Consider the following 65,669-nt stretch of genomic DNA (forward strand, 5'->3'; position numbering starts at 1 on the left):
CCCCCCCCCCCCGCCCAAAGACATCAGCAGCCCAGGTCTCTTCCCTTGGGACACGCGTAAGTTCTCATGGTCGCCAGCACTGACATTTTCTGCAGAACCAGCCTGAGGTTCTCTTGACTAATGAAGGAATTTTGGTCAGAAACAAAGATATAGTGGCAAAACTTCAAAAAACCCTAATCTGCTCCCCCCCCAAACATCTAACGTTGAGGTTCTGTCAGGTCCCGAGGCCCTCCTGCGATTCTCTAGCGGGGTGCGGGGTGGCCTCAAAACAACGCGGGCGGGGCGGCCAGAGAGAGCGTCCCTCCCACGCCGCCCTTCCGCACTTGACCTCGGGTCTGCAGACGTTTCAGAGGCACCGAGTCCGCGGAGCATGAACTGCGGGGTGAGTCGCAATCCTCACAGAAAAAGCCAAGCAAAACAGCAGCACAACAACCGATCCCAAAGCGGCACCGGGCCGGCGCGGAGGAGAGCGGCCAGGAGGGGGCGAGGCAGCCCACTTTGAAGTGCGCCCAACAGGTGGCCAGGCGCGTCCCAGGCGCTGGGGGCCAAGGGCCCGCGCGTCCCGGCCGGGTGCACCCGGAGCCGGGCGGCCTTGGCGGCTGCCCGCCCGGATGGACGTGCAGGCGGTCCGTCCTCTCCTCCGGGCTGGCCGAATCCCCGCGCAGTGGGGAGGTGCCCGGCCCTGGTCCCAGCATCCCGATAACCGGCGCCCCATCCTCGTCTGCCCGAGGATGCCCAAGCCAGTGTCAGTCGTGTGAGCTAAAGGCAACGGGGACCGAGAGGGGCTAAGAAGTCCCGAATGATCACCGCGCCTTCTCAGCAAAACCCAAACCCTGTCCAGAGAAGTCTCTGGACGCGCAAATGACTGGGGTCGACAACCCAGCGCTGGCCTTGGGGGAGCCCCCAAGCCTTGCAAAGCACCAGTCTCAGCAGGTGCATTTACTCTTTGGTTTCAAGGTGTATAAAAGGCAGTCAAGAAGAGGAAATTATTTGCATTTCGAGTGGGAAGCGCAGAAGGCGTCGCCGGGGCCGCCGCCCGTCGCTCGTCTTTCTGCCACTAGGTGGCGCCAAAGGCACGTCGACTGCATACCTACAGGGTTCTGGGGACAGTGCTGCCAGGAGTCTGAGCCCCGAGTCCTGGTTCTTTTCTCAGCCCCTTGTACCTCAACTCTAGGCCCAGAGGAAAAACCTCATTTACACACTCCCTCCACCCTGTCCCCAGGAAATGTCAAGGACTTTGAAGGGAGCCTGGGAGCTAAATAACCAACTGGAAAAAAAAACCATAAAGGCAGTTTTACGTTATTTGTAATGCGTTGGCAGAAGTTTTGTGTTTTTTTCCTCCCTGCCCCCCTTCTTGAGGAAAGGCATTAAACTCGACCTTGAACGGAAATCTCAGAAGGAAACCATAAGGTATTTAAACAAGAATAAAAAGAAGGACATCTGCTCAGGTGTCTGGAAGTGGGACATTGGGTGAGGCAAGAGAGAAACACACCACGGTGTGAATATAGCCAAGTATTCCATTTATTAACAAAATAAGTCTTACCAAGGGAGAGCTCTATTCATCCCAGACAGGCCCCACAGCCCCCGCACTGCTGCATAAGACCAGGAAGGGAGGGAAGGTGTGGGAAGAAGACCCAGGGGTCAGAGACTTCAATCCCAGTCACTGAGGGAGCCCACGGAAGCCCACGGCCAACTTTGGGGATTCTGTTGGGTCAGGCCTGGGAGGGGGTGATGGGGCTACTGTGATCCGTGTACTCCCCGACTCACCAACTGTCCCCCAATGGAGCTATCAAGGTTGTATTGCCCTCTGATATTGCCACTGGTCTGCTTTGGAGGGATCTAGCAAGAAACACTGACCCTACCCCTACCGCCAGGAGAGGGACCACTGCCCAAAAATGAAGAATAAAACAGGACTATCAATGCACTTTGCAAAATATAAAGAGCAAAGTTTCACACCAACAGGGCCTTCTAGGACTTTTAATGGAATAAAATGAGCCCTAAGGGTCTCCCACCAGCAGGCAGTGTGACTACCAGGTGTTTGGGGCCATGAAAAGTCTGGAAGGTAGAAAGGCTGCCAGAGGCCACTTGGGCCTTTCTCTCAGGGGGGAGCCTGCTGGTGGGGTCAGGGCTGTCAGTGCTCAGAGCAAGACAGAGGAGCAAGGCTCTAATTTTGGGGGTCAGGGTGCAGACCAAGGACCCCAGAAGGAGAGGGTTGCAGGGGAGGAATCACAGAGCAGAGTTCTGGGTCAATAGAACACAAGACCTCCTGCCACAAAAGGCGGATCCCTGCACCCCCCAAACGCGTTACAAAAAATATCTCCTCTCTGTTACTTTTACAAAGGATAAAACAGAACCTCAAATGTAAGGAAACAAGAAGAAATGAAGGGGAAAGACAGGAAAAGAGAAGGGGGAAATGTAGTCTTAACGGTTAGGAAGCATGCAAGAAACTCCCCAGGAAGGGAAAACAAATAGAAGAACCCCAGAACCCCAACTCCCCATCCTCCCCTAAAACCAAACCAATCAAAAAAAAAAAAAAAAGCAAAAGAAAAAAAACCTTACATGTAAGAAAAAGAAAAAAATAAAAGAAAGGAAGAGGGGCGGGGAACATGTAGTTATTTGTGTGATTAATATTATTATTTGGGGAACACAGACTTTTTGCATACCATTGACTCGTGTGGGCCATTAATGCACTTATATTCCCAGCTTGTAAGCTAACATTATAGTAAATAAATACACAGTCCGGTGGGGAGGGTCTGGGCAGGGGAATCCCGGCAGGGACAAGCAGAAGTGGAGGTTGCAGCGGCGAGGCGGCGGGGGAAGGGAGGCGAAGGGGGAAGGAGAGGAGAGCTGGGTGGGGGCAAGAGCTGTAGTTACTGGTATCCCAGTGCGGAGGCTGAAGCTAGTCTCTGTCCGTACAGCGCATACGGTGAGTAGTAGGGTCCGGCTGTGGGGAGGGAGGGCACGGCCAGGCCCCCAGCTGTGGATAAGTGGCTCTTGCCATAGGGGTGGTACCGGCTTAGCCCCAAAGTGTGTGGACTCCGCAATGACAGCGACCCGGGGCTGCCCGGCGCGGTGGGCGGGGGGAGGTGCAGATGGCAGGAGGCTGCGGCCGCGGCGGCCGCGGCGGCGCTGCCCAGGCCCGAAGCCCCGGGGTAGGCGGCCAGAAGTTTCTCCGCGCCCGGTAGGGCCGTGTGAGTCCGTAGGTGGCTGAGCAGCTCCTCCGAGGTGGCGAAGCGCTTGTCACACGGCCCACTGGCTGCCACCCAGTTGCAGCTGTGCGGCAGCGGTTCGTTCTGCAGCATGAAGCCGTAGGTATAGAGCGGGTGGCCGGGGAGCGCGGCCTGCGCCGCGCTGGACGAGAGCGCAGCGGGCTGTAGCGGGTGCCCGGGGTACACCAGCGGGTAGCCCCCAGCCTTCAGGCTGGGCCCCGCGGGGTCGTGCGCGCTGCAAGTGGAGCAGCTGGAGCCGCCGAGGTGCGAGGCGCTGTGGTAACCTCCCAGGCAGTAGGGGTCGCGGCATAATCCCTGCAGGAAGGAGGGCGGGGAGGCCCCGGTGAGCGGGCTGGAGCTGGGGGGCTTGCCGGGTGGCAGGCCCAGGCCCCCCGACAGCTGGCCTCCCACGAGGCCAGACTTGCTAGGATCCAAGCCAGGCACAAACTGAGACGGGTAGCCGGCGTAGGCGCCCACGATGGAGCCGTGGTAGCCGATGCTGGAGGGTGGCAGCGGGAACACGGAGTGGCCCGGTTTGTAGGGGGACACAGGCGCCACGTGGCCGGCCCCCACGAGCGCCGAGGGCGGCTCGGACTTGCGCCCGGAGGCCCCAGCCTCCGCGCCACCCCCGTGTGCGCTGGGCTCCCCACCGCTGCCGCGGCTCACTGCCGCAGCCTCCGGGCTGGGCTTGGGCTCCTGGTCTTTCTTGTCCAGCTCCCCGCCGCCGCCGCCCCCGCCGCCGTTCTTGCAGTCAGAGTGGTGCGGGGAGCCGCCCCGGGAGCCACCAGGCGAGGACGACGACGACGACGCAGAGACCGGCGCTCCATGCGGGGGAAAGGGCGTGCAGGCGGCGCTGGGGACCCTGAAGCCCGCCTTGTCTCCTGGGGACAGGGAGGACGAGGAAGAGGTGGAGGACACGGAGGAGGAACCGCTGTCTTTGCGGGAGTCGCCGCCGCCGGAGCCCTTGGAGTAGGGCTTGAAGCTGGACTTGTCCTCGGCAGGGGAGTCCCCCAGCTGCTTGAGGGCCGCAGACGCGGAGGCGGCGCCCGTGGCGGAGCGGCCAGGGTCCTTCTCCGCTCCCAGCCCGTTGGCCGCCGCCGCTACCGAGTTGAGCTTGGACGAGGGCGGCGGGTCCGGCTTGCCGATCTGCGAGCAAGTCTGGGCCAGCAGCGCCAATGGACTCTTCTTGGCGTCCAGCTGTGGGAGACAGCGGCAAGGGAAGGGGGTGAGACCACCAAACCGACGGAGCAAGCGGGGTGTCTGGGGAGCTGGGTGGGCGCGGAGAGCCCCGGCGGCGGCGCGACAGGACGGGAAGGCCTGGGGGAGAGGGTCTGAGAGCACGGGGCGGGCGGGGCGGCCCGGCAGGGTGGAACTGCGCTCGCAAATTCCACTGGGTCCCAGAGTGCGGCACAGGCCCGGGGAAATGGGGCAGTGGAAGTGGTCCACCAGAGGGAGGCCGCCGCGGGAGCAGGTGACTGGTCCCGAGTAGGGGCTGGGGGAGGGGCTGTGACTCGCCCCCTACCCTCTAATCTCCTCCTCCCCTGTGCCCAGGAGAAAACTTATTCCTTCAGTTTGGGGAACTTCGCTTGGGACGGGTTTCTGGCGGTGGCGCCGCGAGGTAGGAGCCGGGAGAAGCGCATTCTAAAGCTAGGGGACCGTTGGCGCTCTCCTAGTAGCCCCTCCTTCCCGGGGAGGGCGCCCAGGGAAGTGGGAGGAAGAAAGACCTGGGATCGGGAGTGCCGGGGCGTAGTGCGCTCTAACCGGATGGGACAGAGGCGGAGTGGGACGGGGGCGATCCGGCTTCAAAGAGACCAAACCGGTGTATGTGTGTATGTGTGTGTGTGTGTGGGGGCAGTAAAGGCCCAGGAGAGATCATCTCTAGCCTGTAAACTGGGTGCCAGAGGAAAAGTAAAGGACCCAGTGGAGACTCCAAGAGCAAACCCAATCCAAGAGAAAACACGTAGCTCTGAAAGGCGAGTGTGGAAAGGGAAACATTCCACGGAGAAGCCTGGGGAGACCCCGGTGGACTCCGATCCCTGTTCCCTCGGTCCCTCGTCAGCCCGTCCGCCGGCGTGGCCGGACCTGGGCGTCGCACCGAGCCCTGGGGCGCAGGGAGTAGGGCCATGGGCCCGGCAGTGGTGGGCGGAATGGGGCCGGCGCTGGGCGGGCAGCGACCAGGAGACTGACCTCAATGGGGCTGACGGGAGTGGAGGACAGCGGCTGCAGGTACTCCGGGTGCAGGAGGTGACCGGTGTGAGCGCTCAGCATCTTCAGGACCCTGATAGGGAGCCGGTTCGCCTGGCGCAGGGGGTCCGCCGGGGGCAAGAGGGACACCGCCGCCGGCACCGCCGGCCTCTTCCCGCCGCCGCCGCTGCCGCTGCCGCTGCTTTCGGGTGTCCTTGGGTTAGATCCAGCGGGCGAATCGCTCATTTGGAGGAGGCAGCGCCACTGGGGGGGCGGGGAGGGAGGGGGAGCACCGGGGAGGCGAGCTCCCGGGGCGGGTGGGCTCGCTCCGCAGCGTCGAGCGCGGTGCAGCAGTCGCTGCGCCTCCACCCCTCCTCCACCGACGCCGCCGCAGCCGCCGCCGCCGCCGCTAACCCCGTTGAGCAACACAAAAACCTTCGCCTCCTCCGAGCCGCACGTCAAATAGCCGCGATCGGCATCCACACTTCAAAGGGATCGCCGCGCCCGCCCAATCGCAGCTCTCGCCGGGACCCCGGGGCGGGGAGAGCGGCGGGCGGAGGCCGGCGCCGCCGGTGGGAGGGGAGAACCTTAAAGGGGCCTCGCCCGCGCGCCGCCGCCGCCTCGGCCTTCACCACCCGCTGTACTGCTCCCCTCCCCCCAGCCGGACCGCCCTTGCCCCGGGGTCCCATAGAGGATGAGACTTCTCCTGGACCGTGGGCTCCGCGCCCTATCCTCCGCTGGCTTTCCTGTCTCTCTCCCCTCTCCCTTACACCGCTGGGGGTGGTGCTGGCCGGGTCAGTCACCCGCCAGCCGAGTGTGTCTGGGGTGGGGCGGATTGGGGTGGGGTGGGGGGTAGGGGCGCAAGGCGCTAGCTCCGCTGCAGCCGAGTCCCAGCCTCTCCTGGAGGCCGCCTGGGGGCGGGCCACGCCTCCAGAGCGCCAGCTTAGCTCCCGCCCTGCTCCGGCTCTGCTCCGGCTCAGCTCTGGCTCTGCCCCGGTCCAGCTCTCTTTCCCTAATTGGCTTCTCTCTGGTGTGCTCACTTGGAAGCGCCCGAGCCCTGGAGGCGTCCACGGCTCTCGGGACGCGGCATCGCCGCTCCAACTACTTTGAGCCTGTCCTGTCCGAAGCCTGCAAGTTTGAAGACTCCCTTCCGGGGTGAGATGGTCGCGACGATGCGAAGTGTCCTAGGCTGTGCCCACCACGCCTGGCGCTCGCTGCCGGCACACTGATTTATAGGTTCGATTTTGGGTGTGTTTCAGGTTTCTTACAGTGTCTGTTTAGAGGCGCACAATTCCCTCACTGCAGCGCGCCTGGCTGCTATTTTTTTTTTGGGGGGGACCCAGGATCACTGGAGGGGTCAGTATCCCAGAGGAGGGGGCGGGAATCTCTTACTCTACGTGCTGCACGTCGATACAGACTCCAGAGTTGCGCCTTCCCATTCCCATCTTTTCTTCTCGTGGGGGAAAATGCATTGGCTTTTCCCAGGGAAATTTTGGAATAAAAACTTTTTGTTAAAAATAACAATACACTCCTCCTCCCTCCCCCCGCTTTTTAGATGAAGTGTGTATTGCCAACATCGCGCTTGGCAAAGATTTTACATAGTCATAAGTACTGACATTCGAGTTCCCGGTTGGAGGATCATCGGAAGGTGAAGCTGGTCCTTTGTGCGCCGGCCTCTAGGGAGACCACTTTCCCGTGCTCTCAGCGGCCAGTGGAGGCGCGCTGGTGTCACTGGCTCCCTTCGAGTACCACTTTCCCAGACCCAATCCATCACACTGATTGTCAGGCCTGTCACTCGGGGCATATTGCTCCGGGACTACCCGTCCCTGACTCTGCCGCGTTGATCTACGCCTTGAAACAACATGAGAACCCAAGATGGGGATAGGTGATTTCAAAGGGATTCTTCAAACGGAAAGGAATAACCATCACGGAAATAACAAATAGCAATCCCGTACCTTTATCATGCTCAGTAAAGGAGACAGCAGGCACCACTCCCAGGCCATATCAATCATACACTAAACTAAACGTACTCCCTGCATCCCTGCTGTTTTTTGGGCAGTATGCATAGACCTCTTAGAAATTACACAGGCTCTTCCTATCCCAGTTTTAATCCTGTAAAGTCAGGTTGAAACCAATGCTAAGGGATGCCCTGGCTGCGAGGTGTCTTCCATATTGCAGCAACAGAGGTACAGGAAGGGGGGTGATCCAATCTATGTGCGGGTCTCTATACTCGCCCCCGCCCCCATGCCAGCCTCTGTGCTTTCTGACTTCACTGCCACTGCCAGCACCACATTTAAAAGTGGTGTTGCAGGGCTGCTGCAACCTACAAGGCTATTTGGCCTTGGGGAAATTGCTACCCACCAAAAACAGAAGAAAGCCTTACAGACTGGAAAAGGGTGGGCCTCTATGGGCACCCTTGAGGAAGGACGAGCAGGGAAGAGAGGAGACCCAGGAGGCAGAGAGAGATGAAAGACTCCTTCTTGATTATTGTAACCAGCCCAGCTGTGAGAGCCAGCCAAAAAATCCTTCCAGGACCCAAGCAGATGTGTGTTAGGGATGATTAATGGGAAATCAGTTGGGAGCAAAGGGGAGGTGAGAGAGAAGAGGAATTTGGAAGGAAAAGAGGGGTAGGAGGCAGCAGAGAGGAGAGAGGGGAGAATAGAGGATGACAGAATATTTAGAGGAAAAGAGAAGAAAAAGGTAGTGAATGATGGAAAGGAAAGGGGGAGGTGAGAATCGAATAGGCAGGCTCTGGGTGGAAGGTGAGTGGTGTACCCGGGTAGTATAATACATTGTCCCTTAACACACATAGGCACAAAGCCACACCCATGTTCTTAGCTCACAGCAGCGATCACCGATAGAAACAGTGCATGCCTGACAGCACTGAGGCCACACCAGGCCTGTTTCCCCTCTCCTGGAAAGCACTAGCAAGGGAATGGGGACACCTTTCCTTGTGGGGTGCTGGTGAGAGCAGCAGGGCTTCTCTGGCTGAATGCACCCAATTGCCTTAGGAGAGAGAGAAAATGGGATACCACTCTTAGCCAGGCCAGAGGCCTAAATAAAACACAACTAGACGATGACTACAATCAGTATTTGACATTCACTTAGCTGAAGCGCTAACCTATAGGGTCCTAATGGGGGCCCCAGGGGCCTACAGCAAGGGCAGTGTTCAAAGGAATGGCTTGCCACCTGGGAGAGAATAAGGCTCAGTATTCAGTTGGGCCATATTTATTGCAGGTCAGCTGCGGGCAGAGCACGGTGCTCTAGGGGTGAGGCTGGAAAGCCCAGGTAAGATGTTGTACAAGACATACGGCCACATCCTGGCCTTGCAGAGAGTGGTAGATGTATGGTTAAGGGGTTGAAGGCTGCTGGAGGATGGCCCATGCCATTCCGCATGTCAGGCCCTCCGTAAGCCTTAGGTACTGTTCTCCCCATGTCCAGCTGAAGAAGAGAGTGAGGCTGGAGAGGTTAGTCCTTTGCCCAAAGTCACTTGACTGGTAAGTGGCGGAGCGGTCACTTGGAGTCAGGTCTTCTCAGAGCCAGGCCTTTGAACCATGCACGTGGTGGGCCTGGGCATGTCAACCTCCCTTCCCTTTTCCCCAGGTGTGAAATTTAAGAGTGGCCTCCTCAGAGTCAGGAGGCCAGAAGCAGACAATGTGTGTACACATGTCCAGCCCTTGGCACAAGGAGAGGCCCAGGTAAATGGTGGCTGTGATATATGCCTCTGTGGGACGGGCGCTCTGGAGAGCAGAGACTCTCAGCACTGGGGACCGCCCACCCACAAGACCCACGCTGTCCCAGAATTCGACCAGAAATGAGAGCAGCGCCCCACCGCCCCCAGCCTCCAGTCAAAATGTGTCTTTTTAAAAAAAATGCCCCCCACCCCCCAAGCCATCAAGAAAATCCTTTAGGAAATTCTGAATATTTATAGATTTTTTTTCACTACTTCAATTTACATAAAATTCACCACCAGGAGAAAACGCCTGAGTCAGGCTGAGAGCTAGAAGTGGTGGATTTGTTGTGCGGGGTTAATGTGGAGTTTTCAGTCCTGGAAGAGGCAGAATTGCCTGAATGATCGCCTCTCTCTGCATAACACTCAAACCCTAACGGCAACAACATGAAATAATATCTCACTGGGTAACTATTTACTTTTTTTTTTTTTTTTTTTTTTTTTTTTTTACAAGCTGTAAGAACTCTGAAAAGTCGGCCTCATAGAGAACTTGGTTTTCCTCCCTGGCGCTTAATATCTTTCAGCGGCTGGCAATTACTGCCTTGGCCAGGAGCCCTGATTTAGAACACTGTGCTCAGGGCCCTTCCTCCGTCTGCCCCATCCCCAGCTTCAGACACAGCCTGGGGCAGGAGAGGGCCTGAGGGGCAGGAACAGCCAGCTTTGCGGGGAGCCTGCGCCAGGAGCTCCCTCCTCTGCGCTCTCAGGGTCCAGCACTGTGTCCTATAATTACACTTATCACTCGGTATCTGCCCTCGTTTGTTTGCTTGCCCATTCTCCCACCGGACTGTGACTGCTTCTGAATTGTCCGTTGCCTCCGTATTCTTACTGCCTGGCAATAGCGTCCCAGTAGCCTGCACCGAGAGCCCAGCACTATCACAAGCACTTTGCCCACAGTAATCTCATCTAATCCTTACAGAAGCCCGAAGAGATGGGTCCTCTCTTACCCCAGTTCACGGCGGAGGAGGACGCGGGGTTTAAGTCACTGGCCCCGAGTCCCAGCTCCTGAGACGTGGGGCTGGAATGTGAATCTAGGCCGCCTGAGTGTCATAAGTGAATGTTTTGCTGAATGAATGAGAATTTTACCTGTAGAGTGCTGTTTGTTTAAATCTCACCTCACTGGATTCCCACAAAGATTCAGGGTGGATAACTTGGTGTTTCTCAAAATGTCAACAATATAAACATGTGAAAAGTATCTTTTCCCAAATCTGTGTTTCCGAGTTCATCATTCCACCCCTCCCCACCCCCCAACAATTTTCTGAGTTATTTTGGGCAGGTGTTTTCATCCCTTTTGACCGATGAACAACGAGACACTGAGAGTTTTATGGGGGAGCCTAAAGTCACACAGTGAATCTCTGGCCAAGCCGGGGGAAGAGACCCCCCGGTTCTCCTATCAGGGTCCTTTGCGGTGTAGTGGGGAGGTAGCTCCTTTTGATAAAAGAAAGAGGAATTAACTACTTTTCCTCCCCCTAGAATTTCCTTTGGAGATGTGGTGGGAAGGAATGGACAAAAGGAAATGTAGGCTGGAGCTTATCTTCAAGCCCTGGTATTTGATCCGGGTCCTTGAGCAGGGTGCTTTGAAGAAGTGGTTTCATTTATCTCCTATCAGCCCCCAGGGAGATAGGCAGGGCTGGCCTGTGAGAGCAGTGGGCGTAGGTGTGCTTTTGAAGCTCTTCTCCCTTCCTCTGCCCCGCCCCATATGCCCCATACATCAACCTCAGCCCTGGGCATTCACCCTTGACTACTTTGTTCCTTTAGGCCTTCAAATTTCTTAGGGATTCCTCTCAAGTCGCAGATACTGCTGGGAGGAATCCTATTTTAATAGTCAGCCAATGCCTCCGTTATGATTAGCAGACAGTGAGCGTGTCACCCAGGGTGATAACATTTACTGAGCACTTACTGTGTGCCAGACACTGCTCTGAGCTCCTTGCATGTGCTAACTCATTTAGGTGGGCCCCTATGATGCCTGTGTGATAGGCGAGGCACTGAGGCCCAGAGCTGCAAAGTAACTTGTCCAAGGTACACAGCTAGAACGGGGTAGAACCAGGATTCAAACCCAAGTAGTTGTTTTCTAGCCAATTACTGCATGCAGGACAGAGGGAGAAGGAGGCCCCTAGCAGGGAGAAACTGAAAACAAATGACTTTAATTGTTTTCCAGAGCGCTGGTCTTCTCAGTCAGGATTTCCCTTTCATCCCTAGGAAGGACAAGATGGCGGAGAGGAAATGGAGGCAGAGAAGGAAGTGAGGGGTACACACATTTAATTAATTAAACTGGATTGAATTAATTCATTCAATGACTGTTTATTGACCACTTGGTAGGCACAGGCCTGAGGTGATCCCAAGGTGCGTAAGGACCAGAGCAAGCCAGCAGGCACATTCCACGGCTGCTGAAAGGCAGAGCAGCCCTTTCTTTTGAAGGGAAGGATCTGTGTGCTTCTTTTGCAGATTAAAAAAAAAAAAAAGTCAGGAGGGCTGAACTTTAATCCTGCTTAGTACCCCGTAGTTTAGTTACCCACTGTTCTTAAGTGCATTTACTCAAAGTTAAATTCAGATCCACTAACATTTACTGAGTACCCTGTCGGTGCCAGTATAAACCAACCTAGGTATGTTCAGGCCAGAGGAGAGCCAAGGCCCCCGAAAGGGAAGCAGGGAACATGTCTGCCCGCACATCCTGCCCCTATGTGCTAAGCTTCCACCAGCTGGAACCAATGGGCACCCCAGGCCCTCCAGAAGATCTCGCTTCATAGGCGGCAGGCTGTGAGAATGATGTTTCTCTGATCCCCACCTCTGGCAGGTAAGCCTTTAAACTTGCCAAAAGCATGCACCTCTCTGGGCTGGGCCCGCCACGGCCTGGGCTGTGCGGCTTCAGACTCATTTCAACGGAGACAATTAGAGAAAAAGGGGAGAGCGGCTCAGGCAGTGGCTCAATTATCACTGGGTTGTATTTGATGAAACGGAATTCCAAGATGTCAGAACAATTTCAAGGAGTGTTTGTTTCGGTGGCCCTCTGCCAGCCTCTGCTCAGAGAAGGAAACCCAAGAGGCTGGGTCCCCACCGAGCCCCTGGCCAGAAGTATCCAACTTGGTCCATTCGGAGTGGGGATTTACATAATGGACTGCCTCTGAACGTGATTTAAATTACTTTTTATTTTATTGAAAAATGCATTTATTTATTTATGATGAAGTGCATTCCCATGGCGCCAAATTCCAAAGCTATGAGAATGTACAGTGAAAATACATCCCTCTTGCCAGCTTGTTTGTCTCCCCAGTGCATCAATGCTATGAGTTTATGGCCCATCTTTCCAGAGATCTTTTGTATATATATTAGCAAACACATGTATATTCTTTTCTTTTATAATTCACAAATGGTGACGTATTAAAAAAATTGTTCTGCATTTGCTTTTTTAAAAAAACTTAATATATTTTGGTGGTCGCCTCACGTCAATTTATTTTTTTTAGTTTCCTGGCTTTGTTACACAGATGTGTCACAGTTTATGTGACTGGTCCCCTCCTGGTGGACATTCGGATGCTTTCTAGTCTTGCTGCCGCAGTGATTTACCAGATATATGTATATGGGTATATCTAGAATACGGATCATTTTCCATGTGTGCTAACAGAACTACAGGGTGATATTTCTAGGAGTAGAATCGCTGGGGGCAAAAACTACATCTGCTCAAAACAAACTCCCTTTAAGAAGGTTGGGAGGAGAGACTTGGGGTGAATTAGAAGTTCAGCCAAGGCACTCAGGCAAGGAAACATGGGGGACACCTCCAGGACCTTCTGGTCACATTCATTTGGAGAACCTGAAAGGCCCATTTCCATCTTTGGTTTAAAAAAAAAAGCATGCTTCTCATGACCCTGCCATCTCCTCTTCCCACCTTCTCCCTCATTTAGTAAGAGAAAAAGGAGGAGAAGAATATTCAAGTCTGGCCTAAAATTTGAATCTAAGATATTGGCAAATGCATATTTTAACACAGCCAACTTTCCAATTAGTGAGCCCCAATAAGAACACTGTATCATCCAGATCTTTCTTGTTTATGCTCCCTGAAAGGCAAAGGTTTGTGTCAAAGACAATGCATAAGATGGTTTTGGTAACGTCAGTCAAGGCTCATCTCCAGACCTAACCACGAATTTTCAGAAGGAGGCCTGTGAAGGATTGCTGCATCAAATCGTGAGATCAACAATTACTGTTGGTCGTGTGCTCACCAAGGCAGTTTTCATTTTCTTTTTTCTTTTTGAAGAGGTATTACCTGCAAAATTCAAAGGTACGCAAGGGCATGCAGTATGATTTCCCAACAAGAGTTGCAGCTTTTCGTGGCCAAGACTCACAGCAGGAGTGCTACTCTGGTCCCCTCACATCCTGTCCTAGGCCTGGGCCTCAGAGTCGAAGCTCACTTTTCCTTAGTAACCTTGACCCTGGGGCAACGGGAAGAACCATCGGGACCAGGCAGAGTGTTGACGAGCTCTTGAAATCGGGATAAATTTACATTCCAGGAGGTCTGAAGTAAAATTCGAACATCTTGAAGAACTTTCCTCAGGCATCCCGAGGCGGCTCTCGCCTGTCTCCCAGGGCCTGTCATTGATAAGTTCGACACAACCATCTTCTGCCAGGCTGTCTTCGTTTTTCTCATTTATTTCCTTAAATAAAGAAATCAGTGAGCAAATGACTGAACAAAAAAACCCCCAAACAACCCAAACAGCCACAGCCAGAAGAACTACATTTCAAAACCATGAGTAGACACAGTCTGCTTTTCCTCTCGTTCATTCCTGTCCTGCGGCAGGCCTCAAGGGGCTCTCCGAGGTCCCTCTCCTCTCTCCAAGCTGGGTGAATTTTTCACCACTGCAGTCAAAATGCATGATGACAATCTTATTTGTGACAGGAGACATGTTTTAAAACAGTTGTTTTAAAACAACTGACAGAGTTGCAAGATGGAAAACGACAAGAAAGTGCGATTTTGTTTTGGAGGGGGTGGGGCGGGGGGATAGGATGCTGGCAAAGGAGAACAGTATTTTCCTTATTAAAAGTTGGAATTCATCCTTTATTTCTGGAGCAAGTCAGGAAAAGCCTCGAGGAAGCAAACTGGGGTAGGGACATGGCATAATGACAGGACTCGGAGGCCTGGACAATTGGGCTTGCTGGGGCTTGCCCTTGACCTGCTTTTCATTGGGCTTTCAAAAGACACAGTGCTATGTGCAAGTGTGCAGGCAGTGTGGGGGCCAGGAGAGAGCTGAGGTCTGCTCCCCAGCCCCACCTCTCCCTGTGTGACGTCTCTAGTCAACTCAACAGGTGTCTGTGAGGCCCCAAGATCCCCGCCCTGGACATGATGCCTCGCAGTCTAGGCAGAGAATGCAAGTTGGAGACCCTCAGAATGGCAAGAGAGCAGTATGGGCTGTTGTACAGATGGCTCTTTTCCTGTGGGTTTAGGGAAGAGAAATAAAATGTTCTTTCTTGCCTGTGTTTTACGAGAAATCTCTTTCCCACGTACAGCCAACTCGGGAAACTATGATCTCCTTCTTACGGCTGTTCCTCCCTACAAGTCTGGAGGGAGAATCACAGAAGCTGAGACCTTACCAGGGTTGACTCTGACCCTACAGGAGAGGAGAAACAGAGAGCAAAAATTAAGAGCAAAGAAGGGGCAGTAGGGAAAAGTTCATTCTAACTTGGACAAGAAAGAAGCTACTCTCCTCACTCTAAGAGTGAAAGTCTCTGGAGCTGGTGACAGGGCCCAAGGCATGCATGGAAAGGAATTGAAATACTCCTGGCTCATCTTTTTAGAAAGCTTTTTGCTTGTTTGTTTTTGTTTTTGTTTGGGGCCTACGTGTCATGGGAAGCAGCTAACTGCTGAAGGATCCTTGACTCTTTCTTCCCTTGATTTTTGGACGTGATCATGTTGACATGAGATCCACCGTATTAATTCAGCCAGCTTGTCTCTTTTCAGACTGCAGTGATACAGCCCAGGTCTGCAGGGTCTGCGCCCAGGAGCCTGCTTATTCCCAGTGGCAGGGCTGGGCTCCCCCTGACCCTTCAGCTCAGACCTGGGCAGGATGCATAGTTAAAAAACACTGACCGCTTCTTCCTTGGGGACACGGATGCAGACCTTCTTAGAACACACCCACCACCTCAACCACTGTGCCAGCAAAGCAGGAGATTGGTGTCTTAAACCCCAATGTGTTTTGCCAAATCAGAGAGTGTTAATACCCCTTCCTCCCCCACTCTGCATGGATTGGATTACTTAAAGCATCTTTTCAGAGACGTCAGCAGTTTAATAGAGGCAATAAGTCAGGGCTGCCCTTGTGTTTTATTTTTCTGCCAGTATTTAGTTAATTAAAGAATGCAAATTAAAACACCTTAATTTATATAATATCAATATCAACGCCTTAAAACATTTGGCATAACTGCTCCAGCACATCCCTTACATAAACTCTTCAGAGCAGTGCTAATAAAAATGAAAAAAGGTTGTAAATCAAATTTAATTTATTCATCTTCTGTTTGGTACAAAAGCAGATGCCAAACTCAAGTTATTTATGAGCGCGTCATAATAATAGGCATTTTTGTTGGTTGCAAATGACAAAAAAGGTTTTTCCTACGGAGGTGTGTTTTAATTGTCTCTAGGTGCAGCTGTTTTCTGGGCTCTGATCTCTAAGATTTATAATTTTACACCCCTATCTTCAGAAAAAAAATAGATTTAGATATCGAAAAGCGTAACGAGCCTAAAAATGGCAACATCCACTCACAAAGGCACCTGCAACCATCCATATGTAGATAGACATACACGCCATCCGCCCTATGGAGTATAGATCTTCAGGTGAGATAAAAGGCTGGTGATTTATATCCGATTTCTTAAATATTCCATTAAGAGGATTATCTCATAGGAGGCTTAGGTGCAGACAGTGTCGGAAGGGATTTGGGGCGCAGCTGCTTTCTCGGAAGCCTTGGAGATGAACTACACGTACGTGAATGAATCGCTGAACAACCATTTTTGACTTTCCCCGCCTTTGTTGATATATTCCTTCTTTGTCTGGTGGATCCGAGCATAGAATACATTTTATTCAGGCTTGGAGGAAGAACAGTAGGCTCCATTCAGGGGTACTGAGGGATGGCGTGTTCCCCCTGCTTCCCGTGGCAAAGCTCCCTGTGCAGTCGTCCTTCTCAAACTGCCTTGCTCACCCAGCTTTCGGCTCTGCTCTGCTCAGACAGGTCTCAGGGCATGTGGGAGAGTTGAGAGAAGTTTCAGAAAAGCCCTCTCCACCCTGATCCCATCCTGAAAAACCCAAGCAAATTCACAAACATGACTCTTGAGCCGGCCCGTGGCCTCCCGACTTGGGAAGCAAAACCCCCGTACAATACCAGGCCCTGTTCTATCCATTATCTTCTATTACCCTTATCATGTGAGTATTATGAGCTGGGCAGAAGAGGTCGAATACTTGGGTTCCTCCTGTGGGGAAATGGTGGGCTGAAGTGGCAAGCGGCATCTTTCTGTGACCTTGACACCTGTGAATCCTGGGCTGCCACGAGGGTTGTGGGGAGACCACAAAACCCCAGACAAAATACATCTTAGGGGTTCCCTTTCTGATGTTGAAAACAGCGACACACCTTTTACGTTGCTGTGTTTGGAGCTAATGGGGTGCTTTCCCTTGCCTCAGACTCACTGCAATAGTGAGCTAGAAACTTACACTCTTTCAAGTACATGCTTCTTGGGGGGGGGCAGTACCAAGGAGAGCCAGAGAAGGTCCTAGAAAAGTTCCCTGCCTCCAGTCCCTGTAACTTCCCAAGCTCCTCTACCTTTCCACTCTGTAATGTCTCAGTGGGTTATAGGAGAAAACAGAGTCTGGTGTGACAGATCGCCAGCTCGAGGCGGCCTGCTGAGCTGGGCACTGTATCAGGACCCCGAGCATCAGAACGGCTCTGGGGCAGTACTGGGGGCAGTGCCGTGGGCAGTCCCTGGGGGGGGGGGTCCGCGTACACATCCCCACGTGTGATCGTGGCCGTATTCTTGCTCCGCGTCATCTTTAAAAGCTAATTTTGACCTTTATTGATGCCCCTCCTACCTCCATAAAAGATCTGAGGTCGCTTTCGATTCAAATCGCAGATACAGTAGAAACTGAAGCCATTAGCAGAAAAGTAACAAGATCGGAGCCAAGTACAAAGGAGGAGGGGGAGGAAGAAGCAGAGTTATTATACCAGAGGGGGAAGAAATTTAGATTAAGGAAAGCTAATGCAATTGAGAACAAAACCCAGCTCCTAACTCCTGGTAGCTGAGCGTGGTGGTGGGCGACTGCCAGCTATTGTAATAACTGTAGGTTATTGCACCTCAAAGGCAGGTTTTAAATGCCTCCGGAGCATTCCGCGGCCCTGTGAGCTTGGTCAAGCTCCTTCAGCTCTCTGAAGACATCTGTTTCCTCATCTGTAAAGTGAGGATTAACTCACTCCTCATGGGGCTTTTGTGAGAATGCATTTCAGCAATGGCAGTGGCTTTCACTTAGATAGCTACTCTTGTAAGTGTTTTTATTTTAATTTAATTTTCTTTATTTGAGAGAAAGAGAGAGAGAGAGAGAGAGCATGAGCAAGGAGGAGAGGCAGAGGGAGAAGCAGACTCCCCGCTGAGCGGGGGAGGGGTGCTTAACCGACTGAGCCCCCCAGGCACCCCTCTAAGGGTTTTATGTAGACATTTAAAACATTTTAAAACATCTCTGACGTTGATATAAAGCATTGTGTCACAGATTGTCTCTTCTTTCCTTGTTGGATCTAAAACCCCGGTGCATTGTGGACTAGATATGTTATTGACCCATTCAGCCCTCACAATAACTTTACGAGGCAGATGCTCTTTTTGTCCCATTTTACAGATGAGGAAACGGAGGCACAGAACATTTAAATGACTTCTCTGAAGGCTGTGTGGCTGGCAAGCAGTGGAGCTGGGAATGTGATCTCAGGCTTTCTGACTTCACCCCCACACTATACTGCTTTTCGACAACCGTTTCAGCAACATGCGTTTCAATGAAATTTCAGCGGTGGGCACCAGGGATATAAGATGAAAAGATGCATACTTGCCCTAGAGGACTGGACTCCAGTGAGGACCCCGACATGTAAACAGACCACATCTTGAGGTATTCAGCGTGCATCAGTGGAAATCTGTCCCAGGCATAGAAGCAGAGAAGGGAGAGATGATTGTTCCTCTGAAGACTCTGTCCTAGGGTTCAGCTCTGCAGTAGCGACTACCCCTCCAGCAGGTCAGGAGAAACTCTGTGTTTTCTTGGCTTCGAGATGATAGGCAATGGACAACTTCAGTGAATGTGTTTAAATAGTGGAGAACAAAATGCATGGGGCCTCGCCTATGGCCATGTCACGTATGGACACTGGAGAAGTGCTGGGGGCAGCAGATCTTAGGGGGGCATCACACTCTCAGGAAGGCTTGGAAGTGGCTTTTGGGACAGAGACCAAGGGAGACGTTTGGCCTCCCAAAGCTAGGCTGGAGGCTCCGTCCTTGGACACCCAGACCAGGTAGGTGGAGGTCCGGGGGGGGGGCCTGAAAAGAGAAAACAAGGGAGGGAAACAAGAATTAATCACCTGTTTGGAGTAAGAAAAAGCAGCTTCAAAAGGAATGGGAGAGTTGTCTCTGGGATGCAGTGAGGTGTGGTGAAGGAAGGAGCTGACTTTGAGGGAGGATATGAGAATTTGGGCCGTGATTTTGCCTCTTGGAAGCACATTATCCTTTGAGTCTCAATTTTATCATCCGTCTAAATGGGCATAAGGACAACACGCTTATTACCTCACACAGTTATAGGACCAATTAAGATAATATATGTGAAAGTGTGTTCAAACTAAATGATGCTAGGCAAATGTGAGTTATTATTGTTGTCTTTCTGGCCAGGTACTTGCTCTCTCGTTTCCAATTCCTTGCTCTATGAGCTGGGACATGTCACTACAGGGGAAAAAGAGAAAAACGAGGCTTGACTTAGAACTTGAAGCTTCTCACTGACACCCCCCACCCCCAAGTGAGGAAGCTTGGAAGCCCTACCCTTACAGTTCAGGGACTCTGCCCCCTGGGTGGCGGTGGGTCCTAGCCTTCACTACTCCCGGCCACCTGTCCCTGGACCCCAGCCCAGCAGCAGCAGGTGAGCTGACAGCACGGGGAGAGCTTTGGGCATGTCTCCTTCCCCGCCCAAGTCAAGTTCAGCAGCCAGGAAGTCAGAACTTAACAACACAAAGCAAACAAAACCAAAACAAATCCATTCTGACAAAACTTCCCTGAGAAAGGACATTTCCTAATATTTCAAGCAGAATAAAGCCTATATTATGAAAGCCTCTTCTGGACCAAAGGAGAACGGGCTGGAAGCCCCGCCGGCCCTTAGTCACGGAGGTCTGTGGCCCCTGCCCGTTCCCTGGAGGCCTGGCCTCCCAGGCCAAGGGTGCCCCGATCTGAAGGCCCGACAGGGGCAGGGTGGCTGTCCGGGGACGGGAGGGCACCGGTGTTCACAGGCCCCTCCACGGACCGCAGGCGCCGACTCCACCTTTTCTGGCCTCTCCCGAGAGGGAGAAGGAAGGAGGAAGTGGGAGGAGAGAAGGGAGGGGGAGGAGGAGGCGGGGAGGCCGAGCCGAGCGCGGGTTCGGGGAGACGGAGGAAGTGAGGCGCGAGAGGAGGAGGTGGGAGCCGGCCGGCCCGGCGAGGGGCGGGGAGAGCGGGGTGGCCACCCTTCGCTCCCGGCCCTCGCCCTCCCGCGAGCCGGGCCTGCCCCCCTTGGCAGCAGACAAAAGGCCATTTCTGAGTTACACCGAAAATGTGCTACTTTGCCAGGGGGCTGGGCCCGGGCGGCCGGGCCCAATCGTGGGCCGAGCGGAGCGTCGGCGGAGGGGGGCTGTCAGTCACCGGGAGCCCTCGGTGAAAGGGGCCCCTTGTCAACTTCCCCTGCCTTTGAAGTGACTGGGATGGAGGTGCTCAATTAAAAGCCTATCAGTCTGTAAGTAAATCAACGCCTATCAGGCTTGTCACATCAAACAAACGATTATTACCCCAGCCCGCCCACCCCATTAATCTGGCTGTTCGCTCTTGACGGCTCAGGGTCAGGGCCCCGTAAATCCTGCACTGGATCGCCGCCACCTGGATCGGGATGAAAGCGGCGGCGCGGCCCGGCGGCGCACTCAGGCATCTCCCCGCGGCCCCGCGAGCGCGGGCGAGGCTGGGCGCCCCGGCACCCGGGCCCGGCCTGGGAAGAGGTCTGTGGCGGGACGGACGCACGGAGAGTTCGAGCCGCCGAGTGACCGAAGGAGCCACGGTGCGCAGCAGTGGGGACAGAGAGCCTGAGACGACACATCAGGATAGAAGTCACTGGAAGAAGAGGCCCGAAGGGGTTGAGACAGGTGCCATAAAAACTCACCCAGAATGTTAAGAACCAATGGACGCCTCTAGAAGACCAGGAGGGGTTCTGGATGGCACTTCTCAGACACTGGGTTCTGAGTCTCAGAGTCAGAGAGTGAGCTGTTTCCCCAGCAGCCCCCAAATGTCACTTAGCCGAGTGAAAGGTAGTAGGGAGGGCGCAGAAGCTCTCGGCTTTGCTAAGCGATGCCCTGGATCGGACCTCACAATACCTGCTGGTCAGAACTTGGTCTTCTGCAACAAAAGGATATGAACGCACGGACTGGAGCGGGTGTCAGGTTCTGATCACTCTCCTGAGCGAGTGGCTAAGAAACACTTTGTTCCAGCGCATTTCTTCTAGGCTCTGTGGGTGGTTTTGTGGATTCTTTCTGCTCTGAGATCAAACTCTGGCTCTCCCCACTCTGCAGACCAGAAAGAAAGGCGGGGTAGGGAGAAGAGGAGATGAGACAGCTGTATTTTGGGCTGGAAGGAGGAGCTGGGTAGGAGGTGAAGGGCAGGGGAGGAGTCAGGAAGAAGGTCGAGTTTCCAGCAGAGGAAAACAAGGCCTGCTTTTTAAGGGAAGGAAAGAACAGTCTTTCCTCAAATGGCTGTTTCCAGAGCTGCCCCAAGGCATAGCTCACTCTAACTGGTGATGTTTCATATTTAAGAAGGCCATCGCAGGCTTTCCCGGTTGACAGGATAACATAGTAAAGAAATCAAGATATGAAGTGGAGCAGGCAAAACTGGAGAAGAGAACTTCTTCCCCCGACCCTGTCATGGACCTTGACGCCCCCCCAGTCTAGGTGACTTCTTACTAGGCAAAGAAAGAAAATTCTAAAGAATGAAACAGGACCTCAATGAACACCATATGCAAAAATCAACAAAATGGATTAAAGACTTGAATGTAAGACCTGAAACCTTAAAACTCCTAGAAGAAAACATAGGGAGTAAGCTCCATTACCTGGATTTTTTTTTTTTTAATTCGACACCAAAAGCAAAGGCCATAAAAACTAAAACAAGCAACTAAAAAGGTTCTGCACAGCAAAGGGAAACCACCAGTGGAATGAAAGGGCACCCTACTGAATGGGAGAAAATATTTGCAAATCATATTTCTGATAAGAGGTTAATATCCAGAATGTATAAAGAATTCAGACAGCTCTATTGCAACCCCCCCACAACAAACCAAACCAAACCAAACCAAACCAAACCAAACCAAACCAACAATGAAAAACCCCAAACTATCCAATTAAAAAATTGGCAGAGGAACTGAATAGATATTTTTCCAAAGAAGACGAACAAATGGCCAACGGGTACATGAAAAGATGCTCAACATCACTAGTCATCAGGGAAATGCAAATCAAAACCGCAGTGAGAGACACCACCACACTCTTGTTAGAATCGCCATCATCAAAAAGACAAGAGATAACAAGCATTGGTAAGGATGTAGAGAAAAGGGAAGCCTTGTGCGCTGTTGGTGGGAATGTAAATTGGTGCACAAGTGTGGAAAACACTATGGAGGTTCCTCAAAAATTAAAAATAGAACTACGATGTGATCCAGCAATGCTACTTTTAGGTATGTATCCAATGGAAATCAAAACAGGATCTCCAAGAAATATCTGCACTCTCCTGTTTATTGCAGCATTATTCCCAGTAGCCAAGATGTGGCAACAACTTAAGTGACCACCAATGGATGAATGGACAAAGATGTGGTGTATATATATGTACGATGGGATATGATTTGGCCATGAGAAAGAAGGAAATCCTGCCATTTGGGACAACATGGGTGGACATTGAGGGCATTATGCTAAGTGAAAAAAATGACAGAGAAGACAATGTATGATACCATGTATATGTGGAATCTAAAGAAAGCTAAATTCATAAAATCAGAGACTAGAATGGTGGTTACCAGGGGCTGGCAGAGTTGGGGAATTGGGGAGATATTGGTCAAAGAGGATAAACTTCCGGTTATAAGATGAATAAGTTCTGAGGATCTAATTTATAGCATATTAAAATGCTGTTAGTTAGCTATTGTTAATACAATTAGTTAAAATACTGTATTGTATATCTGAAGTTTGCTAAGAGAGTAGATCTTAAATGTTCTCACCACAAAAAAGAAATGGTAATGATGTGACAAGATGGAGGTGTTAGCTCACAGTGTGGTGGTGTATGTTGCATTTTGCAATAGATAAGTCTATCACCCTAAACTTAAACAATGTAGTATGTTAATTATATCTCAACCAAGCTGGAGAACGAAAAATTCTCAAAGACATTCAAGACTTGTGCATTCATTCTCATCCTTTCCAGGACTGCATGATAAGAGCTGCTCGCTGCAATTCCTGCGGACAGGCCACCACTACCACTGCCACGTGGTTGAGTCGGTGTGTAGGGTTTTCTCTCAAGCCAGCTACTCAGCACTCCATTGTAAACTCATTCATTCCATCAAGACCCGGCGTGCAGTAGCGCGTTCCTTATTCCTCTGAGTTGATAGACATGTCGGCCCTTCCAGAGTGTCAGTGAGACCTTTCACAGAGAAGAGGAATGGTATACAGCTATTACAATGTGGGAGGATTATCTATCCTTCATATTTTCATTCATTCAACCAAAATGAAGAATTTAGTATTTACCAGTTGACAGGTATTTAGTTTTTACAACTTAGAGATTCTTCTCTAAGCTCTGGGGATACAGCAGTGAATATGATGGGCAAGGTCAAGAGCTACATGGAAGGTTATACAAAGAACAGGGGTGTTTGACCTAATTTTTATGTATTTGTCATACACACATTCATTACAGGGATATTTGCTAAGCACCTACTATGTCTAAGTCATATGTACCGCAAGGAGGCAAGGAAGATTCAGAAACAAATCCTATGCTTCTGAAGGAGAGGTAAGACACACATCATGAGTACATCGGATGCATTGTTTAAAGTGGTAGGGGCCATAAGCCAGGAAAGGACAGGAGAGAGTTCAGAGAGAAAAGGTAATTTATCCGGGTTACTTCTTTCTTAGTGAAGGTCTGTTCAATCATGGCAACTTTTAAATCTATTCTATAATGTAGTACTGTGTGGGCTTAATGTTTATTGTTATTGTTATTGGCAGTAATGACACTGTAATTCATTGTCATTGTAATTATGGACACATCACAACACCCCTCTCCCCGAAGCAGGTGTTGTAAAACTCTGGAACTCCATTTCAGGTCTTGTCAGGAGTCGGGTATGGCTGAGAACTTCCAGAAATCGAGGATGTGCTTCTTATAAGAGGCAGAGCAGTGCAGAGGTGAAACAAATAGGCTCTGAAACCAGACGGCAATTCAAAACCAGCTTTCAAATGCTGGCTCTCTGGCTTGCCTGCTGTGAGGCCATGGGCAAATCACTTGAACTCCCTGTGTGTGTTTCCCCATCTGTTAAATTGGGGTGATAGCAGTACTGGCTTCATAGGGTTATGTGACAATTAGATGCCTGTAAAGCATTCACAACAGTGCCCAACAGACAGAATATACTCAGTAATGCCTGCCATTCTTGCTGCGCTACCTTGTACAGAGTGATCTCTTGAACGTACAACCAGCGCCATGCCAGGAGGACCCTCATTATATTAATGCATTGCCTTCCTGTATTTAAATATCACTGAAATCCATTTGGATTAATTTTGCTTTAAAAATTCTTCCTGAGTTCAGCACATGGGTTTAAGCTATTTGAATAATTTGTTTTTACTGAAAGAATTTTTATTACATTTAATGTAATATTTGATATATACAAGAGTATTTGTATGTATCATGAATGTAAACTTCAAGTGTCTGTATACTTCTTTCCTATCCCATACCATGGCTTCTCCTTCAGGAGTGGCCACTCTCCTGAATTTTGTGTTTATCATCCCTTTGGTTTTTAAAAAACTAAAAAAAATTAAGGTATAACATAAGTAAGAGTAAAATGCACAAATCTTAATGCATAGCTTGACTGATTTTTACAAAGTACACAGTTATGTAACCACACCTAGATCAAGATATGACATACGATTAGTACTCTAGAAGCTTACCTCATGTCCCTTCCCAGTCAATTCTCTCCTCAGTCTCACTGCAAAGTAACCACTGTTTTGACTGACATCACCATAGGCTAGTTTTGGAATTATTAAGTATGTATTCTCGTGTCTGTCTTCTTTCAGTCAGCATTATCTAAGATTCACCCATGATGTTATATGTGTTAGTAGTTCATTTCTTTTTCATGGTTGAGTGGTATTCCATCATATGAATAAACCATACAATTTACTCATTCGTTCTACTGTGTGTGTGTGCGTGTGTGTGTGTGTGTGTGTGTGTGTGTGTGTATTTTGGCTGGGTACAGTGTACTTTATCGATGGTACATGACAAGGTAGGGCTCCCCAAACCCCTCCCCTTCTTCAGGGGGTCTGGGATGGAAACTGTGTAGAGGGTTAGGAGAGTCTCAGTGTGTTGGGGGATGAGTTGGAGCAAGGACTCCCCAGCAGCTGAGGGTCTTTCTCTTCATCTTGCTCTCACTGGGGCTGGTGGTCCAGGGGGCTTACTTCTTGGAGGCCATGTGGACCATAATGTCTACCACCGAGTTGCTGTAGCCAAATTCATTGTCATACCAGGAAACGAGCTTGACAAAGTGGTCATTGAGAGCAATGCCAGACCCAGCCTCGAAGGTGGAAGAGTGGGTGTCACTGTTACAGTTGCAGGAGACAACCTGGTTCTCAGTGTGGCCCAGGATGCCTGCTTCCCCACCTTCCTGATGTCATCATATTTGGTAGCTCTCTCCAGGCCACAGGTCAGATCCGTAAGTGACACTTTGGGGACAGGGACACAGAAAGTCATGCTGGTGAGCTTCCCATTCACTTGGGGTGAACTTGCCTACAGCCTTGGTGGCACCAGTAGAGGCAGGGATAATGAAGCTTGGCCATCACGCCACAGCTTCCCAGAAGGACTGTCCATGTCTTCTGGGTGGCAGTAATGGCATGGACTGTGGTCATGAGCCTCTCCATGATGCCAAATTTATCATGGATGAGCTTGGCCAGAGGGCCAAGCAGTTGGTGGTGTAGAAGGCATTGCTGACAATCTTGAGGGAGTTGTCATACTTCTCATGGTTCATGCCCATCACAAACATGGGGGCATCAGGAGAAGGGCAGATATGATGACCTCTTGATCCCACCTTCTAGTGAGCCCTAGCCTTCTCCATGATGGTGAAGACCCCAGAGGACTCCACAACATACTTGTCACCAGCATCACCCCATTTGGTGTTGGGGGGTCTTGCTCCTGGAAGATGGCAAATTTCTTGTTCTCAACCTTGACTGTGCTACTGAATTTGCTGTGGGTGGAATCATACGAACACAGGTAGATCATGTAGTTGAAGTTAATGAGGGGGTCATTGATGGTGACAATGTCCACTTTGCCAGAGTTAAAAGCAGCCCTGGTGACCAGGCACCTAATACAGTCAAATATGTTTACTTGGACCTTCACCATTGTGTCTCGGGGGATGTGCCTGGCACTGCACCAAAAGTGGCTGTCTGCCAAATGGGGAGGAGCAGAGAGCCCATTCATTCCACTGTTAATGGACATTTGTGTTGGGTATAATAGGAGTGTAATTGTTGTGTCTTAGGGTATGTACATGTTATAATAAATACTTCCAAAGAATTTTCCAAAGTGGTTGTACCAATTCACGTATCCACCAGCAGTGTGTGAGAATTGTAGTTCCTCCATATCCTTGACAACACTTGATATTGTTAATTAAAAATTTCTAAGGCATTCTGGTGGGTATAGCTCATTGTTTCTCTTTATATCTATTTTAGTTGCATCCACTAATTTTTGATGTTGTTTTTATTGCCATTCAATTAAGAGTATTTCCCAATCTCCTTATGTATTGAAAATATATACTGCCATTCTGTGATTTGCCTTTTCTCTTTATTAATGGTATTTTGTTGTTGTTGGCTAGTAGCTTGATATTTTAATGTAGGTTTTTTTTTTTTTTTACATTGACCTATGGGTTAATTAGAAAAGTATATTCCTTAATTTCTAAGCATCTAGGGATTTTCTAGTTATCTCTCTATTTTGGATCTCTTGTTCAATTTCACTGTTATCAGAGAATCTACTCTGAATGATTTCCCTTCAAAATATACTCAAAGACCTACTTAAAATCTCCAACTATACTTGTAGATCTATATTTTTCTCTGTTAGTTCTGTCAGTTTTTGCTTTATATATTTTGAAGCTATGTTATTATGTGTGCACAAATTTAATATTGCTATATTTTTCTGTTGAAACAACCACTTTATCATTAGGAAATGTAATGTAAGAAAACTTCCTGCCTGAAAGTTTACTTTGTCTGATGCTTGTCTAGATAGACCATTTTTCTTTTGAATAATCTCTGCTTGGTGTATCTTTTTCCAACCACCTTCTAGTTTCAACGTTTTCCAGTTATGTGTTGCTGTATAACAAAGCACCCCAAAGCAGTTGCATAAACCAACAACTCAGAGGTTTTATGGGTCAGGAGTTTGGACAGAGCTTAGCAGAGATGCCTTATCTCTGTTTTACAATGTCTGGAATTGTGATTGAAAAGACTTAAATGGTTGGGGGCTAGAATCTGGAGATTTTTTTCACACACACATCTTGTACTTGGACCAGGCTGACTGGAGAATGAGCTCAGCTAGGACTGTTGCTAGAGTGCCTGCCCATGCCCCTTCTATGTAGCTTGGGCTTTCTTATAGCATGTAAGGCTCAGGATAGTCAGACTCTTACAAAGAGGCTCAGAGCTCCAAGAGCGAGTGCTTCATCAAACAACGCATAAGTTACATAGTCTTTATGACTTACCCTTGAAAACCACAGTATTACTGCCATACACTATTGGCTGAAGGAATCATAAACCTGTCCAAATTGGGAAGGGGAATTAAACTCCCACCTTTAATGAGGAGAATTGAAGGATTTGTGGCATGTTTTAAGCCTGCCATGTAGCTTTCTTTCTGTATCCTTATGTTTAAGATGTATTGCTGTACAGGAATACCTCATTTCATTACTCTTTGCTTTATTGCACTTTGCAGATATTGCATTTTTTACAGATTGAAGGTTTATGGCAACCCTGTGATGAGCAAGCCTATTAGTAACATTTTTTTTCCAACAGCATTTGCTCACTTTGTATTTTGTGTCACATTTGATAATACTCATAGTATTTTATTTTTTTTAAAAGATTTTATTTATTTATTTATTTGACAGAGATAGAGACAGGCAGCGAGAGAGGGAACACAGCAGGGGGAGTGGGAGAGGAAGAAGCAGGCTCATAGCAGAGGAGCCTGACGTGCGGCTCGATCCCATAATGCCGGGATCACACCCTGAGCCAAAGGCAGACGCTTAGCCACTGTGCCACCCAGGCGCCCCAATACTCATAGTATTTTAAACTTTATCAGTATCATTATATTTGTTATAGTGATCTGTGATCCATGAAAGCTCAGATGATGGTTAGCATTTTTTGCGAAGTATTTTTTAAATTAAGGTATGTACATTTTTTTTAGACAATGCTATTGTATACTTAATAGACTACAGTATAGTGTAGACATAACTTTTATACGTACTGGGAAACCCAAAAATTCATTTGACTCGTTTTATTGCAATATTCGCTTTGTTGTGGTGGTCTGGAACCAAACCCTCAATATCTCTGAGGTATGCCTATAACATACAGTTGGATTTTATTTTTTCAGTCTCACAATCCTTGTCTTTTAATTTGGGAATTTGGTCCATTTATATTTAGAGTAACTACTGATAGTAATGTTTAAACCTATCGTCTTACTATTTACTTTGTATTTGTTCCACGTGTTTGTTAATTTTGTTCTCCTTTCTCTCCTTTGGATTAAGCAGGCATTTAAAAAAATCAGTACATTTCCCTACTCTGTTAGATTGTTATTTGTACATTCTTTTATTATTTGTTAGTGATTACCCCAGAGATTGCATCATGTATCATTGTTGTGTTATAACCTATCTTAAATGAATACTTCTATCACATCCTGGACAATGCAATAACCTTATAACATGTTAACTCTGTGTACTCTCCTCTTGTCTCTTGTGCTATTGTTAATGTACATTTAATTCCCTATATACTTTGAACTTCACAGAATATTAGTATTATTGTTTTATACAGTAAATATTAACTTAGATTTATTTATAAATTTTACCAAAAAGTGCTATTCTCCCTTCTTGCGTTACTGTGTTTCCATCTGGAAGTATTTATCTTCTGCCTGAAAAGATCCTTTTAGTGTTTCTTTTAATGCAGATATGCTAATGATAAATTCTCTCAGCTTTTGTTTGTCTAAAAATGTCTTTATTATGTCTTCAGGTGTGAAGGGTATTTACACTGAGTGTTTTAGGTTAGCAGTTACTTTCTTGTAGTACTTTAAACCTTTCCTTTAACTATCTTATGGTTTCCATTTCTTCTATTCCTTAGTTGTCAGTTTTATTTTTGTTTTTGTTTTTTGTTTTTTTAAAATGTGTCCCCTCCCCCTCCCCAGCTACTTTTAAGATTTTTCTCTTTGGCTTTGGTTTTTAGCAGTTTTTCTGTGATTGTCTAAATGTGGTCTTCCTTGTATTAATCTTGCTTGGGGTTTGTAGAAGTTCTTTATTCTGTGGCTTGATGTCTTTCATCATTTTTTGAAAATTCTCAGCCAGTATTTTTTTTTAAACATCTTATTTATTTATTTGAGAGAGAGAGAGACAGCCAGAGAGAGAGGGAACACAAGCAGGGGGAGTGGGAGAGGAAGAAGCAGACTCCCAGCAGAGGAGCCTCATGCGGGGCTCGATCCCAGAATGCTGGGATCACACCCTGAGCCGAAGGCAGACGCTTAACGACTGGGCCACCCAGGCGCCCCTCAGCCAGTATTTATTTGAAAATTTCTTCTATCCCATTATCTCTGTCGTCTCCATCTGGGACTCCAATGATAAATATGCTGGATATATTTACCATGTCCCTAGACTTCTTATGCTCTCCCCCTTAACCCTCATTTTTCATTCTTTTTCCTCTATGCTTTATTATCCTCTCTTTGGCTATATCTAATCTGCTTTTGAACCCATCTGTTAATTCTTAATTTCAATAATTTTATTGTTTTAGTTCTAGGATTTCCATTTGACTCTTCCCTTAACAGATTCCAGTTCTTTGGTAAAATTCTCTATCTTTTCCTTTATTTTCTTGGACATATTAATCATAGTTTTTTTAAAGTAACTATCTGATAACTCTAATTAATATGCATCACTGTTTTTTCTATTATTTGTTTTTTTCCCTCTGGATTTTGAGTCACTTAACCCTATTTCTCAGCATGCTTGGTAATTATGTTTCTAAGATTCACCCATGTTGTTACAAGTAGCTGTAATTCATGTATTTTTACTAATTTCTAATATTGTAGTGTGAATTGACCACAGTTTATTTCTCCCATTGTCTTGTTGATGGTCATGTGCTTAGTAGAGTAATTAAAAAAAATCACTCATTCTAAGCTTCTTGAAACCATTTAAAATAATTAATTCTGCAGTTACTTTGAGCCTAGAGAGCAAGCCAGTACAATGTGTTTGGACCACACTGGCAATGGACTATTTCAATGGTGTAAGTACTAGAATGTGCTGTGAATATGATTTTTCTATTATGGCCTTACTCTGTATCTCCAAAGTAGTCCATTAACATTTCAGAGCTGGTTGTTTGCAGTTGCTTTGGCCATGTGGGTGGGTAGTTGGCTTTACAATGGGGACACAAAAACCAGGAGCTGAACTGAATCAGTTCATTCTCTATGGAGTGAAATGGAAGGAGCATGATAAGACCAGATTTATTTAGTCATTCTCTTGAAGGAGCCATGAATGGAATTGGAATAAAAACTCAGGAAGCTGGTGCCGGTTCATGCTTCCAGTCTCATGGGAAACTGTTCCAGGTCTAAAACACATGTTCATCATCTGAAGGCCTTGAGATAATTATTCAGAGTGTCTGGATGCCCCTGGGTGTTTTGTTGGAACATGGGCATATATAGTGGAAGCAGTGTGAGGAAGTGGAAAGAATGCAAATTGCATTCACACTGACTTACATTTGAATCTTGGCTTTGACACCTACTAGATTTTTACAAAAAAATCTATTTAACCTTTTCATCTTCAATTTTCTCATCTGTAAGGTAGATATTCTAGTACCTTCCTCATTGGATTCTAGTGAGGATTACACGCCAAATTGTATGAAAGTTGCCCAGTATAATGCCTGGCAATATTAGATGTTCAATAAAAGATAGCTTTGTGTCACTGGCATCACTGTCGTCATCATTATTATCACCCCCACCATAATGAGGAAAGCTTTGGAAGTGAGCTTGACTCTTTGCTATTATGCTCTTCAATGTGGCAAGTTTGTGCCTCTATATAAGTTCCTGAGTCATTGCTGTTTTCCAGGGCTTGGCCATTACATAGGACCTCTTCCTCAAAGAGAGAAGGAGAAAGGTTCTGACTAATTAGGAATGGGGTAGTCAGCTTTAGGGCAAGGCCTACTATAATGATTAGTCAAATGTCTATGGACTGACAATCAATTTGAAGAGGAAGACAGGTTACATAGCAATCTGCACCAGGGAAATCCACACATAGCAAAAGATTTTCATCAGTGCTATAGGGCTTAAAGCTGTCACTGAATTCAGCTGACTTTTAAATCCCTGACAGATGATGTACATATAGGCTAAGAAGAGAACAAGTTTAGGAACCTATCCTAGGGAGATGAACTAATGGTGTGCCATCAGCTTGGTTTTGTGCTCCAGTTGAAGTTAGAGGTCCACAGAGCAAGGTCTGATCAATCAGTTTCTAACATAGCTCGTATTCATTTGTTGCATTGTTTATTTATGAAAACTTATTTATGAATATCTCCCACGTACCCAGAACACTATGTTAGGTGCTGTGGGAAATATAGAAGGGTGTCTATCTATCTATCATTTACTATCTATCTATGTACCTATCTATCATCTATCCTAATGCAAAGGAACTTTGAGTTTGGCGAGTTCCTTTATATGGTTTATATATGCCGAGGTAGCTATAAAACACAGAATGAAGTGGTGAGGTCATAAGGTCATAAGAGATGTGCCAGTTAATTTCAGGGGAGTTCAGAAGAGGAAGAGAACACTACCTGTAGGTAGACAGTGTAAATCCTCTTGGCTTTTCCTGCTGCTCCAGTCTCAAACTTCTCCATGTCACTGCCACCCTAGTAATTCTAAAACACTACTTTCAGCCTATTCAGCTTTTTCTCAAAACCCTTAAAATATTTTTCTATTTCCCACTGAACCAATTTCAAAGTTCCTTTTAGATCGTTCTATTATCTCTAGCTCTGCAGATGTAATTTCTTCCCTCTTTTTTTGGGATGGGTTTGGCAGTGTGGGGTTTGTAGATTGCTTGCCCTGTTTTTGGCCTTCCTCATATATTTAGTGATTTTGGCCTGAGTGCATCTTCCCTTGGGGACGTTGTCAGTGAGCATTTTTTTCCTGTTGATGTCTTGGGTTGTGGGATAATCCTGTGCTTGCCTCTGCCTGGGGCCCATGAGTTTCTGTACTGAGCTATAAATGAATCAGGGTTTTTACCTCAAAAGGCAAAGGACTTCCACACATGGCCTTGGAACTCTATCCTGAGCTGATAGACATTCTAATTTCTGTTTATGGCTAGCCTAAGCTTTACTGGCTCTTGGTTTCATGTAGAAAGCCCCGCTCATGCTAGTGAGGTCATGGGGCCTTTGACCTTGACTTAGCATTAAAACCCCAGCCCCCATGGTTTGTGCTTTATTGAAGCACTGGAAGCTTTATGTGGATCACATTCTAAATCTGTATCTTTAGCCCTAACTTGACCCCTGGCCAAATTCCAGAACTGTAGGCTCCTATATCCAACTGCCCATTTGTCAACTCTATTTGGTTATCTTATGGCCATGTTAATCTCAGATTCAACATGGTCAAAATGGGACTATGGACTTTTAAATATATGTATATGTTAAACACATCACCATGGCATATATATGAATAAATACTTATTGAGTACCTGTTATATACAGTCACTTTAGTGGCTGTTATCTCATTTACGTCATTGTCTGTATACATTATAAGTAAATGTAAGACACAACACACACACATATATATATGTGGAGTATAGTTATCTTGATTAACTGCGATATGCTTTGCAACATTCTCAAGATTTACAAGAATGTGCTTTTTAGATAACAGCAGTCTACCACTAAGTGCCTCCCTTTTCATGAGTGCACAGTTCTGCTTTACTTGCTGAGACAGGGAGCAGCTCTCAGGGCTTCCCCCCCGCTCCAGAGTTTGAAACAGTGTGGTCCACCCACTAACTATGTGCATCAGGATTGCTGGGGTTCTTGTGAAAAAACTGCTTTTTGGACTCTCCCAAGCTAAACTTTCTGGGGCTAAGGCTCAGAAAAGCATACTTTTAACAAGTTCCACTTATTCTTAAGTGCACTGTGGTTTGAGAACCACAGCCCAACTCCCTTTTTCTCCTTTGGCAATTCATCCAAAATATTTCTAGAAGAGACAGTTCCAGGGAGCCCAGAAAAGAGGCAGCTGACTCATAGCCATTCCTTTCCACACTGAAGATGCCATGAAAGCCAGGGGAACCTGGTTTGGCCACATTCACTGCCCACATGCATCTTGCTGGGCTGTAGCATTGGACTCTCTGCTTGAACTTTCCAGAACTACAATCACTATTTTAAAAATTTTTTCAGTGTTTTTCATCTTATTGGTCTAAACACATAAATGTCAGCAGAGGATGATGACACTTAGATATCATTATGGGGTTGACCAACTGTTCTGATTTGCCTGAGACTGAGGGGTTTTGTGGGATACACGAGTTTTAGCTGGTCATGTCTTCTAGGTCAGTTTATGAGTGGAAACTAAATGCATCAGGAAATAATAGATTTGACTAGTGTGGGATGAAATGTATTTGGGGATTAGTCAGATTTGTGGTGCAGGATTGAACAGTCCATGACGTTGCAGAGTGGGCAGTTTCTCTCACCCTTCAATAAAGGCTTTGTGTCCGCCATGTTGTATGGTGTGGGCACGCTTCCTCTAAATCACGTGGTTGACATCAGTGGTGGCAGCTCAGTTGGGGTGAGGAAGTTTGTGTCATAGCTCTGAAAGGAAGCTGCCCTTTCTGACCTGAGGATGGGCTGTTTGGTGCCTAGTCGTATGCTCCTAAGTTGTTGTGAGAGCAAATTAAGTGAACAAATTGTTAGGGGGTGGGAGGACGTGGTGGATAACACTTCCCATTCTCTGATCAGAAGTCTGTGGTCAGATCTGGTGGCTGTTCTCTCTGCTGTCCCTTTTAGCATGCTCTCCAGTTGGGACGACTTACCATTAGGCAAGGAGATCAGTGCCTAGGGTCTACATACTTCTAAGGATTCATGAACATATTTAAATATTTTTTGAAATGACAAGAAAAAATTTTTTTGATTGAAGAAAATGTTTTTATATATAATAATAATACATTAATTTTATAGCAATAAAGTCATAAAATAGAATTTTAATACAAACATTTAAATATGTATTTAATATATTAATATATAATATAAAATTATTTTATTACTATATAATAGAATATGTAATATAAAATACTAATATATAATGATCAATATATTAATTTTGTAGCAATATAGACATAAAAATAATTTTTAGATTATATAAAATAATTTATATATTATTATATATTCATATACTTATATACAATGATAAAAATATTATTATATAAAATTTATAAAATACAATTTTAAAATATAAACACTTACATGCACATTTTAATAGTTAACTTTTTTTTAAATAGAGGAAAGGGCCCATGAAGGCCAAGCATCTAGGTTCCACAAAAGCTATAATGTGGCCTTACTCCGCAGCTGTTTGCCACTGTGCCCTGGGCAGAGGAGAAAGCCTTGGGGGTGGCCAAACCCTGCAATGGGGCTGGGCTGAGGGGAGAAGCATGGAGGGCATTCCCAGACGTGGGTCTGTGGGAGATGAACAGATGAGTCTGGGGGCACAAGACATGCGAACTGTCTAGAAGATGAAGGGTCCGCAGAGGAGGAATGCTGGTTGGGTTCACTGCTAGACAGACTAGACCAGGAGAGTGAGTTCTGGTGTCACAGTGGACGTTCCCTGATGCACGGTGTACCGTGGCGAGTGGTCACCGACATCCCCCATTGTCCTCTTCCTTCAGCAGTAGCCCCCTGTGGTGCATTGGACAATATCCTCCAGAAAGGTATGTCCAAGTCCTAACTCCTGGTACCTGTGAATGCACCCCGATTTGGAAATTGTGTCTTAGCAGTATGATCTCACATTAAGATGACCGGTGTCTTTATATGGGAAAGGAAAGGAAAGGAAAGGAAGGTTTGGACCCTGAAACATGGAAGCCATGTGACAGTGGTGTCAGAAATTGGAGTGATGCAGTCACAAGGCAAGAACACTAAGAACTGTCAGCGGCCACCAGAAGCTAGGGAAGAGGGATGGGAGGGTTTCTTTCTCAGAGCCTGGATTTTGGACTTCTGGCTTCTTGAAACTTGAGAGAATAAATCTCTGTTGTTTCAATCACTCAGTTTGTGGTACTGTGGGGTGGCAGCCCTAGGAAACCAACACCACCCCCAAATTGTGCTATGTGTTTGGCCACTTAAAGTAAGACTACATCTCCCAGCCTCCCTTGCAGCTACATATTGACGCTCCTTATTACTTGGTTCTAGTCATTGGGTTGTGAACTCCAGTAACGTGCACAACTTTCCAGTTGTCCCTTTAAACACCAGGGAAAAAGGGTGCTTGCCTTGCTCTTTTCCCCTTTCTTCTGGCTGGAATGTACACAGAACGGAGGAGGCACAGTAGCCAGCCCAAATTACAAAATGGAAAACACATGTTGAGTCCGTGAGGGCTGTACGTTTGAAGGAGCCTGGAGTTCTGATACTGTGGTTCTGCCTTACTGTCCGGATTATGTACACTTCGATCCTTAGGTGTGGACGAAATGAACTATCATGTGTAAGCCAACATTATTTTGGCTTTTACTGTAGCAGCTGAATGTTTTCCCTAAGGACTACGGTTCTCTATTCCAGAGTCCTGCTTTGTTGCAGCCCCTCTCAGATATGACATTTGAAAAGGACATCTGGCCTTACTGTCAATAGGACCAATGTTTTTAGTTTTTTTTTTTTTTCTTCCTTCCTGATGATGGGAATAGATTGCATTTAGTTGCTTCTTCTCCCAACCCCCAGACATAGCTTCTCCATCCAATGGGACACATGTATGTGTGGGTCGGGCCAGGAGGAAGACTGTTGCCAGGATCCATCTCTTTATGGGGCTTGGATATGCAGGCTTGACCTCAGCATCAGCCACATTCCCCAGTCACTGCCTTTCACTCAGCACATTCCTAGCCAGATTTGGGTGCTCTGGCATCCCTAATCCTGTTCCTGGTCAGAACCGGGCAGGGCAGAGGCAGCAGGTGTCCCTTTGCTGCTTCCTGTAACCAGCTCTTCTTTCCTGGGAGCAGAAATGCCCTTTACAGTGTTAATCTTGCGTGTGTCTGTTTGGGTTTCTCAAAAATGGTCCCTTTCTATTTCTGCATAGGGAATGTTCGCAAAACTTCTCGGGTAAGACCTGCTTCGTGTGTGTATGCGTGCATGCAGGTCGATGAGCAGTGGGTGCGATGTGGAGTGGAATGGAGAAAGATTTACCCTTTCCTGGGTGGCTTCTTTGTGACAATGGCACCATTTTATTCTCAGGACAATCCTGGGAGGTCACAATGATTCTTCATACCTTACACATGCAGAAGCCAGTACACACCTAGCTTGACCACACCCGCGAGCAGCAGGGTCAAACCTAGTTTCTACATTGGCTTTCAATGAACTTTTCCATACAAATGAATCACACCGTTTGTTATAACTGTAAAGCATAAGGGGAAAGTAGAACTTCTATAAATGTTTGCCTAATCTGATTATGGAACTGGCCACTCTGGAAATACAAGCAGAAGAATTATCTTTGGGGACTTGTGTTAGTTAGGTCCTGCCTCCTTGGTCTTCCTCATCTCCTTGCACACTTAATAGTGACAGTGGCAACCATGCACCTCTGGTTGTGTTAGAGAATGTGGATTTCCAGACTCATGAAGCTGGTGAAAGTTTTTGTTTTAACCCATTGACTATGTTTATCATTTGTTTCCTCGTTTTCCGGTATGTCCATTCTTTCATTAACAGCGCTAATTTTGAAACTAACATTGTAGGCTCTTTTTATCCATAAAAATCTTATTTGCATTAGCATTCATTTCATTACACAAAAGCTTGAATTTGCACGTGGGCTAAGGGAAAAGGGAAGGTTTTTTTTTTTTTTTTGAGTAACATTAACTTCCTAGTTAAAAATTAACAACTTAGAATAGCATTTGAGTGTATTGCCATCTTCCCGTTTCCCTCTAATTAAAAATATGTAACATAATTGTGATGAAACTTTGTATTTTATGTCACACACACACAAGTCTGTTTCTGTAGATGGGTTTAGCTGTGTCTCACGTGCACACACACACACACACATACACATTCGGATCCCCTCTTTTCCTCTTATTACTTTATGATGAAGACTCTTCCTTTCTTTCTTCTTCAGGTTGCAAATTGGCAGTAGGAGAATGAGGAGAAGCACTGTCCCTCTCCCTGGGGCTGACTTCACTTTGCACCAGCGTTCTGATGTCCCAAGGGGAGCTTGAGAAATAGCACCTGGAAATTTCGCAGGGCAATGTTGCCCTTCATGTTCCCCCCCCTACGGAGAGGAACTCTGGCCCCACCGAATGTCTCCTTGACGTCTCATGACATGGCAGCCCCCAAAGCCTGCCGTTCTTCCTTCTGGGAGTCACTAGGTCCCAGAGTGGACAATTCAATCTTTTTCATTTTGCCTCCCTCACCCTTGCAACCCCTCCCTGCTCACTTTCTGAATTTCAGAACAAAGCTCTTTGGGAAATACAGTATGTGTTGGGAAAGAATAACTAACACTACTTTAAAAAAAACAGATTTATTGAGGCACAATTTACATGCCATAAAAGTCATCCATTTCAAGTGTACAGTTGAGTGAGTTCAGTAAACTTACACAGTTGTACAACCATCCCTATGCTCAGTTTCAGAACATTTTCATCCCCTTCAAAGTCTCCTGGTGCCCATTTAAAGTCAGCCTCCACAGCCACCTGTGGTTCCAGTCAACCACTGATCTACTTTGTTTCTACTGATTTTCCCTCATTAGAAATATCATGTAAATGGGATCATAGAACATCTGCTCTTTTATGCCCGGCCTCTTTAATTTAGCCTAATTTTTTTTTTTTTGAGATTCACCCATTTTGTTTCAGGTAACAGTAGTTTGTTCCATTTTATTGCTGAATAAAACTATTCCATTGTGCAGCCATACCACATTGTGTTTATCCATTCGTTTGTTGATGGACAGTTGGCTTTCTTCTGCCTTCAGTGAATAACGCTGGTTATAGCATTAATGGCTATAGCGAATAATGCTGCTACAAACATGTTGTACAAATGTCTATTCAGGTCCCTGCTTTCACTTGTTTTGGGTATATACCTCGAAGTGGAATCACTGGATCCCATTGTAATTATGTGTTTAGTTTTTTTTGAGGAATTGCCATACCGTTTTCTATAGCGGTGCACCATTTTACTTTCCCACCAGCAATGCACAGAGGTTCTGACTTCCCTCTGTCCATGCCAACATTTGCTATTTTCTGTTTTTTAAAAAACCTGTACCTTATAATCGCCATCAAATGGGTATAGAGCGGTATCTCATTGTGTTTGATTTGCTGATCAGTGATGTTGGGCATCTCTTCATGTGCTTATCGACCATTTGTAGATCTTTGGAGAAATGTCTATTCAAGTCCTTTGCCCAGGTTTGAATTGGTTTTGTTGTTGTTGTGTTGTGGGAGCCCTTTCTATATATTCTGAATATCAATCTCTTATCAAATATATGGTTTGCTAATATTTTCTCCCATTCTGTAGGTTCTCTTTTCACTCTGTTGATAGTGTCTATTGATGCACAAAGGTTTTAATTCTGAATGAATTAAACTTATCTATTTTTTCTTTTGTTGCCTGTGTATTTGGTGCCATAGCCAAGGAAACATTGCCAGATCCAATGCCATGAAGATTTCCCTGTATGTTTTCTTCTAAAAGACTTATAGATTTAGCTCTTTTGTTTAGGTTGTTGATCTGTTCTAATTTTTGTATATGGCATAAGGTAAGCATCTAACTTCATTAATTTGCGTGTGGATATCCAGTTTCCCAACAATATTTGTTGGACTGTTGGATGGTTTCGGCATCTTTGTCAAAAATCATTGACCATATATGCTAGGGTTTATTTCTGGGCTCTGCATTCTGTCCTTTTGGTCTTTATGTCTATCTTTATGTTGGTGCCACACTGTTTTGATTGCCATAGCTTTGTAGTATGTGCTGAAATCAGAACGTGTGATACCTCCTCCAACATTGTTCTTTTTCAAAATTGTTTTGGTATTTGGGGTCCCCTGAGATGCCATATGAATTTTAGCATAGATTTGTCTATTTCTGCAAAAACATTGTTGAGATTTTGATAGAGATTGTGCAGAATTTTGTAAGAATGCTTTGAGCAGTATCGTCATCTTACCATTATTATGTCTTCTAGTCCATGAACAGGGATGTCTTTCCTTTTTTGTACCTTCTTCTTCTTCTTTTTTAATTAAAAAAAAAAACATATTTTTTGAGTAATCTCTACATCAACGTGGGGCTTGAGCTCACAACCCTGAGATCAAGAGTGGCATGCTCTACTGTCTGAGCCAGCCAGGCGTCCCTGTATCTTCCTAATTTCTTTTAGGAATGTTTTATAGCTTTTAGTATACAAGTCCTTTGCCTCCTTGGTTAAATTTATTCCTAAGTACTTTACTCTTTTTAATGTTATTATAAATAAAATTGTTTTCTTAGTTTCTGGTTTGGATTTTTCATTGTTAGTGTATGGAGGTGCAACTGATTTTTTTGTTCCCCTTGTAAATTTTTAAGACCTTGGTCCACTGTCATTTGACATCTAAAATTTCTTTTGAGAAGTTTGACCCATTCTGATTCCCATTTCTTCATATGCATTAGCTTCCTTCACTTCCCACCTTGACACATGGAATTTTTATGGATTATCTCTTTATCTTGGACGTTCTGAAATTTCACAATGATGTTCTTTGGTGTGGATCTCCCCGTCCCATTCACTATGCTAGTCACTCCAAGTATCCTCATGTGCTTTGGTTCTGGGAAATTTTATTTAATTTTTCCACCAATAATTTTCTTCCTATGAATGTTCTCTTCTATCTTTATTAAATTCTTATTATTTGGATTTTCACCCTTCAGGGGTTTACACCAGATTTTCATCTGTTTTCTATCTCTATTTTCTACTCTACAGTCATTTAGTTTTAATTTATAGGAGATTTCCTTAACTTTTAATTTTAGACCTTTTGAATAATGTTATTTTGGTTCTCAATTTTAATTTCTAAGACTTCTTTCTTATTTTCAAGTTGGGCCTTTTGCTTTATGGTGGAAAAAATCATCTTCTCTCTTGAGGATATTATTGTTTGGTCTACTTTTCTTCGAAACTCTTTTTCTCATGTTTGTGTTTGATTGTATCTTCTATGAGAAGGATTTCCTTAAGGGTCTGATGATCCTTGGCTCTCTGTTCACTTAAGTGGAGGCTATTTGTGCAGAGGCGGAGGGGCTCCCTGGAGGAGGTTGCAGATCAAGTTGCAGTGACCCTTTGTACCACATCCCTCCCGTGTCGGTGTCAGTATGTGGGGGGTCTTTTTTTCCCTACTACAGAAGTGTCATCCAGTCTCCTGCTTCAGAGTCCTGTTGGTGTGTGTCAGGGGGTACTTGGCTGCTTACCTTCTAGACACAGGGCAGGAAAGGGTGGAGGGTCTTATGCCTCACCATGTAAAGAGTAGACCTTCGCTGAACTCCCCTATTTTTATGCTGTCCCTAGCTCCTGTCCTCTGATGAACCCATCTGCCTGAATTCAGACCTCTTTGGTTAAGTTTTTTTTTTTTTCAGAAAAAAGACTCCCAGTTTTCTTGGGGAGTAGGGAAACTAGATGCTTGACCACTTGTGCTGGCGACGACTCCTGGGAAGTCCATTTGCTCCTAATACAGACTTCCGTTAATTGTTTCTCTTCTTCCCGCCTTGGTTCTCATATCCACAAGTTTGTTGGGTGAAAGTTTGCATGTACCACGTCATTTGGAACATCCTAGCTTTGTACTTAATATCTGGCGAGGCAAGGTTTCTCCCACCCTTCTGAATTTACTTGTCTATTCTCAGACACTAATTTTTAATATAGATTTAAAAAAATCACCAAGTATTTCTATAGAATTGTGCAAATCTGTACATATTTTATGATAATTTAATTTTGTTTCTCAAATAATCCTGTTGGCATTCTAATTGAATTCCTAGTCATTCTTGCATCTCTAGTGCCTTGTACAGGGCCTGGATCATGTGAAGCTTTCAAAAAACCTCTGTTAAATGGAAATAAACCTCTGATCCCAGTGCCTATGTGCTCCTTATTACACCATCCTGTCTGATTTGTGCTCAGATCGCAGAACCAGCTGGTAGCAGAACCAGAAGAACTCAGGTGTTGTAGCTCACCACTCCGTACTTTTTATACCATACTTGCACCTGTAAAACAATTCTTAGCAGTTATACACAGGCCAGCGTAAGGGCCATGCCAGTGTGAATGGAAGGTGATAAAGTCACGAAAGTCAAAGTGTTTTAAAATCCCAAAGAAATATCTCTGCCTGGGTCAATCTGTCCCACTCCTAGAACAAGCTCCCGTGTGGGAGGGCAGGATGGGCAGGTGACACCTCCAGTTCGATGGGCACATTTATGGTGGGGCAGAGAGAATATTATCCAGCTTATTTATGTTTCCCCATAGGAAGAGCCATATTTCAATGGCATGCATATGAGTGCAAAAGTAGGATGGTTTATCTGCCACGTCTGATCCATGTGGAGTTTCAGTAATAAAGTTTATTAGTGCCCCTGATTTAATATGACACATTTCCAGTGCAAATTACTCTGAGATCATCGTGTTCATAAAATATGACAGAAATCTTTTAAGTGTGAGCATAAGTTCTGAATTAATTTAATAACCCAGTCTGGAAAAAGGCATGTGGTTTAAAACATAACATTATGCACTGGGCTCTTACATTTCTCTTCCACAACCCCTTCACCCCCCCATTTCCCATGCCACTTTTGAGAAGCCCTTCTTCATGTCTCAGGTCATCTGGCCTCTTGTCAGAGCTCGGGGTTTTACCTTTTCAAGGAGGTTTGAGAAAGGATGGGTCTGTATGGCCAAGGCAAGAGCGTGCATTCCTCCATACGTTGGAGCTCTTGGGCACAGCTGGCTTTACTTCTTAATAGTTCCTGCCCCAAGGGGGTGGACAGGGACTGATGTGAAAATGGTGCTTAGCCTCTATGATTTACACCCTTTAGTGGGCTGGGAGGTGGGTGGGAGAGTAAGCATGGCATAGACATGACATTGGAGAGCCAAAGTGGCAGGGAGCATGAACACCGTCCCCCCTCCATCTTTCCAGATGGGAAAAAAAATCACAGCAGCAGGACACATGCTGCAACTCTCAAATGCACATAAAATCACTGCAAGTTGTGAAACATAAGTCATGGTTTTATTTATCTTGTGGCAGGGTAAAAAAACAAACGAACAAACACAATTTTTGTCAAGATAGAAAATAGAAACAGACACAGTATGAGCTCTTTGGTGTAACTTGACCAACATTTGGCCTTCCATCTTGTGCATGGACCTGTGACTGCCATGCCAAAGAAATCTGGAACCCACACTCTCCACTTCTGCTCGAATATTTTAGGGCTTGAGATGGACTCCTTGCTCACCAACTAACTCGCTTCCTGGGTAATCCTACTTTTTTCTGGGACCTTAGGGTCCCCCTTTGTCCTGTCCAAATGGACTGAGACACAGGTCCAAAGTTCCTGAGTCATCCTTAGTCATGCCCAGGTGTAGTCCTCTCATTTGTTTCCTATTTTGGCATCTAAACAGTGGCTGGAAGGGCCACCTGAGTGCCTGGTGATCAGAGCTCTTGCTGACTGCGGTGCTTCCAGCGCTAAAACAGAGCAATGGGCTCCCAGCGGATTAGCCTGTCAGAGGGGGCGCCCGCAGCTCAGAGGACATGCTGTCCCACAGTCCAGATTTTGCCCAAGAAGCTCCATGGAAGGTAAATTTTCTTACTTCAGGTTTTCCTCATCACCTCTAGAAATTGCCAACAGCATGAGTTCTAAATGGGTTTAACAAGAGACCTCACATCATTCCTTCCAGGGAGAAGCTGGAAGAGTGACAGTAGACCCCCTGCAATAGGGGGGAGCTGTTGGATGGACTTCCCGGTCGGGGAACCGTGCTCTATTACCTATGCATCTGAAGGGCCCAGTTGCGGAGCCACCTCCTCCTCTGTGCCCTGGTCCACGTGACCCCCCTGCTTGGATGCGTTCCACCTACTTCTGAAGCGTTCCCCTCCTTCAGAGAACAACTGGAGTCCCAGCTCCTCCATAAATGTTCCCAGAAAAAGCAGCCCGCACGGATGCCTTTCATCCGTCTCCCATTGCAGTTATTACCCTCCATATGCATTTGGCGTTGGGTGATATTCCGGTTAGCTCTTATCCTGTGTGTTGTCTTGTTTCGTTCTCTCATGATTTCCTGTGGGTAAGTCTTATCTGACCAGCCAGGCTGTAAATGCCAAGCCCCATCCAGGGGCTCACAGTGCTGGGGAGGGAGTGAATTCATGGGAGAAGATCAGAGTCTGGTTGTGGCATGAGAGTCAGGGCTAGGGAAGTGCTGGCCTTCCTGAGGAATGGGTGCCCCCTCTGCTGGGCAGGGGCTGAGGAGCCTGGAAACAAGAAAGTGCTCTCCTCTGGTTCCCCATGCATGTCTTTGTGCCTTCCACCCTGGGGAGAAACTGACCGGCCCACAGCGCCATCTCTTCTCAGGACCACCGGCCTCTAGGCTTTTCTCCTGGCTTCTTCCTCCTGCTATAGCGCTCGGGTTGCCCATGTCCTTTGTGTCTAAAACCTAAATCCTTCAAAAGTTAGTGTCAATGGCATCTTTTCTCTTAAACAAAAAGCTCCTTAAAGTTGCTCCATAAATATTTCTCAAAATTAAATTGAGCGCCGGACAATGTGCCAGGAGCTGGAGATAGAGAGGAGTGGGACATCATCTCTACCCTTGGGACGTTTGGAACCTGGTGAGTGAGACAGACACAGAAACAGTGACAATACAATGGGACAAGCATGACAGAGGAAATGAGTGCAGGGGGCAGAGGTGGTCCAGAGGAGGGGTAGCGGACTCTTTCTGGAGTTCACGGGGGTGGGGGCTGGTCAGGGAAGACCTCACCAAGGAAGTGGCAGATGGTTAGGTTTTGAACAGTGGCCCAGGTTCACCAGATGGGTCTCCAGGTGGGGGAGGAAAAAGGTATTCCAGGGGAGGAGGAGGGAACATAGGGTTGGGAGGGGTATCCTGTGTGGTTTGGGGTTGCTGTAGCATCGGGTATGGGGAGAAGGGGCGAGTGAGGCAGAGATGAGTCTGGAGAAGCTGGCAGCAGCTGGATCACAAGAGGTTTTCATGCCAACAAGTGTGGGTTCCACAGTTGTAGGACATGGGGAGGGCTCTGAGGGCTTAAGGAGAATTACGTTAGGGAGGCTGTAGGAAAACCGTAAGGGAGTAGGGACAAGAAAGAGAAGAATTTCGAAAAGGAGTCGTATGGCAACAGGAAACATTCAAAGAAGGTCAGGTAACCTGAGGAACGAGTCCCATCAGTGGGTGTGTCAGGAGGAGATTCTGGTGTCCTTCAGGGGGGAAGTTTCCATGGACAGGTGAGGGCAGAGGAAGCCTGAGGTGGACTGAGGGGTGATTGGGGGGTAGGGCAGGGAGGACACCTGGTAAAACCAACTTGATCAGGAAAGGGAGGAGAGTTATGGGGCGGTAGCTAGAGACCGCCATGGTCCTGGGAAGGTTTCACAGGCTGGGTCGCTATCCGCTCCACCTCTGGAGGTCACCTGCTGCCCCCCACCCTGTACCTATCACAGCATCAGACACATCGTAGATATTCAGCAATGGTGGGAAGAACGACTAAATGCATCATCAGGCACATTTCCTGGAAGAGGCTGAAGCAACATCACAGATTTGCTCACCAAGGATTCTTTGCTGTCTAGGGCCGTTCTGGGAAGCAGTTGGTCATGAGCTCTGTTCCCAATCACATGCTTTCCTGAAGCACGGAAGGCAGACGGCCAGGGTGTCAACACCTCAGGTCACACCACATAATGCAAAGCCTAATTTGACTTTCAGGCTGATGTCAACATTTTGTTCCCTTGCTGAGAAGTCCAGCTTGAGGACTCCATTAATTTACATTTGCCTGTGTTCCAACCATGCATTCTGGCTCACAGCCTCGGAGCAGACACTGAGGTAGGCATTTCCTGGATGGAAGAAGCGCCCTTCCTGGTACGCAGGACACTGGGTGTGCCCTCAGAGCTGTCTGGGAGAGGTTCCTCCAGCTCACCTTGTAGGGGAAACCCACTGAGAACCGGAGAGCCAAGCATGAAAGGAAGATCCTCCTTTTACCCGCCTTTCTCTCACTGCGAGGTGATGGCATTGTGATGCAGATGGCATGGTTATGGGCTCCCCAGTGTAAGGACCGCCCCTTCTCAAAGTTAAAATCATTTTCCACATACGCCCAGACCAGCGTGTGGGGGAACAGGGGAACAGGATTCCTGCCAAGCTGGTCACAGGGAGAGCTCGCTGAGCGCAGTCACTGGGACACCAGCCTACGTCCAGGGATACGGAAGAGCCCTCCTGAGAAGATGTGCACGTTTCCAGTCCCTGGCTCTCCACCTGTGAACTTCTCGTGGATGCGGGTGACAGGGAAGGATGTGGAGCTGACAGGTGCGCTGTCGTCCATGCCTGCCCCTCTCTCCAGCGTCCCAGCCTTGGTTTTGATCGCTGCCCTCCCTCTCCCCGTCCCTCGAACGCTGTCCTCATGGCCTTGTCTCTTCTCCCTGCTCCTCTTCCTGCTCTTCAGTGCCAGCAGCACGGACAGCTTCTTCCTTTGTGCATCTTGGTCTAGCTTTATTCTTTTTATTCCCACCGTTTTTTCATGCATCTGCCTCTATCCCTGAGCTGTGAGTTCCTCCCTGCGAGGCTCTGGGTCTGGTTTAACTCCGCAGGCTCCGTGTCCAGCACAGTGCTTGGGGCCCAGCGGGGCACACTGAATAGATGGACGGATTTATAAATATTCTGCTGCTTCCATTCTTCAAGGCCCACCTCCCCCCCCCCTTTTTAAAGATTCATTTATTTATTTTAGAGAAAAAGAGCAAAAGAGAGAGTGTGAGTTGGGGGGAGGGGCAGAGGGAGAGAATCTCAAGCAGACTCCTTGCTGATCATGGAGCCTGATGCGGGGCTTGGTCTCACCATCCTGAAATCATGATCTGAGCTGAAACCAACAGTCAGATGCTTAACCGACTGAGCCCCCCCACGCGTCCCATGGCCCACCTCACTTTCTATCACCTCTTGCCCGATTTCTTCCAGACCAACAATTTCTCCATTGTTACTATTTATTCAACAAACATTTAATGAGCACCTAATATAGTATTTGACGCTATGAATAAATTTGACTAGATTTCTGTCCTCAAGAAATTTTATGAGTAGTTGAGAATAGAGGCAGGTTAATCAGCAGTTAAGTGAGATAGATGCTGTTACAGAGAAACAGTCGCAGAATAATAAAGGCCGTTTTTAATAACCTTTGAAAATTTATTTTAGTGAAGGTTTTATCACTTTGGTGCTAGAATAAAATTTTAATGGAGCTGAATGTAAAACCCTGAATTTGCTATTCTGTTGCATCATAGATTAAACGTATTTTTTCTAAATTAGAAAATAATGTGCTCATTATAGAACTTCAGAAAAACATAAAAGTATAAAGGAGAAATAAAATTATTAACCTACACTCAGAGATAACTCCTGTTAACCTTCTGGTGTGTGTTCTTCCAGACTATTTATCGTCTCTCTATAATGGTCTTTTTTTTTTTTCTGGAGAAACAAAACATAAAACTGGCATCCTGAAAGTTCCATTCTTTTTTCCTCTTTTATTATGAACACTTCACCATGAAATATTATGAAAACTATGATTATCAGTGGCCATGCAATGTGACCGCCTGATTAAAACGAAAACTACCCTTACTGCTTTGGCTTTAGACTGTTTTCAGTTTCTCTTTATTATAATTAGCAGGAAAATCTTTGTACAAAGGCATGTGTTATTTACTTGTTTTTTTCCTTTTGGGGTATTCATCTTTTTCCTATTGATTTTATAAAGCCCCTTTACATATTAAGAGCATCCGTCTTCTGACATAGGTATTAAAAATACATTTCCTGTTTGTCTTTTGTCTTTTAATTTCGCTTTGTATCAGAACTTGAAAGCCAGCTCTTTAAGGACTTTAACTCTCTCATCTGAGAAGAGAGGAAACTAAAACCAACATATTTAAGTGATTCTCAAATGGCCCATAGGGTTGGAAGCAGAGCATGCCTAGAACCCAGGACTCTGGGCTCTCAACGTTTCTTCCAGGAATGCACCCCTGCTGACTGTATAGCACTGTTTTGTGCTTTCCAATGGTGTCATTGCGTTGGTTTTGCCTTCTTGTATGGAGGGCAGGCGTTGTTTCTTACACCTGTTCTCTACCCCATCTGGTCCCCACCCAACTCCCATTACTTAGCCCAACTGCTAGGAATTTGGTGGTTGTTTAATACATACTTGTTTGTTAATACACTGGGCTTTTTTCAAAATTTTATTTATTTGTGAGAGAGAGAGAGAGAGAATGAGTGGCAGGGGCAGAGAGAGAGGGAGAGAGACTATGAAGCTGACTCTGTGCTGAGTGTGAGCCCGACGTGGGGCTCGATCTCACGACCCTGAGATCATGACCTGAGTCAGCGGCTTAACTGATTGCCCCACCAGGTGTCCCAGTACACTGGTTTTTAAAGAGTTACCAATAATACTACAAAGTATCTTATTTGATGCTCACAACAAATCCGAGAAGAAGGCCAGGCCAACGTCACCAGCCCTGTTTTCTAGAGGACGTTGAGGACGAGAGAATTTAAGGGACTTGCTCAAGAGCTTACAGCTGGACCATAGCAGACCCAGGACTGCAGTAAAGTTCTTTTGACTTGCGACTCTTCGTTCTCTCTGTTAGCACTGAGCTCTCTCTCCCATAGGCTCCCTTGCTCCTGCCCTACGTGGGACAAAAGGCTGGCTATTGTGTTGGAGGCTTGGGTGGGTTGGAGAGGTAGACGCCGGAGGACTGCAGGCCCTTTCCACACAGGGAGCCAGGGTCATGGAGCTAGGTGTCCACTGGGTTTCTGGATTGGAAAATCTGAAGCCCATGAAGAAGAGCCAATTTCTTGAATATAAACCTGCTTTAAACAGTCCCTCCCTGTTCTCCCCTTCACCAGCCCCTGCACCACTAATCTCCTTTCTGTCTCTAGGGATGTCCCTATTCTGGGTATTTCATATCCGTGGAATCACACAATATGTGACTTTGTGTCTGGCTTCTTTCATTTAGCACAAGGTTTTCAAGTCTTGTCCATGTCGTGGCACGGGGCAGTGCTTTATTCCTTTTTATGCCTGAGTAATACTCCGTTGCATGGATATGCCACAATTTAGTCACCATTTATCTGTTGATGGATGTTGGTGGTTTCCATGCAGCCTGGGTTTTGAGGACAGGGGCCCCTAGGGTCAAAATCACTAGATTGTCCTAAAATTTTTTTCAACCTTATCTAGATCTTATTTGAAAATACTTTCCTCTAGGTACGAAGGAGGAACTCCTCTTGGCTCTTCAAGCGGGCTCCAGGTGGGCATTCTGGGGGCTCAGCGGAGGAGCGGAGGTGTCAATGCAGCGAAGGGGCTACCTTTCTGGGAGTTCTAGATCCCTGGTGTGGACGGCTGCTGTGACACGGTGAAGACTGTGGGTTCCATCTCTGCCCAGGGCTTCCCTTCGGATCCCCGGCCAGCAGCATGGAAGCTGCCCGTGGTCTTCTCTCCCCTCTACTTTGTCCACAGCTTCCATTAGCCCAGGAGCTGGAGATGTTTCATCGGCTGCCAGGATCAGCAGCAAAATTAAGCCATCACGTTTATGAACTGCCCGGCGAGTTCTGGGAGGAACTCTGCATATTTTACACTTAATAACTTGCCTCTCATTTTTATTTATAATGTTAATAATGATTTGGGGGGTGCTCTGGGAGAGCGAGAGAGACTTTGACACAGATGGTGGGACATGTGGCAGAGGAGTGACTGCTCTTAGCTCTGTCCCTGGGACCCACGCTCCCAACAGGTGTGAGGGGCAACACCTGCCCCCCGCACCCCCATACCAGGCAGCCGGGGCTTTGGGGGGCCTCGCACACTGCTCTTTCTCTGGAAGCCGAATGGTCAGGAGCCAGGGAGGAGTCCTGCACATGCTTGACCTCCTCTCTGGGCCTGCTGTTACTGTCTCCATGCTCTGATGTGGCACATGGGGCCCAGGGGCCCTCGGCAGGCTTTAGGAGGGCCTGTCCGTAGAGCAGGCCGCTTCTCCCCCTCCTTCCCACCTCAGACCTGCCTCGCTAGCTTCTCCAATGGCCTGTCCATGGCTGGGTGAAGGACATAGCGTTTTTGCCCCAGGAAATGTTTCACAGGGGGCCCGTGTCATTGGAAAGTCCCTTAGCGTCTTTCTAAATGAGTATTTGAGTGATTCTTTATTCCGGATATGAAAAAAAGAAGGTCCGGAGGGCTAAGTGACCTTCCCATGTGACTGGCCATAGCACTGGGGGGGGTGGTGGTGCATGGGAGGGGCACGGGTTTCCAATTTCAGGGTGGGATGGTGGGGAAGCGTGGCCTCTTAGATTCACCCAGCCTGGGCTCAGTTCACAGCTCTGCCTCTGGCTGTTTGTATGACCCTCGGGCAAATTATTTTGCTTCTGAGTCTCAGGGTACTCCTCTGGACCATTAGGAAAATCAGAATCTCCATCTCACAGGATTGCTGGGTGATTTACCCAAGATGATGGTTGTGAAAGATTTTGTAAACTACGCGTTGCCATCCAGACCATAATTATTGACTGCCTTCTCCTGGGAAGCCCCCTTTGGCACATGGCCTTGTTGGGTAGACTCTAGAGAAGCGATTTGTAACTTTTTTTCAGAAAGGGCTAGTTAGTAATGATGTTAGGCTTGGCGCGCCTCGCGGTCTCTGCCAGAAAGACTCACCTGGGCAGGTGTAGCTGAAACCAGCCTTTGACAATATATCATTGAATGGGCGTGGGTATGTGCTAATGAAACTTGTTTACAAACACAGGCTGTGGTCAGATTTATCCTGCAGGTCATGGCTTGTCAACTCCCGCTCCCAAGCAGCCCATCCCCAGGGCTAGGAGCGCTGAATTCAAGAACACGGGGCTGTCTGCAGAAGATATGTGCAGGCCCCGCAGTCCGGTTGCTTCACAAGAACGTGTTTTTTTTTTCACCTGCAAATTTTCCCTACCAAGAATATAGTGTTAAAAGCTCAATTACCCATGGCCTCATGTGGGCTCCTCCGAAGGGACTTGCACAGACCTGGTCTCCACACTTCCCAGAGCTTGGCTCAGCACATGCCTAGGGAGAGGGGGATAATCGTATCCACCCTGGGTGCCTTCCTCTGTGATGAGCGCGGGAAGGCCTCCGCACCAAAGATTTTTTTTTTAAAAGATTTTATTTATTTATTTGACAGAGAGAGACAGCCAGGGAGAGAGGGAACACAAGCGGGGGGGTTGGGAGAGGAAGAAGTAGGCTCCCAGTGGAGGAGCCTGATGTGGGGCTCGATCCCAGAATGCCGGGATCATGCCCTGAGCCGAAGGCAGATGCTTAATGACTGAGCCACCCAGGCGCCCGCCCCCGCACCAAAGATTTTTTAGTTGGAAAGATTGCCCTACTTTCCTCCATAGCAGGCTCTTGCCTGGAAGTTTCCGTTGCTATTGTCCTGGGGCATAAGGGGGGAGCAAAGGGCAAGGAAGAAGAATCCAGAAAATGCTAGCGATGGGGCAGAATGGCAGCCAATGACTTTGAGCTCGGTGTCACCCAGAGACCAGATCTAATCTTCTCCACCTTGTAAGGTAGACTGTGATTGCTTTCTTATGGTGGAGAAGCAGAGACCCAGACGGGTTAGTTACTGCCCCACAGGAGTGGGAGGGGTGGGGCATCTAGCTTCAGCCCGGTTTTGCCTGATTCCCAGGCTTGTCATCTTCCCGAGGCCTAACTGCAAAGCAGATTTATTGGGTCTGCAGAACTCATCAGAAATGCATCCCCTGCTCCGTGCACGCCCTCTTCCTGCGGGGCAAACGTGAGATGGGGAGTGGTAGACTGGGGAACCCTGTGCGCTGAAAACCAGGAATCCGAGTCTGAGCTCTTGCTCCCAAATTGCCTTTTGACCTTGGGCAAGTCATAGATACTTGCTGGGCCTCAGTTTCCTTATCCGGGTCCTGAGGTAGTCTTGCAGGCCCCTTCCAGCTCCGAGATTCTCAGAGCTTTCCTGCAAATAGCCTGTGGCGACCGATACATTCTGTTTCTCCCCGTCAGGCTGCTCGACAGAGGGGAGGGAGGGAGGAGGCAGCAGGAAAGCAAGGTCAATCAATTCCAGCCCAGACCAAAGCCTAAGAGATAGGGCGTGGCGTGCTGAAGGATGACGGCTGGCAAAAATCATCAGACGCATCTTTCAACAATCTATATGCCGTTATCGATTTTGTTATAGATCATCTTCCACTCCTCCCCTACCTTTCTTTTTTTTCCCCCAAGATCTTCTGGATCAATACAGCAAGTGCATTGAGACCGTAGCAACACATTTAAAACCTTATAAAAGGTTATTTAGTTGCTAACAGTGCAGTGGTTTCTGCAAAGCCTGCCAAAAGGTTACAGCTTTTTGGGGATCATAAATTACAGACGACAGGAAAAAAGTAAGTGCGGTTTTCTTTATTGTCTCGATGATGGATGGACTCCTGAACAGGGCAGAAAATACATCATATCACCTTTAATGGGTGTGCATTTCTGCAGCCATAACTCACAATTTTAAAATAGAGAATGGTGAAATATGGCGTTGTATATTCCACTTGTGACATATTTATGAGTCCTCGCTTTCTTATAAATACAGTGATTGCTATTTCAAAGCACCATGTCAGGTAGGAGCAGAGCACAAACAGCTGGCGAGGCTGAAAAATTACAGCCAGAGTGGACGTTTTCAAAAACTCTCTCTCGCAGCAGTAAATTTACAGTGTTTGCACTAACTGTTATTAAAACCAAATCCATATCTTGGCAACAGGAACCCATTGCTCAGTAACAGCTGGGGTGACAGTGCGCCCCAGCAGCTGGGCGAGCTCTCAAGTCGGCCGTGGTGCACACGGAGGAGGGAAGGTCGTGGGCCTCAGAGGGAGACCAGGGGGGCTTCGTGGCTCCTGGGTCTGGAGCCCAGGCTGGGGCCCCTCTGGGTCTCCCTCTGTCTCCTGTCTGAAAGCCACATGTGGGCTTGCTGCTTCCAGCTCTTTCCCCCGCCCTGGCCTGGCCAGGGAGCCTCTCCTGAGAGTTTTTCTGTCTAGGACTTCGTGCCACACAGCCCCTCTCCCTCCTCACTCCTTCTCTCCACTGGGTGAGTCCTCATCTAAAGCGAGGCAACTGAGCCCCAAACAGGGACACACTCCGAGCACAGCCCATGGGAAGAAAGACAACAGGCAGGGTCCAGCAGGGTGGTGGTGGTGGTGGTTGCACTGGGGAGGTGGGGGTGCAACTGGGCTGTGGGTAAAAAACCCACGGCAACCAAAAGGCCAGATGGTCTATGCAGCCATAACAATTTTCAATTCAGGCAAAATGTGTCTGGCCCCAATTATGAGCTAGGCCTAATTTCGAGGGCTGGGAATACAAACAAAGAAATGAAAAGGACATCATTTTCACTCTCAGGGAGCTTACAGTCTACAGACTGCCTGAGACTCAGTTCCTAATACAACGCCTTGCATGTTTTTGGGTTTTCTGCTTCCCCTGTTCTTTTCTTCTTTGATGTTGTATTTGGCTGTTTCAAGAAACTAAAGAAAATATACAAGTACATGAGCTAAACTCCCGATATTATGTTAAGTAAAAGGAGACAGCCTCAAAAGAAAGCATGCCGTGGGGTTCAACTTATGTGAGGTTTACTAACAGGCAAAACTGATCAGTGGGGAAAGAAGTCAGAATAGTGTGCTTCCTTTTGGCAGGTGTGGTGGGGGGAGACATAGTGGGAAGGGGCTCGAGGGAGCCCTGCAGGGTGCTGGAAGTGAATGTCTCTGTACCTTGGTGTGAGCAGAGATGACACAGGGTAATACAGAAGTTAAACCCATCACCGTAAACTTCAGTGCCCTTTACAGACTTCATATATTTTTTTTTTACAAGATTTTATTTATAAGACAGAGAGAATGAGAGCACAAGCAGGGGAAGGAGGAGGGGCAGGGGGAGAAGCAAACTCCCCATTGAGTGCAGAGCCTGATAGAGGGATCCATCTCACGACCCTGAGATCATGACTGAGCCAAAGTCACAGACGCTTAACCGACTGAGCCACCCGGGCGCCACACCAGCTTTGTATCTGTAACACCTCGCCTTTTTCCCCTTACCCCACTCACAGTCACACATGGGCAGGCATCGGTAGCCTTGGTTTATATGCGGGGAGACTGAGGGCACACAGCTGGTTTCAGAGGAAACTCCAATTTCACTCTCAAGTCAATACCTTTTATTTCAATGACGTTCTCGTGTTATAGGTGAACTTCTCAGATTGGGCCTGTTCACCAGGAGTGTTTCTCAGCCTCTTTCCGGCAGTGGCAAACTTCCCTCCTCTGCTGGCACATCACCAAGAACCTGGAGGTAAGGAGCCCAGAGGTTCTGCTGTATGCGCAGTGGGTGAGTAGGGCACCCTGCATCTCCTGGCACCCACAGCGGCCCTCAGTCTCCAGAGAACGAGGTTTGAAAACCAATGGTCCAGTGATTTCCAACTCTGGCTTTGACAACCTATTCAGAACATTCATATTGATATGAAGGGGTGGGTGTAAAATTCACACAAAGATTTGGGATTAATTATCTATGCTCATTCATTCATTTCTTCTTTCCACACTTGCTGAGATCCTTCTTTTTGCTGGAAGGGTGTATTTACTACAGCCTTGTGCTGGAGGCTGGGTCTTGAAGGTGGCCATGATGTGGTCCCTGTTTTTAGGAACCTGCAGGTGAGTGGGGTGGGCACTCTGTTCATGCTGGCCACAAGGACAGACGAGTTCTGCTGGAACATGGCAGAAGAGGACTTCATGGACAGAGTGATGCTGACAAGAGATCTTGAAGGACAAGTACAAATTCACCAGGGACAGCACTGAGGGGAAGGGAATGGGAGGAACAGAGTCCACGGTGCTGGAAGCATGGTTATGAGGGAAGGGGGGCCTGGGAAACGTAAGGTGGGGCCATCTTTTGGGAGATGTTAACTGTCGCCCTAGGGATTAGGCTCTATGCTGTCAGTGAGGGAAGTCCTAGAAAGTTTTGCACAAGGGCTGGACATCGTCAGATCTGGCCAAGCCAGCTGTCCCTGTAGCACGTGGGAGTGATGGACACTGGTGATGGGCAAAGAGCTGCCCCCACGAGGAAATTCTGAGTGGGAAGCACGTTGAGTGGTGGTGATCTCAGGGGAGACTGCAAGCCCTAAGATCATATCCACAGCCAAATAATAATCAATCAACAACCATTATTCAAAAAGGTTGGGAACCACTGGGAGGGCCAATTCAATGTTGCTACCTACCCATACTTTGTTTTTTTCAGGGATGGAGAGCTAGTTGATTTTAAGAGAAAAATCTGTTCAACCGTAAAACAAATGCTTCTTGTAAGAAAATCAAATGATGAAGATAAGAATAAGTTTGAGATGAGCTCAAGGCCAACTTCGGCCTTGGTATTTGGTCCAAATCTGATGTTTGGCATCAGCTTTGGGCTTGGCCTTTGGAGGGCCGGATAGTTGATGCCAACTCCAACATCATTTCTGGCATCCCCGAAACTTGTTTGTGATCAACAGTAGTGGGATTTCATCGTATCTAATCGCAACCACAGCAGTGCTATGAGCAAGGTGTGGCATTCACGATTATTAATGGCTACACATTCATTTTGAAAAGGTGGCAAGCCCTCTAGATGTAACTTGGAGTGGGAATCCCTTTTGCGCTCTATATGTTGAAATATTATCAATCAGTTGAAGTACAAATGTGCATTTATTATTGTAAGAGCAAAGTGCTACAGTAACCATGAGAATGAAAGTTAATTTTTTTATTTTATTTTTTATTTTTTTATTTTTAAAATTTTTTTAAAGATTTTATTTACTTATTCGACAGAGATAGAGACAGCCAGCGAGAGAGGGAACACAAGCAGGGGGAGTGGGAGAGGAAGAAGCAGGCTCATGGCAGAGGAGCCTGATGTGGGGCTCGATCCCATAACGCCGGGATCACGCCCTGAGCGGAAGGCAGACGCTTAACCGCTGTGCCACCCTGGCGCCCCATGAAAGTTGCTAATTTTATGCACAAATTTATGAACTTTCAAAGAGTTAAATAAATAGGGGAATTCCTGACACTTCATATGCAGGGTAGGAGACAATACGCTAGCTAGACGACTTTGGGAAAAAAACATTATATCCTTATATCTTCTTGGGGAACCAACAATTTTATGAAAATCTAAAAAATAACAGGGGTGCCTGGGTGGCTCAGTCAGTTAAGTGCCTTTGGCTCAGGTCATGGTCCCAGGGTCCTGGGATCGGGTCCTGCGTCAGGTTCCCTGCTCAGCAAAGAGCCTGCTTCTTCCTCTGCCTGCCACTAACCTGCCTGTGCTCTCTCTTTCTCTCTCTGACAAATAAATAAATAAATAAATAAATAAATAAATAAATAAATAAATAAAATCTTAAAAAAAAAAGGACAAAAAAGTAGGTTAGTGCTATGACCTGTTTGTATTCCCCCCCAAATTCACACATGGAGACCCTGACCCCCCGGTGTGATGGTATTTAGAGATTACACATTTCTAGGTCCTTAGGGTCAACAGGTTGGGGCCCATGTTGGGATGAGTACTCCTTGTAAGGGACCAGGGACCCAGCTGTCTCTTCATGCTGAGCGAGGACACTGCAAGGAGCAGCTGTCTGCAAACCAGCACGAGGGCCCTTATAAGCCCTGGGATCTGTGGGCACCTTGCTCTTGGCCTCACAGCCTCCAGCACCGTGAGAAAGAAATGTTTGTTGTTCAAGTCTATGGTAATTTGTGATAGCAATTGATGAAGATATTAGATTGTCATGAAGTCTCATTTTTTAGAATTATTTGTTGTAATAACATTCATGACATTAAACAAAGCAACCTTTCAGAACAGTTTTTTTTTTAAATGTTAGTAATGAATGTAGACAATTTGGATTTTATTTTATTTTTATTTATTTATTTTTTAAGATTTTATTTATTTATTTGATGGAGAGAGACACAGTCAGTGAGAGAGGGAACACAAGCAGGGGGAGTGGGAGAGGAAGAAGCAGGCTCCCAGCAGAGGAGGGAGCCCGATGTGGGGCTCGATGCCAGGGTCACGCTCTGAGCCGAAGGCAGACGCTTAACGACTGAGCCACCCAGGCGCCCCTAGAACAGTTTTAACTTGGAAATGTTTACTTCTCTTTAGGCCATGAATCTTTCAAGAAAAATCCTGATATGAGAAGTCTTCACATCTCGTGAGGACGAATAAGAGACAGGACGGCTGCTTGACCGCCTTAACGTTTCAAAAGGAGAAAACACGCCACAATCACGTACAGCATCTATGGTCAACGATCCTGGATGCAGACATAATAGACAATATGAAAAGAACGAAGAAAAAAAGAAAAGTGAGACACTCCCTTCAAAGCATGTTGCTTCTCCCCTACCTCAGTTGAAAGTGACCGTCTCCTCAGTGACACGAATGGGAGGTGACAGGGTGGCAGACATCCCTCTGAGCGGATGGTCCAGAAACAGGCTTCCGGGACTCCATGTGAGCGCTTGGAATTTCACTGTAGTGAAACTTAATCAAAATTGGGATAAAGTTGTAACATAAAATCATGTGTAGGGTTTGGCCTGAATTTTAACCCTTGACCGCTTGGCATTCAGGTAGAATGGACCTCTATAATGCACCTCTAGGTATAAATTGAAAATCTTTTCTGTCCCCAATGCCTAGTCTCTTTCTCTTAGGTAACCAATGAATCCAGCGTATTTTCTTTCAGACTTGTGAAATACAGCTATAAAACCTTCTTTTGTCCCCCACAAGGGAATGTACCATAGTTACTATAGTCTAATAATTGGCTATTTACCACTTAGTAATCTAATCTAAACGTCTTTCCTCGAGACTGTGTATAGCTCTATTCTATGTTTTGTGATGACTGCTTATATTCTGATAAATGGATGTGGCATTATTTATTTAACCAATCTCCAGTTAAAGAACATCCAGGCTATTCCAAATTTTTGGAAGAATGCTGCAATAAACATTTTCGTACCGTATTTTGTAAGTACTAATTATTTGCTTTATATATATATGTGTGTGTGTGTGTGTGTGTGTGTATGCATACGCATATATAATTTTTGGTATGTCTTGCCATATTGTCTTCTAGAAATATTGTATCAATTAATATTTCCACTCACAGTGTTTATATATAAGAAGCCTGTTTCCCTCACCAACACTGAGCCTCATCTGCCTTTTGAATCTGTGCCAACGTGTTATGTGAAAAATGGTCTCTTGATATTTTAATATGCATCTTTTATTATTAGTGAGCTTGAACAGCGTTCTGTATGTTTTTGCATTGATTACTTTTAATCACGGAGGAAATGATGTCATCCTAAGTGAAGGAGAAAACACTGAGCTGTGGGTGTGATAGTCTAGCTATAGATGCTTCTCCGTAGATGACATGTGTGGTGGATACTTTGGACTGCTCGTAACAGCAGGCAGCTCACTCTCGGTTCTTCATTTCAGGAAAGTTCTGGAATGTTCTCAGGCGCGAAAAGAGAGAGCTCTGAAGAGGTCAACTGATTGGCTTCAGACATTGTAGGTAAGAAAGTAGATCTGGGATTTGATAGATTTTCTAAAGCTCAGTCAATCTTCATTCCACTTGACCCCACTGTGTCCGCTACTGACAAATTCAGACCTAGATTCCTGGGCTAACAGTTCTTAAATAGCAAACATTGCCATCCTTACTGAGCACAGCCTTGCAAACCCATTCTTTCACTGAACCCTCATAATAAGTCTATGAAGAAAGAGCAAGGGCTTACCCACACGTACAAATGGGATGCTGACCGCGGTCACACAGGCAGGACCTAACGTCGAGGGGTCCTGAGGCCCCCGCTTATGACGTTATTCCACACAGCTGCTCATGCCCACTGGCACCACGCCTGAAGAAACAGCCTCTCCACGGCTGCCGGCGAGTCCCCCCAACTGCAGGGTACCACGTGAGGCTGTGATGCTTATTCAAGGGAGACAAGACGGACCAGGCAGCAAATTAGGGCTGAGGGGTGGTAGGTGTCGGCATTCCAGGCAGGACGATTCGTAGTGTTGCCGGAACCTTGGCATCCCTGGTGCTTACTGTCTAAAGGCCAGTCGTATCCCTCGGGTACTTGGCCAACCCCGGCTCCCCTCCCCCCGAATTTTCCAATGGCCCAGGAGGGGGTGGCGCAGCTCTGGTTGAGAACACTGGACCAGGGCACCCTTGCTTGGTGGTGGGACATGTTTCTATGGGCTGATGGGTTTGTGTTCCGTCTGGTAAAACTGTGAGGTTCAGGCTCCAGCCCCTGGCACAGGCTAGGGTTTGAAGAATGTTCTGCACAGGTAATGCGGTATTTCTGGGCCTTTTTTTGAGGCCGATCGTCGGTCACCCCCGGGGCTCCTGATGCAGCCTCTGTCCACAGACCGTCGATAATGTCAGTACTTGCCCCTGAACGATGTCTGGGTGTCTGCTGTTCTGTGCGGGGCTCTAGCCCACGGCAACTACTTTTCCAGGCCCGGATTTTTCTTCCTTTTGATTGTAGAGGCAGAGTGGGCTGGGGAGTCACCAGCCCTCAGTCACCTGGCTATAGGGAAGAATTCCAAAGTGTTGGAACCCACGCTCTGTGGGTTGGCTCCTTTGAAAACCAGCCTGGCCCAGTTCTCCCGGCCATGGGAGCAGATTCAGCGGGGCCCATTTCCACCAAGCCCCTGGCGTGCCCAGAGCTGCTGGGTGAGTCTCTGCTCCTTCCAAGAAGAGCTGGGGCCTCTGGGGCGCAATCAACCCAACTTCAGGAAACTGGGCGCGGGAAAGGCCATGAGTAGCTAGTTGGTGTTTGGCTCCTGGCCTGACCTGCCTCCAGCCAGCCGGCCATCCCAGCCAGCTGACGCTGCGGGCACACTTTTCAGAGTAGTAGGGGCAGCCCAGCAGCAGAAGCAATACTTAGAGCATTGCCTGTCTCCAGTTTGCCCGGCGAAGAGAGTTGGTTCGGGGCCGTCGGACCATGTGTGCCCCGAAGGGTAACCCTGGAAACAGGCTGTTTTTATAGCAGCTGGCTGGGTAACACAAGGGAGAGTGTTCACAGCTCCCCTTCCTCATCTGTGTAAACAGCAGTCTCTTTCACCTCGGCTGTTGTTTAGGGCTAGGCTGTGAACAAGAAAGCTCACTGTTGGAAATGCAATTGGTGTTTGCATTGATCCACACACCCCATAGTATAAATAGACTGTAGGCCTCCCTCGTCCCAGGGCAGGCTCCCGGCCTGGCAGGTGCGAGGTGATGGGAGGGGAGGGAACTCTTAATGTGCTCCTGGTGGGTTTGCTTTTCTGCTGCGGGGAGCAGTCTGGGCAGAGAGTTTTTCGGTCTGAGGCACTTCTGAGCGGGCTTTTCCTCGGCGGGCTCTGAGGCGCTCTGGGGGAGGAGTGGGGAATCTGTGGGACCTCCCCATCCCTTTTCTGGACAGGCCTTCATCCTGGACCTGTGCGTTATGTGTGCTCACTGCCCATCTTCTGGCACAGGCCTTCGGACTGGGATGCCCTGTGGCTTCGCGGGTCCTTTGTAGATATCGGCATCTGGGGGCCACAACTGTGTCCACGGAGAGAAGTAACAAAGGATGTTAGGCTTGTATCCTTTATGCAGCTCCCACTTACTCGCCATTAACTTTGCAATGTTCTTCATGCAAACCTGGGCCGCAACCGAACTGGGCAAGGCCCCTGAAGGGGTTAAACCTTGCCAACTGGGAGGACTGACTGACGGGTACTCTGTCCAAGCGCAGTGTGTTACGGATGCATGGGAAGCTCTGCAAAAACCCACTGAAGTTCTGCATGGAAGCGGCCAGACTTAGGCTAACGTGTCCTTCAGCTGGCTGTCTTGGAACCCTACACTCTCTGGCTCCAAGGCTGCTTGAGAAGCAGTGATGACACATTTCAGGTGTTCCCGCAGAGCGGAGGGTGGTTTATGGTGTGGCGTGTGGGGGGGTGGAAAGACCTTGGGATTTGGACTCAACCCACCCGAGTCCAATAACAGGAGGCCACCACTTAGCCACTGGGCAAATGGTCTGAGTTTTGATTTCCTTGTCTTTCAAAGGGGTGTTAAGAATACCTTCCCTGAAACGATTGCCTGGAGAATCAAGAGAGACACGTGAAAAGCCTTTAGAACCTGTAAAATGCTCTCCACGTGTCGTCTTTATCATTCTCTGCTCTTAGAAGATAAACTTTAAAAGTTTCTTCAACCGCGATGAATTCTGTGATGTTAAACTCTTCTTGGGACAAAGCTCTCTGTTCTTTTTTCCCCACGAGACTCCACAAACGTAAGAGGTGCATGGAGTCCAGGTGCAACCCAGGGAGTCGATGCTCTGTCTCTTTTTGATTCAGTGGGATTTTCCATTTTCTCTCTCTCTTTCTTCCCTTTGTTTTTGCTTTAAGTTGAACCAAAGTGATTCTTAAAGCGACAGTGGCTCTGGGAAGAGCAGTTTGGGGCTGGGGCCCAGGCCGCCATCGTCAGACATGAGGTCAGCAGCGCGGCGGCTGTCTGGGCAGGCTGCTGCAAGGGGGGCCACCTGGGTTTGGTGCCTCTCGATGAGGTGTCGCTGCAGGAATGACTTATGTACGCACGGCAAAAGAATTGAGTGTTGAGTTTGGCCAATGCCCACTAGAGAGCTGTCATTACATCAAGGTTAGTTCATGACTCAAGCATGTCTTGAATATCAATTGTTTCTTCTTTCTCTGAGGTGGGAGGCATGTTTTATCAGTCTTTCCAGGAAAGGGGGTTGGGTTGAGGCTTTGATATATAGATAGAAGCATCAGAATATCACAGAAAGACTACTGACCTTGGAGTCTTAAAATCTGGGTGGACTTGCACACCACTAACTACCAGTGCAACTTTGTGGAAATCACTTGACCTCTCTGGTCCACAGGAGTCATATACACGTACGGAAGATAATAATGTTTGGGGACAGTTACGTGCACCCCATTGTACAGTAGTTACCTTTGTAAACAATGAATATTTAGAGAATTGATGTGTAATGTGCATTCAGAAAGCTGCCCAGGTCGAAGCATAGGCTTGATGAACAACCCCAGCGTGAACCCACTCATGTAACCACCACCCAGAGCAAGAACTAGGATCTCACCAGATGCCCACAATCCCCTCTTCGCCCTTTCCCTGCCACTCCCCAGCCTCGTCCTCCAAAACGACCACAATCCCACCTCCTAACGCCATAGATTAGTTTTGCCCGTTGTTGTACTTTAGAAAAACGAAATCATACAACATATGCTTTTTTGGTGTCTGGCTTGTTTGGCTTGTGAGATCCATCCCTGTCGCCGCAGGTAGCAGTGGCGTATCTATTCGTGTTGCTATATACTATTTCACGGTACGATTATAGCCCCACGTGTCCACCTGCTGCTGATGGAATTTTAGGTGGTTTCTAGTTTTCTGGCCTTTCCTCCTAGAAGTCTGTTGCCTGGATCTCTGTCTGGCATACACCTAAGGGTGGAATTGCCAGGTCCTACAGAAAGTATATGGCTCTGTTTTAATAGGTATTGTCACCGAGCTTCACACAATGGGTGTCTTAACTTCCTCTCCCTGCCAGCAGCGCGAGAGCTCCCGCCTCTCCGGTCTTCCCACACTTGGTCCTGGCCGTCTGCCTTCTGATGAAGCACGGTGCTGTCTCATGGTGTTTTCTGGTCCGCATTGCCCTGCCGGCTGCTGAGGTTAAGCACATGTCTGTACATTCGTAAGCCATTTAAAAAGCCTCTTTGGGGAAGTGCTGGTTAAGTCTTTTTGGTCATTCTTCTGTGGCACTTAAAACCATTTGTAGGAGTTCTCCTTAGATTTAAACCATAGTATATTGTTGGATGGATCTATTGCACGTGCCTTCTCCTGCTCTGTGGCTTGTATTTTCACTCTCTTACTATTAGATGATCAAGAACAGAAGTTTCTAATTTTAACAGAGTTTAATATATTAACACTTTCTCTCATTGTTCGTGGCTTTTTTTGGGTTGGGCTTGTGAAATCTTTGGGGTGCGTGATGAGTATCCTGGGGAAGACTCGAGGGAGCAGCATGCCTGGCAGGACACCCTCAGTCCAATCCCAAGAGGCTTGTGGAGCACCCCTGAGCTTGCAGGAAACACACGTTCTGGCTACTTTGAAGAACTTGCTGGCAGATTAAGGCTCCTGACTGGAATCAAGGGCTCCCTTAAGGGCACACAGGGTTCGTGATGTCCAGTGACCATGTTATTTGTTGGCCTGATTATGGGAAGAGAGAGGATTAGCTGGCACTTTCCTGAAGACAATGTTTCTAGAACCTCCGTGGAATAAAATCTCTGACTTGGTTTATGGTTTTTGGTCAAGGAATTAGACACAGGAGCTTCTGGTTGGCTCGGATTCCCTTTGAAGGGATCCACAGTCCTCCCAAGGCCTTGCTGAGTGAGCAGGGCCCATGTGACCCTTCTTCCTTCGTCACCGCTGATCGGGCCAGATGTTGACATGGGAGCCAGGAGCAGCCTGATTATGGGCTGGCCAGAGAACAATCAATGGCCTATGTGGATTGGGGCACAATGTTCTTCTCAGCCAATAAGATTCCCTCTTTGGGGAATCTGAACCAGGGATCAGAAGGATGTTGTGGTCTGATGCTGGGCATGTGCACTGGAAGGCCACGTAGAGGTGGGAGAAGGGCAGCCATTTTGAGACTATGTACTTGCTGAGCGTATAAGGAACTGGGACTCAGAGAAGCCAGTCGGGGGGGGGGGGCACTCAGAGAAGAGCAGAGAAATCATGGGTGATTAAAGAGAGCCGGAGAGCAAATCCTTGGTTCCTGTCCTTATTGACGCCTGAGTCAATACTTCCTGGTTTCCCTCAGGGCCCCCGTGTACCCTTGCAATACCCCCAACCTTTTATTTGAGCTCGTTTGAGTGGTTTCTGATCCTTGCAATCAAAAGGGTTTGGGACGAAGGTAGTCCAGATCAAAGGTAAGACAAAAAGAAAAGAAAAGATTTATGGGTTGTATTGCGTTCAATAAACTTTATAGAATTCTAGTAAAAATGGATTCCCCTACAATTTAGATCGCCTCTCTTATTGACGAGCATTATGTCCGTGAGAATCACAGCGCTGCTTTTTAGCTATTAAAATGTTAATTCTGGAAAAGTGGGCAAAGAGGTGGCGTGGAGGCGGCTTCCTGCTCTTCATCCTGTAATTACAGCACGCATGAAGCTGGGGAGGGGGCCTACCATGAACCTGAGGCCCCGAGGCCGCAGACTCCTCACCTCTGGGCCGGGGCGGTGTGCCTCCAGGTGCTTCAGAGGTGCTTCTGGGTTTAAAAATTGAGCTACCCTATGATCCAGCCATTGCACTACTGGGTGTTTACCCCAAAGATACAGATGTAGTGAAGAGAAGGGCCATATGCACCCCAATGTTCATAGCAGCATTGTCCACAATAGCTAAATCGTGGAAGGAGCCGAGATGCCCTTCAACAGATGACTGGATTAAGAAGTTGTGGTCCATATATACAATGGAATATTACTCAGCTATCAGAAAGAACGAATTCTCAACATTTGCTGCAACATGGACGGCACTGGAGGAGATAATGCTAAGTGAAATAAGTCAAGCAGAGAAAGACAACTATCATATGATTTCTTTCATCTATGGAACATAAGAACTAGGAAGATCGGTAGGAGAAGAAAGGGATAAAGAAAGGGGGGGTAATCAGAAGGGGGAATGAAGCATGAGAGACTATGGACTCTGAGAAACAAACTGAGGGCTTCAGAGGGGAGGGGGGTGGGGGAATGGGATAGACCAGTGATGGGTAGTAAGGAGGGCACGTATTGCATGGTGCACTGGGTGTTATATGCAACTAATGGAGCATCGAACTTTACACAGAAACCAGGGATGTACTGTATGGTGACTAACATAATATAATAAAAAAAATAAAAAAAAAATTAAAGCAGTTACAACCTCAATGGCCAAGAGTAGGACCGTTAAATAAATCAGTGGTCTCCAAATGAGGGAGTATTTATAGAGTCATTGAAGGTGATGTCATTAACGAAGCTTTTAATGATATGGGAAATTAATTGTATACTAATATGTAACATTAACTGGGAAACAGATGTCAAAGTTTTATACAGGTTGATCTCAACTATGTTAAAATAAACAAGTGGAAAGTGTTAACAGTAGTCACACACATACGTATACTAGTTACACCTCTATTTGCCTTTGCCTGCTGGTATTTTCTATGATTATTTTTATAATCAGAAAAGAGGTTTAAATTAAAATTAAAAAACAAACGAATAAGCTCTTTACTCAGATTCTCCAAGTGTGACGTGAGTCAGCTCTGGAATTTTCCTCAGACATCTGTTCTTGGTTCTCAAGTCCCAAGCTCCTGGCCTCTATGGATGAGGGCATTGGAACCCTTTGCAATCAAGGGCCTCTTGGACCACCCCTCCCCAGTTCGCCCACGGCCCCTGCGGTCCCTTGGCGCAGCCCCTCCCGTTCCTTGGCACAGCCCCTCCCAGCTTCTTCAGGATGTCTGAAGACCAAAATGGCCTTTTCTGCAGGTCGTGCTCGAGGATGGGACTTTAGCTCTGGAATTACAGGGCCAAGGGGGGATCTGGCTTGTAAACATGTGCGAGAAGCGAGTGGCAACAAACTTTAAAAACACTTTGAGATCTCAGGGAGAGAGGAAGCTTGTCTCCAGCAACTCCGGCCAGGGAGGGCATGTTTGAAGACTTGGTCCTGGAATGGCCAGGCTGGGTTTCAGTGGGACACGGGGCAGGGGAGGGACAGCAGGGGACAGAGGAAGCAGCAGCTGGCGGGGACTTCAGAAACCCCAGTGGGCAGGTGCCACTGCTTTACGGATACTGCCAGCTATGACCTTGACTCAGTACCCCCCGCGCTAGGTGTGTGCACAGTGGACGGCAGCTACTGGGTGCTGCACGGCTGGAATGTTCCTGACCTTTAACAACAGCCCAGTGAAGCAGATTTTATAATCTTCATTTCGCCAGCCCCGGAACAAAGCAAGGCAACCGGCATAGAGGGGTAAAAGGATATTCACATGTAACTGATGGCAAGTCTGGGACTCAACACCACCCCTCCTTTTTATTTGGAACTCTGATGGTAATCATCGGGTAACGGTTGTGTGGTGGGTCTTTCCTATATGCCAGGCCTTGTGTGGGAAGCTTTTCCTGATTAATTTCTTTTAATGCTCACAGCAGCTCAATGAAATAGATCCTATTAATATTCCCAACTCACACTGAAGAACCGAGGTTTAGAGGAATTTGCCAATGGTCACAAAGGGAGTGACAGAGGCAGCCATGGAACCCAGGTTGGTCTGAGGCCAGGTCAGAATTCTTACAGTGACTTCAGTGATTTCATCTGGGTGGGGGCCGGAATACGGTGTCCAGGACAGGGCCCTGGAGCCCAGTACCCCACCCAAAGGCCAAGTACAGGGTAACAACCCCAGCATGACTCTGGAGCCCACAAACTGTTGTTCCAATCCTGCCAGTCAGTGCATGTGTCAGTCAATGGATACATGCACCCACCCATCCATCCATGCCCCCATCCACCCATCCATCCATCCACCCATCCATCCATCCACACATCCACCCATCCATTCTTCCATCCATCCATCCATCCATCCATCCATCCATCCATTCATCCATTATCCATCCATCCATGCCCCCACCCACCCA

At 47.4% G+C, this 65,669-nt stretch overlaps 1 protein-coding gene and 1 long non-coding RNA gene across 2 annotated transcripts; both read right to left on the minus strand.

Moving 5' to 3' along the window:
• Positions 1 to 1,504: 1,504 nt before the first annotated feature.
• On the minus strand, positions 1,505 to 6,186 carry ZNF703 (zinc finger protein 703). Its single transcript, XM_034647594.1, has 2 exons — positions 5,397 to 6,186; positions 1,505 to 4,406 (listed from the first exon to the last, which is right to left on the minus strand). Exons 1-2 carry the CDS (start codon positions 5,637 to 5,639, stop codon positions 2,871 to 2,873), a joined length of 1,779 nt encoding a protein of 592 aa, XP_034503485.1. The 5' UTR covers positions 5,640 to 6,186; the 3' UTR covers positions 1,505 to 2,870.
• A 7,588-nt stretch (positions 6,187 to 13,774) lies between these two features.
• On the minus strand, positions 13,775 to 20,938 carry LOC117797079. Its single transcript, XR_004621930.1, has 3 exons — positions 20,493 to 20,938; positions 15,855 to 18,643; positions 13,775 to 14,708 (listed from the first exon to the last, which is right to left on the minus strand). It is a non-coding gene; the product is annotated as an uncharacterized LOC117797079 (long non-coding RNA).
• Positions 20,939 to 65,669: the final 44,731 nt, after the last annotated feature.

The sequence above is a fragment of the Ailuropoda melanoleuca genome, chromosome 18 (genome assembly GCF_002007445.2).
Source record: "Ailuropoda melanoleuca isolate Jingjing chromosome 18, ASM200744v2, whole genome shotgun sequence".
NCBI classification, from domain to species: domain Eukaryota; kingdom Metazoa; phylum Chordata; class Mammalia; order Carnivora; family Ursidae; genus Ailuropoda; species Ailuropoda melanoleuca.

Excerpts from the sequence above, each read along its gene's own strand:
- ZNF703 (XM_034647594.1), bottom strand. The coding sequence starts at position 5,639 with ATGAGCGATTCGCCCGCTGGATCTAACCCAAGGACACCCGAAAGCAGC. Across the intron at positions 4,407-5,396 it reads CTCCCGTCAGCCCCATTGAG|CTGGACGCCAAGAAGAGTCC; the intron begins GTCAGTCTCCTG and ends TGTCTCCCACAG.